Source organism: Punica granatum, chromosome 7 (assembly GCF_007655135.1).
Source record: "Punica granatum isolate Tunisia-2019 chromosome 7, ASM765513v2, whole genome shotgun sequence".
Lineage (NCBI taxonomy): Eukaryota > Viridiplantae > Streptophyta > Magnoliopsida > Myrtales > Lythraceae > Punica > Punica granatum.
Window position 1 is genome coordinate 13,952,130 of NC_045133.1, and position 72,089 is coordinate 14,024,218.

Here is a 72,089-nt window from a genome sequence, read left to right on the forward strand (position 1 = left end):
TTTTTGGAGTCCAACATTGGCTATTTTCCGACGACCGAGCGAACTATCGAAAAATAGTACCGTATGTGTGATATACTGAAATGCCGGTTTTGAACATTGTCGAGCTCTCTGGTCGCTCTGTTGCCTTTTAGTGACCCCTGGGGTCCTTCTGTCACATCCATGGGTCATTTGCTCAATTTTGCCGACCGTTTTCTGTATTCTGCTCAAGTTGTGGTTTGGATCATTGCTCATATCGTTGTTTGGAATGGTGAGCCAAAATGGGGTGCTGACACTCTCACACAGAGCGAGCAATTTATTATTTAAGCAAAAAGTTCACTGAAGGGGAGTCCAATTACCCTGAGATAGAGAAAATGTGTTGCGCACTTGTGTGGGTCATGCAAAGGCTCCGGCAATACACTCTCTACCATACTGTTCGCCTGTTGTCGAAGACAGATCCTTTGAAATATCTACTTAGCACTCCGTCCTCCATGAGGAATATAGCAAAATGGCGTTGCCAACTGACGGAGTACGACATCGAATATGTGTCGCGCACATCAGTGAAGGGCCAAGCGATAGCAGATCATCTAGCAGAGTTCCCAATTGTCGATGACACACCAATCGACTCTGACTTTCTAGACGAAGGAATCCTCCAAATGAGTGGTGAGGAGGAAATTACTAGATGGAAGATGTACTTTGATGGTGCAGTCAATTCCACCGGGTCAGGTATTGGTGCAGTGCTGATATCCCCGGAAGGGCGTCATTTCCCTGTTGCAGCGAAGATTGATTTCCCCTGCACCAACAACATAGTCGAATATGAGGCATGTATCCTCGGCTTGCAGGCGGCGATCGACCTGAAAGTCAAGGAGCTTGAAGTGTTTGGAGATTCTATGCTCACAATCTTTCAGACACTCAAACAGTGGAAGACGAAAGATCCGAAACTGGTCCCATATCATGAGTATCTCGAAGACTTGACAGAAAACTTCAAGGACATTTCATTTACATACACACCGCGCATGAAGAACCAGTTCGCCGATGCACTCGCAACGCTCGCTTCCATGGTTAGCATCACAAAAGAGAATCTCATTGAGCCCCTCGAGTTTGAGATTGCTCAGGGCCCTGCCCATTGCGATGTAATCGATGCTGTCAACGGCAAACCGTGGTATGCAGACATTAAACACTTGCTACAAACGGGTCAATTCCCAGCATTCACCGATCGACATGACCGGAGGACTCTTCGGCGCATTGCAGCAAATTTCTTCTTGAGTGGTGAGACCCTCTACCGCCGTTCATTTGATGCCACACTGCTTCGGTGTGTTGATGAAAATGGGGCACAACGCCTCATGGAAGAAGTGCACGAGGGAAATTGCGGACCTCACATGAACGGGCTCATGCTAGCAAAGAAGCTCATGCAACTCGGGTATTTCTGGTCCACTATGGAGACTGACTGCGTCAAGCATGTCAGGCATTGTCACTTGTGTCAAGTCTACGCGAATCAGATCAGAGCACCACCCAACGAGCTGCATCCAATGGCTGCTCCGTGGCCCTTTTCAATGTTGGGCATGGACGTGATTGGTCCTATTAACCCCAAAGCATCCAATGGGCACTTGTTCATACTGGTAGCTATCGATTGCTTCACCAAATGGATCGAAGCTATCACCCTGGCATCGGTCACTACAAAGACCGTGGCACGCTTCCTCAAACGCGACATTATCGCACGTTACGGGGTCCCTGCGACACTTGTCACAGACAACGCCAAGAATTTGAATAATAAGCTCATTGACGAGCTCGTGCACAGTTCAAGATCCTACACCGCAACTCCTCTCCGTATCGTCCACAAATGAACGGCGCGGTAGAGGCAGCAAACAAGAACATAAAGAAAATCATCGAAAAAATGACAGTGAATTACAAAGACTGGCATGAGATGCTCCCGTTAGCACTCTTGGCGTATCGGACTTCTATCTGCTCGTCCACTGGAGCAACCCCGTATTCTTTGGTCTACGGCATGGAAGCAGTTCTTCCAATCGAAGTAGAGATTCCCTCTATGAGGGTCCTTGCCGAGTCCAAGCTCAAGGAAGCAGAATGGGCGAAGCAACACTATGAACAGCTTAATCTCATTGATGAGAGGCGGCTAACAGTACTTTGCCACGGTCAGTGCTATCAGCAAAGAATGGCCCGAGCTTTTAATAAGAAAGTTCGTCCCCGCGAGTTCAGTCCCGGCGACCTCGTCCTACGGAAAGTTTTGCATATCGCCCCTGATTCCAGGGGCAAGTTTGCTTACAAATATGACGGTTCCTTCATCGTCAAAGAAGTCTTTGACGGGGGGGGGGGCAATCATTCTCAATGATATGGACGGGAACGAGAACGCTCTTCCAGTCAACGCTGATATACTTAAGAAATACTATCCGTGATGGTGTTTCTCTCATTCCACTGTGGATGTTTTTCCCAAATGCACATTACATTTTTAGCTTTCTTCGCATGTACAATTTCCCAGCACTTTTATTTCTGCTTACTAATACACTCCCTACTTCTGCTCTTTCCCTTTCTCTGAACTTCTCTTGAGAGAAAAATAATGAATCTCCCGCTAGGTTGAAAACCTCTTTGAGGCGGCCTAGGCAAAAATTAAGGAATGAGGGGCACGGTTTAAAATCCCGTAAAGAGGGGCCGTGGCAAAAGGAGAGTACAAAACGAAATCCTCACTAGAGCGAAAACCCGAAAAGGTGCCCTAGGCAAAAGTTAGAGGAACCGAGAGGTATGACCAGATCCAGTCAGGACGGTCATAGCAAAAGGCGAGCTCTAAATGAGAGAAAAGTCTAAAAGAATACCCCGCTAGGTCGTCACGCGTCTTGCGACCTAGGCAAAAGTTAGGGGTCTTTGGCAGCTCGACTATGAAATGACAACTACACTCACTGTGCAGCGACAACAAGTAGTAGTTTGGCAGTCTTCGATGCAAGCAAACTCTCTTTGACTCTCACAGCGCAAGACACGTTTTGACATGCAGTCGAATCGTCGTATCCTTGATTTGGAGGATCCCAAAATCCCTCCGTTTACCTTAATGCAAATTCTACGGGTCATGCCCATTCTGTAAAAAAAAAAAAAAAAGGCCTTTCTTGTCAAGTCACGATTTAGCGGGAGACGACCACCCCTTTAAATGGTCATTATGTTCAAATCCCCAAAGCATTATTATTCAGACTTCTTTACACATCTTCATTATGGCTATAGAGTAAGATTGACTGCCACTATTAGCTCCGGGTGCCGTTTACTCGTCAGTGGATCGGGCCTCGGGAGCCCTGTCAGAAAAGGCTTCTGTGAGAGATCGGGGGTGTCGCGGCTTAAGCAAGATGCCTCCGGAACTCGCTCGGATGTGTCGTTGGTCACTTTGGTACTGAGAGGGATTTTTAGAGTCCCATATTGGGCACCTTTCGGTGTTTCAGTGATTCGGTGATGAATAGTGCAGCAGTGCCAGCTCCTGTTACTTTGCGACTTGTCGTCTGCTTACTCTTCCGATCGCCCTCTCATGCTCACCTAGTGGACCCTGCTTTCTCTTGTCATTCATGTGCCCGTGCCCGCATGTTCGCCCCCGATTGTCGGGTGATGAATAGCAACCCGGGCTTTGGCCGAGAATTCTCGTGTAGGGAGCCGGTGGGGCCAAAATGGGGTGCTGACAACCGTGACCACCTTTTCACGGGGGAGAGTGAGGGTTATGAGGGACCCTTTGAACGTGATAGCACGACTTGGCAAAGTCATGGGAGGAAATGGCACGCATAGAGGTCCGGGTGCACCCGACTTGGGACTTTCGGGACCCGAAGATGTTTTCGGCTGGAACGCAGTGTTGGGGGCCTCAAATGAAAAATCTAAGCCCGGAAATGGACTTAGAGGGTGGGAAATATGCAGGCTAGGGAGTTTGGTGATTTTTGGCTTAAGTCGGGTCGGGTGGTTATCGGAATACCGGACGGTTTTCCGTCGATTTTGGCCGGTTTCGGCCTTGGGACGGGCTGTGCGAGGATGAGGGAAAGGGTTGGAAGTTGAGAGCTTTTTAGAGAGAAGTTGGCTTGAGAGAGAGTGAGAATCAAGAAGTGATTAAGGTTAATGATGCAAGAGAACTTATAGGAGGCTCTAATGATGTAATAAGCAAAGTCAAGTGGGGTTAGGGGAGGTTAACATGGCTGCCAAAAATATCAAGGGATTAGGGTGGGGTTTTGTGAGTGGAAGGTTGATGGGAGTTGATGGAAAGATGGGAGTTGATGTGAAGGAGTGTAAGACATATTTGAATTTTGTGGTGGAGGGAAGAGATGAGGGATTGAGCCGCCGGCCATAGGGATCTAGCCGTGGCTAGATGCGGCCAAGCCGTGGCTTGGAGTTGGAGCCGAGGCTTAGGGTTGAGCCGTGGCTCAGGTATTGAGCCGTGGACTCTTGTTGGCTCTAGGAAAAGCCGGGAAAAGCTCTGGGCTCGATTGGTTAGCGTGTACCTTCCGAGGTCCGATTAATTGATAGATTTGGAATGTTCGCACGAGGAGAATTTAAATGAGCCTAATATCGCCATATGTCATGTGAACGAATGATCGGGTGACTCGGCGCCTCAAGAGCCGGTTTTGTCCCGTTTGGGCATTCAGAGTGGAATTAACCGTCTCTGTTCTCCAATTGCTCCTTGGTGCATTGTAGTGTTCGTCTCGGTGAACTTTTTGTCCTGTGCGGGATCATTGGCTCGCCGTCCCTGACCGAAGACCATTAGCTGGAGGTGACCTAGGGACTCGTGGTCCGGGTGTTATCGATGTTTACCAAATGCCCTGAGGTGTTCAGGGATCGTTGTGATCTCTGTTTGCCATGAATATGCCCCGAAGACCCGCCGATGGGCATTTGTGACCATTGAAACGTCCCTCGGGAAACCAAGTCGGGTTCCGAAAGGCCATCTAAGACTTGTTCCATGATCCCGGTGGTCCCTGGATGCGTGCAGGCCCGTTTCCGGGTGCCGTTTACTTGTGAGTGGATCGGGCCTCTCGGGAGCCCTGTTAGAAAAGGCATCTGTGAGAGTTCGGGGGTGTCCCGGCTTAAGCAAGATGCCTCCGAAACGCGCCCGGACGTGTCATTGGTCACTTTGGCACCAGGAGAGATTTTTAGAGTCCCACATTGGGCACCTTTCGACGTTCCGGTGATTCGGTGATGAATAGTGCCATAGTGCCAGTCTCTGCTGTTTTCGGGGCTCATCGTCTGTTCACTCCTCTGATTGCCCTCTCGTGCTCTCCTAGTGGACTCTGCTTTTCTCTTATTATTCATGACTCTGTGCTCGCACGTTCGCCTCCGGTTTTTCGATCATGAATAGTGACTCGAGCTTTGGTCAGAAGTCCTCTGTCGGAGCTGGTGGACCAAAATAGGGTGCTGATAGCTTGCCCCTCTTTGACTGCGTGTTTGAGTAGAGGGTGCAGCCAAAGATTATGAGAAGCAACCCTTTTTGGTTCAGGCGACCGCTTTGACCTCTCTCACAATGGCCGCTGGTTCCTAAGCTTTGGATGTGTCAGCACCCCATTTCGGTCTATCGGCTACAGAAGGGCCAAAATCGTCACTTTGTCACCCCGAATGAGAGAAGTATTTCTAATAAATTGCTCGAGCATTCATGGCCTTCGAAAAAGTGACATTTTTCTATTTTTAACATTAATTTTATAAAAAAATATTTTTACTGTCTTTGAATTTCGCGCGCGTCGACGTCAATTTTCAAATCCGAGAAGAAAACTCAACGTCGAGAAATATTTTATTGCATAACATTGATCTGTAAATTTTTCTGAACACAATGCCGGTCCCGGATCATTTTTTGGACATCCAATTGCAAAGACGAGAATTTTAATTTCGACGCGCGTTAAATTTGAATTTTCAAAAAAAAAAAAAAGGGTCGGGTCGGTCAGAACTGGTCCGACCGACATGACAGGCGGGTCAGGGTCGGTCAGACCTTGTCTGACCGACTGCTGCCCCTAAAAAAAAAAAATTCAAAGTCAACGGTCAAACCGACCGTTGACTCATCTTCCTCCTTCCCCCCGATTTCTTGTTTTTTCTGCACCTCTTCTTCTCTCTTCTTCTCTTCTTCTTCTTTCCTTTCTTCTTCTTCTTCTAGAGCCAAAAAAAAATCGAGAAGAAAATAAAATTTCGGATTCGATTTTTTCCTCTTCTTACTCGACTCTCCGCGATTTCCAGCTGGCCCCTCCTTCACATTCGAAAACCCTAGTTGCGCTCCTCTTCATCCTACCGTTATTTTTTGTTCTCAGTTAAAAAGGAAATGAAAGAAAAAATGGAAGGAGAGAACAGAAAAGGAAAAAAATCCGAACGGCATTAGGATTATATCGGGATTCTCGGATTGGACACAGAAAAAAAAACCCTAGCCGCAAGGAGACTTAAAAAGAGGTAACCCGGATTTCTTGAGGAAAACGCCCACAGCTCGCACACGAAAAAAAATCAGTTCATCTCCTAATCCCTCAGCTCCTCCCACAGCTCGCCCTCGTCGAAAAAAACCACAGCTCGAGTTTCTCGGCCCCCAGCTCCAGTGGTGCCCCCAGCTCGGACTTGTCTTCCTCCGTACGAATCCGGACCGAATCCCGGACCCAATTCCTCAACAGACCACCGAAATCCCTCGAAGTCGGAGATCGCGGCCAGTCGCTACCGTCGCTCGGACCACCCCTCCCCTTCTCTTTATTTTTTATTTTTATTTTTTCTAATCGGGTCCATCGTAATTTTCGGGTTAAACACACGTGATCCAGCAACCCAATTCGTGCGCCCAGCCCGCGAAAGTCCAGCGGATCAGCCCAGCAATTCGGCCCGGGTCCAGTGGTCCAGTCCAGCAGCCAACGGCCCATTCGGCCCAGCAGCCCACTTGGCCCAATCCGGATCTCAAAGGCACAGTTCGGCCCGCATCCCAGTTCGGCCCAGTGCAACACCGTCGGCCCAGTCCAGCCCATCGGCCCAGTTCGGCCCACTTCCCAGCAGTCCAAGTTGTCTGATGAATTTTTTTTATTTACAGATCTGCCCCTATTCTTCTCAAACAAGGTAAATCCTCGACTTAGTGGCATGATTAGGGTTCCTTTACTAAATATTAATGCTTGCTCGATGGATATTATGTGAAATGAATGTTCTTGGGTCGCGTGGGTGATCGGATTTGTCCCGAACTCGATTTTACGAACTTTCTATTTTGTCACATTTCAGTCCAGAGGATACATTTTATTTTTTTCAGATCTGCCCCGAATTTTAAAATTTCTTTTCAATCAATTCCCGGTCATTTTACTATTTTTCTATCAGTCCTTGGATTTTTCAGAATTTTTCAAGCATTCCAAAGAACTTTCTATGTTGTTTCAGTTTAGTCCCGGGGCCATTTTTCACCTTTTTCAGATCTGCCCCGAATTTTAAAATTTCTTTTCAATCAAGTCCCGGTCATTTTTCTATTTTTTCGATCAGTCCTTGGATTTTTCAGAATTTTTCAAGCATCCCAAAGAACTTTTCAAGTTGTTTCAGTTTAGTCCCGGGGCCATTTTTCACCTTTTTCAGATCTGCCCCGAATTTCAAAATTTCTTTTTGATCAAGTCCCAGTCATTTTACTATTCTCCAATCAGTCCTTGGATTTTTCAGAATTTTTCAAGTATCCCAAGGAACTTTCTAAGTTGTTTCAGTTTAGTCCTGGGGCCATTTTTATCGTTTCCAGATCAGTCCAGATTTTCAAGTTCATTTCAAACAAGTCCTGGGACATTTTCAGTAATTTTTGACACTGTCCCCAATTTTTCATAATTTTTAAATTTGTCCCTAAAACTTCATCCGAATTTTCAAATCAGTCCCTGCTCTTTTAAAATCGTTCAATTCAGTCCCCTGGACATTTGTTTTAAAGTATCCGACCCTTTCTTACTTGGATCACCCACCGACAATGTATGTGCCCCATTTAAATATTTTATTTTGTAATTATATGTGATAAGGTCGGAAAATAGAGTTTATCGGACGGTCAATTAATGGCTATTCTGACGACTCAAAATCCGTAGACTAAAGCATTCGGCAAGTTTTTTTTAATTAAACTAAAATTTTACATACGGGATAATCGGGACGTTAAACTTGGCTAAATTAAATCACTTGATTTTCTTTAAATGGATTGCACGAATTGATTAATAATTTGTAATCGCGTCGACAGTTCAAGAACTGTTAGTCATGCCCTTTTCAAAATTCACAATTTCAAAAGCACCAAGATACGTACAACGTAATCTTGATTTTCATGCACATACATATTTATCGATTTAAGGGCATGATTACCGGTTCTTGTCCTGCCGTAATCCGAGCGTAGGTTTGTGTATAGAATTGGTCAAAACATGGGAAAAAAAATTAATCACAAACTCGGCTTAAAACAAACATGGGCAATAGTCAAATAGAGGGTTAGGTTTTTGGGTTTTAGGTGAAAATACTTTTAATCTGTAAAAGTCATATTGTCACGATACAGAATAATCTAAAAACAACCCACACATTCGAGACTTCACTATGGACATCACGTCTGTCAGGTCTGTTAAAATAATGCCGAATGCTACATACCCTATCCATCACCCCTTTTTGTTTGATTTAAGGTAGGATTTGAATGCCAAGATACTCCGGATAATAATTGATTAACTCACGTAAATTCGGCAATAACAAAATCTCATTGTTTGATTATTTGCGCTTATTTGTTACAATCTTGCACCTATTTGTTATGCGGGTTGAGCCCGATCCTTTAGGATTCGATTCACATGGGGTCCAACGCTCCAATCGTAGATTACGGGACCTAATCCCCTAAACACCGAGTGTGCACCTTAATTTCAATTTCAGTCTTTTCAAATCACACGGTGAGCACGAGTGGAATAATAACCGAATGCGAACCGACCGGAATTCAATTGTTGTAATTTGTATTTTATTTATTTGAGAGGACAATGTGAGGATTTATGTTGTACGTTTATTCATGTAAGAATCCCGGTCGGAGATTGGACGGTCGGAGTGTTTCTTCGAATTTACGGTGTCAAAACGCGTAAGATGAGCGGAACTTAATTAAGCGGTAATTAAATTAAAATGGCAAGCCTAGACAAGCTAGAGTACCCATATGGCATGCGAGATATAGGCTCGCATGTAACAGAATCCCCGAATTCAGAACCTCAGATTTCGCAGACCATATGCCTTAGCAATTAGGTGTACCCGTACTCCTAGACCGGGCAACTCATCGGCCCTCGACCTTCGGGTCATAAACAGGTAGTGGTGACTCCTTCTCACGTGCGTCCATCGCGCGTCCCCGGGAAGGTCCACTCCCAAGCCGCGTTGCATTTAGGCGCGCGTATGCGTGCCCTGACGAGACGAAATTCGGGTGCGCACAGCTTGGCGACTCCACTGGGGACACTTAGAGGACTCGGGCTCGTACCCGCTTGCTTTGTTTGCTTGTTTATTTACCGTTTTTCGCAATTTATCTTTTATCTACTTACGCACATTTATTTTACGCATGCATTGCATATCATCCTAATTCTAGGTACCTATGGGTCGCGTCCCACGACCGATATTAGGAAGCACAGGTTAGATAAGGGTTCTGAGTAGGGGCACGCCGCGCGGCTGGGCCGCCGACACGGCCTTGAAAGACCCTGCTTAATTTCGAGGAATTCACACCCTCGAGTCGAGAACCCCCATCCATAGATAGCACGGTCCTGTAGCACCAAACCATGCATTGTGCTAAGCCTCCACACAATCTTCTAATCGCCTTCAACAACTTGTCGTTTGAGTCGGCCTGCGTGCCATTTGAGTCGGCCTGCGCGCCATTTGAGGCTTTCTTATTTTCGAGAGATGTACATGTACCTTGTACTTTGTATATTAAGCCATGGGCATTTATTTTTCTGCAAGCACACATCGCACAATTTTTCAAAAAAGCTAGGGGTCATTCATATCGACGAGTCCTAAGTCGGTTTCTTATTGGTCCCGCTCTGCCTCTTGTCTGCGCCTCGGCCGCGTCTTGCCACACTCAAGGATCTCACCAAACCTTTATAAAATGAGACCGGCACACCTATCAGGGCATCTTTCTCTTCAAATGCAGCCGCCTTGATCGGCTCACCAATATCAGAATCAAGACAATTCATCTTCGCCGGATATAGCCAAGAAGGATGAGGAATTCACAGAACAACGTCAACTCCAAGGAAACTCGCAGGCCCCTACATCGAGCTTTCGAGACGTGATCAAGAATTGGCCCAAATGAACATTGCCTTGGAGAGGTCTCGGCACAGAACTGGCGCTTTCCAAAGCAGCGTAGGCTCGCGCTCCAGGCGCAGTGGAAAATCAACTTAGGACTTAATTTCAAAACCTGCATTGAACTTTGAACCTTTTGAGTCAATGTGAATGACGGCATTAGTTTTGGAAAACTCACGTATCGCATGCATCCCACTCATTTACTGTTTTGCATAACAACTAACATCCCACCACACGAGTGAATGGAGACCTTCTTTGCAGGTAGACCAACCGCGACTTTTACCCTCCCTCCACGGCAAGGCGAGCTGTGGCCCGAGGGCCGATCCACCTTCCTCGGCAAAGCTAGCTTCTCACTAACTCCGCGCAACTAAGCGTCATCGCGTGATCGCACGCACGTCTCTTCGCGCAACTGAGCACATCCACCAGCACAACCGGGTGCGTCCTTCCGCGTCGTGCGAGCATGCCTCCACCTTACCCATGCACATATCTTCGGCGCGCTCGCACGACGCCTACCAGGCTAGTTCGATCCCCTGCGCCCTTACGTTGAAATTGCGAACATAGTTTGCTCCTTCATTGTTCCCCTTTTCCTATTGCAGGAAATAACAGACAAGAAGGCAATCTGAATTCTAAAATCGAGACAGAAAACACTTCTCTGCTACCTCCTCGGGCTCTAAACACTGAGGATCGACCTTCCCTCCACGAAAGATCACAAGCGACAGCTCCAACGAACATAGCATGTCTCAGCCCACTCGCCACGGGACTTCCAGCATGATCACACTGCCGATCGAAGAATGAGCCCAACCCACCCTCCGCTATGGCCACCGACCTGCTACCGGGGCAACACACCACTCTCCTTTAAAAGTTCTTTTACATTTATTCGCATTTCCAAGCAAGCTCTCGGCATGAATAAACCATTCAAGGGGCACTTGAACAGTCTCGAAGACGCCCTATTGGTTTTGTCGGACCTGTCCGACTCGCATGTCCCAATGGGATTCGGCTCCTCGAGCTTTCCCTAGGACGGCTGCGCAGACCAACCCGCAATCGGGAAAGTACAACTATGCGATTCCCAGTCACAGTCTAACTGCTCCAGCGGCGATGACCATACTCCCGAAATTGAGTGTCCCCCACGCGCGACACCCCATGGGTCGCGCGCTGGATAAGGGAACTTCCCATGGGTCCACATTACATTTCTTACCACATATTTCACCGTATAATCACTTAATACATCATCTTCTTTGTCATCCTTCACAGGGGCACGCCGGCTACAGGCGAAGAGCGATACACAGGTTCACACCTCCACGAGAACTCCTATCGGGTCTCTCTCCCTATACTTCGCCAGGAAAGAGACTTGATGTGGAAGTACCGCCCTTTTAACGAAGCCGAAGACAAAAACGACTGCGTGAGCTATATGCTGTTAACCCAACCATCTCAGTCGATAGCAAGCATGGCCCCCGAAGCAAAGCACGTACGCCGACTTCAAAGCACCTATCCTCCTAGGGGCACCCTCCACGGGAACGACAAAACACTGTTAGGAACGGCGTTCGACACAGACCACGAAGAACAGGGCATCCGCATTCAACTTTCATGCCGAGACAACCTCGATCACCTGCACCCCAAGACAAATCTTGTTTTTCTTTTTAGACGATAGGGGAAATCATGTATAAAGTTTGCAAGGACGAGCAGCGCGAAGTTCGGCTTCCGAATATCCTGAAGCCAAATCTCCATGAAGGGCCGACCCTCACGAAATAGGACAAGGCACACCAAAGCGACCACGCAATGCAGAGTCGAGGAGTTTCCAACAAATACACGGGGGACAAAACAAACCCCAGCTCCAAGAAAAAAAAAACAGAGCGAAAAGAAACGGGAAAAAACTCGCCAATGAAGAGAGAGAGAAAAGACGCGGGAAAAACCCGCCAATGAACAAAACAAAGCACCGCCGAGATATAAAATTCCGGCACCGCCAATTCGAAGAAGAAATCAGCAAACCCCGACAAAAAGGGGAGCAGCAGACGCAACTTCTCGACGGAGACCGAACACAACGCACTCGGAGGTCGAATCCTTCGAACCCTTCGCCCTTGCAAACTCGAGAGACAAAATAATCGAGCCCGCTAGGTCGAAAACCCCTCGGGGCGACCTAGGCAAAAGTTAGGGCAAGAGAGAGGCACGACTGAAAATCCCGAGGCGGGCAGTCGTGGCAAAAGGAGAGCTAATCCCCTTTAGGTTGAGAGGTACGGCCCTGAGGCGGGTGACCGTAGCAAAAGGAAAGTAAAACAAGAGATGAGCAAAACAGTCACCCTGGGCCTTCATTGCGCAGACTAGGGATCCCCAAGAGAAATGACCAGATTATCTACTCTGACACAATCCCTGATCAACTCCCTAATGTGGCTCAACTGTCTTAGGCGGTTTCTTCCCCAAGCACAGTGCACAAGCAAGCACACCATTTGAGCACTTCGCAATAGCCTACAGGACAAGAAGTTACATCTCGCGGCAGGCGTGAACTCGTGTATCCAAGCGTGTTACCTAAGCTTTCTCTTTTCTATTTGTCAATCGCATAACTCCAAACGGGTCACAGCCACCCTACAATCGGCTACCACAGAGCCAAAGTCCTAGACATTCATTTTCGGGAGTCTAGTCATAACACTTTGGAATTGACTAGACCGAGGTCTGACCAAATTTGCACAGAAATCCCCATGCGGGTTACAAACACAGCCGTCCTATGGCACCCTGACGAGAAGGGTCCTAAGCCGACGGGCGCGACGAATAATCGACAGAGCCGCTAGAGCATCATTGAAAATGTCTCGATATGCTCGTGCATAGCCAACAGGAGTCTTGGAGACCTCACATTTAGGCCTTCGAAAATGGGTTTTCATTCGCAGCGCCAAAATAAAAACTCTCAACGGGTCGCCTCGGCGACCCGAAACTGAAGAACATGCGTCGCGAACACATCCTTTTACCTGTACTTATACATTGTTAGTAACCCCATGACTTACTGATAATACCAGGATCACAGGTACATCAAACGCAAGAACTACAGTAGACTCTGATCCCCTGTCCAAGAGGGTACGTAGGCGCTTTCAGAGCTCGAGTCCTGCACCGTAAGACGCCGGTCCCTCAGCAAAGCACAACCATCCTAGCAGGGCCGGCATCCGGCGGAGCAACGAGTAACCGCTTAGCAAGCAAAAGTCCCAGTAGCGAGACCGGGGCATTCCCAACAAGCAATCGCTTCAGCGGCGAGACCAGCTGCCAACAAGAGCAACAAACAATCGATCTAGCAGCAGGGTCGGCTTCCGGCAGATCAAATACACTACCGTCCCATGGGCGAAGCACCGACGAAGCAACTTCATCGCGGCAGCAACGTCAATCGACAGCAGATCAACACCTTTGGGACAGTATCAGCCCTGTACACTCAGCGCGCACCACTGTCCACATGACTAACGAATAGTTATGCTCTTCTCTACAGCACCGCCTCTCTACAATAACATTCACAAGCTACTTGGGCATCCTCGGTGAATACAGCGACCGGACCATTCTCGCCAAGGACAAATTGCAATTTCAGTGGTCTCACGCGATTGACATCCACCGTTAGCTATTGTTCTCTACTACGTGCAATGCGCAAGGAACCCCAAGGGGCATCTCCCGCTGACGGACTCATGTCTGCCTCATACGACAAGATTGTAATCTCAAACTCGAGTGAAAGGCCCTCAAGGAGGCACCTGGCACCATCATCTGACAAATCCGTCAGCATCAACGGGTCCAAGTCAACTCTCTCGTGTTCTCGGGCCATCCTCGATGACTGAATTCTTTTACTGTTTTGGGTTGAGACACCCACCTTTTACTGCTTTGGGTTTGGACACCCACCTTTACTGCTTTGGGTTTGGACACCCACCATTTACTGCTTTGGGTTTGGACACCCACCATTTACTGCTTTGGGTTTGGACACCCACCATTTACTGCTTTGGGTTTGGACACCCACCTTTACTGCTTTGGGTTTGGACACCCACCATTTATTGGTTTGGGTTTGGACACCCACATTTACTGCTTTGGGTTTGGACACCCCCATTTACTGCTTTGGATTTGGACCCCCACCATTTACTGCTTTGGATTTGGACACCCACCATTTACTGCTTTGGATTTGGACACCCACCATTTACTGCTTTGGGTTTGGACACCCACCATTTACTGCTTTGGGTTTGGACACCCACCTTTTACTGCTTTGGGTTTGAACACCCACCTTTTACTGTTTTGGGTTTGGACACCCACCATTTACTGCTTTGGGTTTGGACACCCACCATTTACTGCTTTGGGTTTGGACACCCACCTTTTACTGCTTTGGGTTTGGACACCCACCTTTTATTGCTTTGGGTTTGGACACCCACCTTTTACTACTTTGGGTTTGGACACCCACCTTTTACTGCTTTGGGTTTGGACACCCACATTTTACTGCTTTGGGTTTGGACACCCACATTTACTGCTTTGGGTTTGGACACCCACCATTTACTGCTTTGGGTTTGGACACCCATCATTTACTGCTTTGGGTTAAGACACCCACCTTTTACTGCTTTGGGTTTTGACACCCACATTAATTGCTTTGGGTTTTGACACCCATCTTTTTACTTTCTTTGGGCCCGTAAACCCATTTTTACTGCTTTCTGGGCCATAAGCCCATCTTTATTGCTTTCGAATCCATAAGTCACATTTTCGCTTGTTTTCAGGCACATACGTCTATCCAACTCCCTCCCACGAATCCAAAAAAAAGAGAAAACAAGTGGCTATGGAGAAAGACGCCGGAACGGTCGCCGAGATCAGACGGGGTGCTTCTCATAGTCTTTGGCTGCATCCTCTATCCGAGCACACAACCAAAGAGGGGCAAGCTGTCAGCACCCCATTTCGGTCCTTCGGCTACAGAAGGGCCAAAATCGTCACTTTGTCACCCCGAATGAGGGAAGTATTTCTAATAAATTGCTCGAGCATTCATGGCCTTCGAAAAAGTGACATTTTTCTATTTTTAACATTAATTTTATAAAAAAATATTTTTACTGTCTTTGAATTTCGCGCGCGTCGACGTCAATTTTCAAATCCGAGAAGAAAACTCAAGGTCGAGAAATATTTTATTGCATAACATTGATCTGTAAATTTTTCTGAACACAATGCCAGTCCCGGATCATTTTTTGGACATCAAATTGCAAAGACGAGAATTTTAATTTCGACGCGGTTTAAATTTGAATTTTCAAAAAAAAAAAAGAGTCAGGTCGGTCAGAACTGGTCTGACCGACATGACAGGCGGGTCAGGGTCGGTCAGACCTTGTCTGACCGACTGCTGCCCCTAAAAAAAAAAAAAATTCAAAGTCAACGGTCAAACCGACCGTTGACTCATCTTCCTCTTTCCCCCCGATTTCTTGTTTTTTCTGCACCTCTTCTTCTCTCTTCTTCTCTTCTTCTTCTTTCCTTTCTTCTTCTTCTTCCAGAGCCAAAAAAAAATCGAGAAGAAAATAAAATTTCGGATTCGATTTTTTCCTCTTCTTACTCGATTCTCCGCGATTTCCAGTTGGCCCCTCCTTCACATTCGAAAACCCTAGCCGCGCTCCTCTTCATCCTTCCGTTATTTTTTGTTCTCGGTTAAAAAGGAAATGAAAGAAAAAATGGAAGGAGAGAACAAAAAAGGAAAAAAATCCGAACGGCATTGGGATTATATCGGGATTCTCGGATCGGACACAGAAAAAAAAACCCTAGCCGCAAGGAGACTTAAAAAGAGGTAACCTGGATTTCTTGAGGAAAACGCCCACAGCTCGCACACGAAAAAAAATCAGTTCATCTCCTAATCCCTCAGCTCCTCCCACAGCTCGCCCTCGCCGAAAAAAACCACAGCTCGAGTTTCTCGGCCCCCAGCTCCAGTGGTTCCCCCAGCTCGGACTTGTCTTCCACCGTACGAATCCGGACCGAATCCCGGACCCGATTCCTCAACAGACCACCAAAATCCCTCGAAGTCGGAGATCGCGGCCAGTCGCCACCGTCGCTCGGACCACCCCTCCCCTTCTCTTTATTTTTTATTTTTATTTTTTCTAATCGGGTCCATCGTAATTTTCGGGTTGAACACACGTGATCCAGCAACCCAATTCGTGCGCCCAGCCCGTGAGAGTCCAGCGGATCAGCCCAGCAATTCGGCCCGGGTCCAGTGGTCCAGTCCAGCAGCCAACGGCCCATTCGGCCCAGCAGCCCACTTGGCCCAATCCGGATCTCAAAGGCACAGTTCGGCCCGCGTCCCAGTTCGGCCCAGTGCGACACCGTCGGCCCAGTCCAGCCCATCGGCCCAGTTCGGCCCACTTCCCAGCAGCCCAAGTTGTCTTACGAATTTTTTTTTATTTACAGATCTGTCCCTATTCTTCTCAAACAAGGTAAATCCTCGACTTAGTGGCATGATTAGGGTTCCTTTACTGAATATTAATGCTTGCTCGATGGATATTATGTGAAATGAATGTTCTTGGGTCGCGTGGGTGATCGGATTTGTCCTGAACTCGATTTTACGAACTTTCTATTTTGTCACATTTCAGTCCAGAGGACACATTTTATTTTTTTCAGATCTGCCCCGAATTTTAAAATTTCTTTTCAATCAATTCCCGGTCATTTTACTATTTTTCGATCAGTCCTTGGATTTTTCAGAATTTTTCAAGCATTCCAAAGAACTTTCTATGTTGTTTCAGTTTAGTCCCGGGGCCATTTTTCACCTTTTTCAGATCTGCCCCGAATTTTAAAATTTCTTTTCAATCAAGTCCCGGTCATTTTACTATTTTTTCGATCAGTCCTTGGATTTTTCAGAATTTTTCAAGTATCCCAAAGAACTTTTCAAGTTGTTTCAGTTTAGTCCCGGGACCATTTTTTACCTTTTTTAGATCTGCCCCGAATTTCAAAATTTCTTTTCGATCAAGTCCCAGTCATTTTAGTATTCTCCAATCAGTCCTTGGATTTTTCAGAATTTTTCAAGTATCCCAAGGAACTTTCTAAGTTGTTTCAGTTTAGTCCTGGGGCCATTTTTTCGTTTCCAAATCAGTCCAGATTTTCAAGTTCGTTTCAAACAAGTCCTGGGACATTTTCAGTAATTTTTGACACAGTCCCCAATTTTTCATAATTTTCAAATTGGTCCCTAAAACTTCATCCGAATTTTCAAATCAGTCCCTGCTCTTTTAAAATCGTTCAATTCAGTCCCCTGGACATTTTTTTTAAAGTATCCGACTCTTTCTTACTTGGATCACCCACCGACAATGTATGTGCCCCATTTAAATATTTTATTTTGTAATTATATGTGATAAGGTCGGAAAATAGAGTTTATCGGACGGTCAATTAATGGCTATTCTAACGACTCAAAATCCGTAGACTAAAGCATTCGGAAAGTTTTTTTTAATTAACCTAAAATTTTACATACGGGATAATCGGGACGTTAAACTTGGCTAAATTAAATCACTTGATTTTCTTTAAATGGATTGCACGAATTGATTAATAATTTGTAATCGCGTCGACAGTTCAAGAACTGTTAGTCATGCCCTTTTCAAAATTCACAATTTCAAAAGCACCGAGATACGTACAACGTAATCTTGATTTTCATGCACATACATAGTTATCGATTTATGGGCATGATTACCGGTTCTTGTCCTGCCGTAATCCTAGCGTAGGCTTGTGTATAGAATTGGTCAAAATATGGGAAAAAAAAATTAATCACAAACTCGGCTTAAAACAAACATGGGCAATAGTCAAATAGAGGGTTAGGTTTTTGGGTTTTAGGTGAAAATACTTTTAATCTGTAAAAGTCATATTGTCACGATACAGAATAATTTAAAAACAACCCACACATTCGAGACTTCACTATGGACATCACGTCTGTCGGGTCTGTTAAAATAATGCCGAATGCTACATACCCTATCCATCACCCCTTTTTGTTTGATTTAAGGTAGGATTTGTATGCCAAGATACCCCGATAATAATTGATTAACTCACGTAAATTCGGTAATAACAAAACCTCATTGTTTGATTATTTGCGCTTATTTGTTACATTCTTGCACCTATTTGTTATGCGGGTCGAGCCCGATCCTTTAGGATTCGATTCACATGGGGTCCAATGCCCCAATCGTAGATTACGGGACCTAATCCTCTAAACACCGTGTGCGCACCTTAATTTCAATTTCAGTTTTTTCAAATCACACGGTGAGCACGAGTGGAATAATAACCGAATGCGAACCGATCGGGATTTAATTGTTGTAATTTGTATTTTATTTATTTGAGAGGACAATGTGAGGATTTATGTTGTACGTTTATTCATGTAAGAATCCTGGTCGGAGTGTTTCTTCGAATTTACGGTGTCAAAACGCGTAAGATGAGCGGAACTTAATTAAGCGGTAATTAAATTAAAATGGCAAGCCTAGACAAGCTAGAGTACCCATAGGGCATGCGAGATATAGGCTCGCATGTAACAGAATCCCCGAATTCAGAACCTCGGGTTTCGCAGACCATATGCCTTAGCAATTAGGTGTACCCGTACCCCTAGACCGGGCAACTCACCGGCCCTCGACTTTTGGGTCATAAACAGGTAGTGGCGACTCCTTCTCACGTGCGTCCATCGCGCGTCCCCGGGAAGGTGGACACTCCCAAGCCGCGTTGCATTTAGGTGCGCGTATGCGTGCCCGACGAGACGAAATTCGGGTGCGCACAGGATGCGTGGGAAGAAATTAAGCATACATACCTATATGTATTGAACATATGTCGGAATCAGTGAATAGGAAGAAGGGGAATCAGACTTAAAGAAATAAATTGCGGGTTTATGGAAAGTAAAGGCATGGGTTTATGGGCCCGTGGGTGTAGGTGTCAGCACCCCATTTTGGCCCACCGGCTTCTTACACGAGAACCCCCGACCGAAGACCGAGTTACTATTCATCACCCGGCAATCAGAGGCAAACGTACGGGCATAGAGTCATCAATGACGGGAGAGAAACATGGTCCAATGAGAAGACAGGGAAGAGCAATCAGAAAGGCAAACAGACGACAAATCTCAAAGCAACGGGAGCTGGCATTGCGGCACTATTCATCACCGAATCACCGAAGCACCGAAAGGTGCCCAATATGGGACTCTAAAAATCCCTCTCAATGCCAAAATGACCAATGACGCATCCGGACGCATTTCGGGGGCATACCGCTTAGGCCGGGACACCCCCCGATCTCCCACGGACGCCTTTTCTAACAGGGATCCCGGGGCCCGCTCCACTGACAAGTAAACGACACCCCAAAACGGGCCTACAGGCACCCAGGGACCACCGGGGTCGTGGAACAAGTTTCAGACGACCTTTCGGAACTCTACAGGGCTCCCCGAAGGACGTTTCAGTGGTAGCAAACGCCTCCCGGTGAATCTTCGGGGTACATTCACGGAAAACAGAGATCGCAACGATTCCCGAACACCTCGAGACATTCAGGGAACATTGAGAAGGCCCCGGTCACAAGTCCCTAGGTCTTCCCGGGCCAATGGTCTTCTGCCGGGTACGACGAGCCAATGATCTCCCACGAGGCAAAAGGGTCACTGAGACGAATATTAAGATGCACAAAGAGCAATCGGGGAATGGGGGCATTCAACTCCACTCCGAACGTCCGAACAGGGCAAAAACCGGCCCTCGAGGTGCCGAGTCGCCTGAACATTCGTTCACACGACGTATGGCGATATTAGGCTCATTCAAATCCTCTTCGTTCAAGCATTCCAAATCCATAAATTAATCGGATATCGGAGATCGGATGCGCGTTCAATCAAGTCTCAAGCACTTTCCGGCTTTTCTCTCAATCGAATGGGACCCACAGCTCAGCCAAGCCAAGCCACCAAGCCACGGCTCAAACCCAAGATCTCGGCTCAATCTCCAAGCTGTGGCTTGGCCGCAATTAGCCGCGGCTCGAACCCATTCCCGGCGGCTCCATGGGGTTTTCCCCTTCCCTCCACCACAAAATTCAAATCCCTCTTACATCTATCACTTCCTATCACTTCCCCATCACCTCCCATCAACTTTCCCTTCCTTTCCCCACACTCAACATGACACAAACCCCTCCCTAATGGCCTTGATATTTTCGGCAACCTTCTCTTAAGCCTCCTAACCGCAATTAACTCCACCAAAGCAAGCCATTAGCCTAGCCTATAAAGTCCCATTCATCATTAACCTTAATCACTTCTTCATTCTCACTCTCTCTCAAGCCAACTTCTCTCTAAAAAGCTCTTAACCTCCAGCCCCTTTCCTCATCTTCGCACAGCCCATCCCAAGGCCGAAACCTGCCAAAACCGACGGAAAACAGCCTGGTATTCAGATAACCGCCCGACTCGACTCAAGCCAAAAATCACCAAACTCCCTAGCCTACATATTTCCTACCCCCTAAGTTCATTTCTGGGCTTAGATTTCTCGTTTGAAGCCTCCATCATCACGTTTCAGCCGTGCGAACAATCGGGTCTCAAGGACGCCACCCGCGTGCACCCGGACTTCAACAACGTGCCGATTCCTCCCACGACTTTGCCGAGTCGTGCCATCCCGTTCAAAGGGTTCCTCACAACCCTCTCCCTCCCCCGTGAAGAGGTGGTCACAGTCCGAGGGCCGATCAACCGTGCACAACCACCGTTTCACCGTTTTTCTCTTACCGGGTTCTTTGTGTTCATTCTGAACTTCTTCTCACTGTTTCGGGTTCGTTCAGGGCTTGGCACATTCAGGTCTGTCCACGGTCATCTAGATCTGCCTCTTAGGAGTCTAACGAAGCCGATCTCACACCGTGCCGTGGCCGGAGCAAGCGTGCCGACCCGTTTTCTCGAAACTGCCACGGCTGCACCTCTCTCGGGTAACTCCACCCGTAACTCTAAGCCGAGTCTCGCGACTCTCAAGGCCGCTTCCCCGACTCTTTCCCTCATGTAACGAGGCTAGGTAACATCCCTCTACAACTTAGAGAAGCTAGGATCTTTGATTTTTGTTTGTATGAAATGTTTACACGTTCTAAAGAGTCGGAATGCATGAAAGGTTGTATTTTTCTTTAGATCCGTACGTCCCATGCAAGTCCTTGCATCGTCACATACTTTATTTCCTTTGCTACGTCCGAACGTCGTATGAACATGCATGCCATAATGGGAGACAGCCTATTTCGAGGTTGGAGAGCCCCTTGTGGTCCGTAGGGGTCACGGGAACTCACGGCCATGCCTCCCGAAGGGATGGCCGAGAGTCCCCTTGCCCCTCACGGACCCACGGGGAGTTCTTTCGCCCCGAAATTCGTTGCTCCCAACACCTTTTTGCCTCTAACCGTGACCATAATATACATGCACAACGGGATGTCCCGGGATCTAGGTGTGAGAGACCCAAAAAGGGGTCGGATGTGTCAAGGGAGGCTCACGGCCGTCCTTCTTGCAAGGGGGCCGAGAGGTCCCTTGACCCACCCGAAGCCTTGGGGCTCTTAGCCCCGTGATGCCGTGCATATCCCGTGACTTACTTTCGAGTTTACCGTTAAACGAGTCGATGCCATTTTGTTAATTCCTTGAATACGGTGTTTTTGAGTGTCTTGTATGTTATTTGTGCAAATTGGGGTCGTGTCGACGACGGTTTAATGAGATGTGTGTTGTTATCACATGCATATTACATGAAGTATGCAAGGGACGATTAGGAATGACGCGAGAGACCCATCGACACCCAAATCGGGTCAAGGAGCATTCAACCAACTACCCTAGAGGGAGTGGCCGACTCCTCCATGACCTCCTTCGGCATTGTGGTTGGCCTCTTCGTCGTTCCGAAGTCTATCCTTGGAATTGTTCGTAGTTACGCTCCCTTTTAATCATTGTCTACAAGCTTATTACTTGCGGGACTTGTTAGATCCGGATATTCCCCTTTAAAACCATAATCGCAACATGGAATAATAAATATCGAAGAATCTCACAAACGGGATAAACGGGACGTATCATGTGACTAATTAAATCACTTGGACTAAATAATTGGGTTAATCGATTCTTAATTCGTAAACGCATTGATGGTTCACGGAACGGCGGGAATGCCATTTTCCTTAAAAGATCACAATTTCAAAACACCGAGACACGTAACACGAATAGAATTGATGTCTAACGAGTACTCGCGTGTTATGACTCGAGTCCAGGCCCGATTTGAGGCGGCTCGAGTCAAGACGCGCGAGTCCTCCTTGGACTTCTTCGTGTGACGCGATCTCCAATTTGCATACGAACATTACAATTTTATTATCCAAGGGCATAACCGTCATTCCGTGATTCACCGATACCCTAGGCGCTAGGGAGTTGGAAACACCTCGATCTATGGACGGGAAAAGGCAACCCGTTCGGGTGCGAGTCTCATTCGCACGGTCCATTACGTTCACTTTCGGTGTTTCTATCTTCCTATTGTAGATTCGGTGGGGAACTTTTTATTTCAGTTATGAAACACGAAGAACCGGATTAATCATATATTTGGCTTAAACAAGCATTAGATAATGGATAGGTGGAATGCTAGATTCCAATCTAGAGTGAAAATGCGAGTTTGGCTAATTTGGTAAAACCGCAGTGTCACCTCACTGAATAAGAGTCTAAAACAAATTCACACATTTAATCGGCCTAGAACCACACCCTAGCCCACCTCTTTGTTTGCCTAGGTTAGAAACATTGTTTGCTAATCAAACCCGGTTAATAACTAATTAAATCACGTACATCCAACTTAACATACAACTTGTCTGTATTTACCTGTACTTGTCAGTTATCGTCTATTTCTCATCAGTTTTATCAGTTTTCTTCTGTTTTCCAGTTGCTTTTACTGATTTGTTACGGTTCGGGTCCGAGCCCATAGGTTACGTGTTGCACGGGGTCCAATGCCCCAAATCATCGAACACGAGGTCCAACGCCTCCTAACTCACTGAGCGCGTGCAACCCGAGTGTGGAATGGGATCTAGCCTCGAGTCACCATCACACTCTAAATATGGCCTATGTGGAAGGCGATTTGGATTGGATGCGTGAAACGTGTTTAGATATCACCCGGGAGCTCAATCGGTCCAACGGTTACAGTGGGAACTAATCGGTTCTCCTGCAAACCGCCGGTTCAATTGGACCCGACCCTCGGCTCTTTGAGCCCGCGTTGCCTTAATTTGTTTATCGGTCATTCAAAACACACGGTGAGCCGGAGTAGAATATTGGCCCAATGCAAATCGATCGGGATCCATTTACTATATTCAGTTGTATTTTGTAATTATTCGAGTATACCTTGTGAGGATCTCATTTGTACACTTAATCATTCATTTGTAAGGATCCCCGATCGGCAAGCGAGAGGTCCGAGCGTCGAATTAGTTAAGTTGGTCTATCATCACCGAAGGATGAGTAAGCTTGAGTAATCGTGGTCTCGGTTCGCGCAGGGAATCGACCGTCTTGGTCCGATGAACTGTAACGACAAGATAGTGAACCGATCCCTCGACGCACAAGCCCACTCACCTTTCGGGTTCTTGGCCCAACTCAATCAATTCACCGGTTTTACGGTGTCAAAACGGACGAGTCGAGTGCAACCTTAAATCACGTGGTAAATAAACAAAACGGCAAGCCTAGCAAACTAGAGTACCGAAAGGGCGTGTGGGATATAGGCCCGCACGTAATAGAACCCCCGAATTTGGAATTTTCGGTTCCGCATGACCATTGCCTTAGCATTTAGGTATACCCCGTACTCCTAGACCCGGGTAACTTGCCGGCCCTCGACCTTCGGGTGGTAAAATGCCAAGTGGCGACTTCTTCTCACGCGTGTCCGTCGCGCACCCCCCGAGAAGGTGGACACTCCTAAGCCACGTTGCATAGGCTTCGCGCATGCGTGCCCCGACGAAATGAAATTCGGGTGCGCATAGTAGGAAGAGTAAAAGCACGGATTTATGAGCCCGTGCAGTGCAGGAAAAGTAAAGACACGGGTTTATGGGCCCGTGCGGTGCGAGAAAAGTGAAGACACGGGTTTATGGCCCGTGCGGTGCAGGGAAAGTAAAGACACGGGTTTATGGGCCCGTGCAGTGCATGAAAAGTAAAGACACGGGCTTATGGGCCCGTGCAGTGCAGGGAAAGTAAAGACACAAGTTTTTGGCCCACTGGCTTCCTACACGAGAATCCCCGACTAAAGCTCGGGTTACTATTCATCACCCGACAATCAGAGGCGAACATGCGGGCACTGAGACATGAATTACAGGAGAAAAGCAGGGTGCACTAGAAAGGCAGAGGAGAGACGTCTGTGCGCACCCGAATTTTATCTCGTCGGGGCACGCATGCACGAAGCCTATGCAACGCGGCTTGGGAGTGTCCACCTTCCCGGGGACGCGCGGCGGACGCACGTGAGAAAGAATCGCCACTTGCCATTTTACGACTTGAAGGTCGAGGGCCGACAAGTTACCTGGGTCTAGGGGTACAAGGTACACCTATGTGTTAAGGCAATGGTCGTACGGAACCGGAAATTCCGAATTCGGGGATTCTATTATGTGCGGGCCAATATCCCGCACGCCCTTTCGGTACTCTAACTTGCTAGGCTTGCCATTTCGTTTATTTACCGCGTGATTTAGGGTTGCACTTGACTCGCCCGTTTTGACACCGTAAAGTCGATGAATTGATCGAGTTGGGTCAAGAGCTCGAAAGATGAGTAAGCTTGTATGTCAGGGAATCAGTTTGCTATCTTAGTGTTACAGTTCGTCGGACCATGATGACCGATTCCCTGCGCGAACCGAGACCACGATTATCCGAGCTTACTCATCCCTCAGTGACGATAGACCGACTTAACCGATTCAACACTCAGACCTCTCGCTCGCTGATCGGGGATCCTTAAAAGTGACTAAATGAATATACAAATAAAATTCTCACAATGTTTTCTCGGATAATTACAAAGTGTAACTGAATAAGTAAATAGATCCCGATCGGTTTGCATTGGGCCAATATTCCGCTCCGGCTCACCGTGTATTTTGAATAACCGATAAACAAATTAAGGCAATGCGGGCTCAAGGAGCCGAGTGTCGGGTCCGATCGATCTAACGGTTTACGGGAGAACCGGTTGGTTCTCACTGTATCCGATGGACCGATCGAATTCCCGGGTGATATCTAAACCCGTTTCACGCGCTCAATCCAAATCCGCCTTCCACATAGGCCGCATTCGGAGTTTGACGGTGAATCGAGGTTAGATCTCATTCCGCACTCGGGTTGCACGCGCTCGGTGAGTTAAGAGGCATTGGACCTCGTGTTCGGTGATTTGGGGCATTGGACCCCGTGCAACACGTAACCTATGGGCTCGGGCCCGAACCTCAATAAATCATCATAGGCAAGGATAAAACAGAAGAAAACTGATAAAACTGACGTAATACAGACAATAACTGACAACTATCGGTGAATACAGACAAGTGGTGTATTAAGTCAAATGTACGTGATTTAATCAATTATTAACCGGGATTGATTGACAAGCAACGTGTCTAGCCTAGGCAAGCATAGATGGTGGACTAGAATAGGGTTCTAAGCTGGTTACATGGGTGGGTTTGTTTTAGAACTCTTATTCGGTTAAGCGTCACTGCAATACAACCGAATTAACCAAACTTGTGTTTTAACTCTAGATTGGAATCTACAACAGGAAGAAAGAAACACCGAAAACGAACGAAATGGGCCGCGCGAATGAAACTCGCACCTGAACGGGTTGTCCTTTCTCGTTCATAGTTCTAGGTGTTTCCAACTCCCTAAAGCCTAGGGTATCGGTGAATCACGGAATAACGATTATGCCTTTGGATGATAAAATTGCAATGTTCGTGTCTAAATCGAAGATCGCGTTACACGAAGGAGTCTAAGAAGGACTCGCGCGTCTTGACTCGAGCCGCCTCAAATCGGGCCCGGACTCGAGTCATAGCGCGCGAGTACTCGTTAGACGTCTATTTTATTCGTGTTACGTGTCTCGGTATTTTGAAATTGTGAGCTTTTTAATGAAAAAGGGCATTTTCACCGTTCCGTAAATCATCGATGCGTTCACAAATTGATGATTGATTCACCCTATTATTTAGTCCAAGTGATTCAATTAGCCGAATGATGCGTCCCGTTTATCCCATTTGTGAAATTGTTCGATGTTTGTTGTTCCTTGTTACGGTTATGGTTGCAACGGGTGGTATCGGGATCTAACATGTAGAATAAGTAATAGACATATAGGCAACAATAAAAAGGAAGCGTATTCATAGACAATTCCAAGGATCGACCTTGGGATAACGGAGAGGCCAACCGAGACTCCAAGGAGGTCACGGATGATTCGGCCACCTTTCAAGGGTGATTGGCCGAATGCTCCTTGACCCAATTCGAGTTTCGGTGGGTCTTTCACGTCATTCCTAATCGCCACTTGCATGCATCAAACAACATACACGTGATAATAACACACATCTAATTAAATCAACGTCAACTCGACCCCGATTTGCACAAATAAACATACGAGACAACCAAAGACAACATATTCATGGAATTAGCGAACGACATCAACTCATTCAACGATAAACCCGGAAATAATCCACGGGAAACACACGGCCTCAAGGAAAAAGGGCCATAAGGATTCGGGTGGGCCAAGGGACCTCATGGTCCCCGTAGCAAGGGGGATGGCCGCGGGTCCTCTTGGTGCAACCGAGCCCTTTAAGGCCTCTCTTTCTTAGATCCCGAGTGTTTCTCGTCATGCTCACACATTACACGACGTTCGGGACAGTAAAACGTGGGGGATGACGAACCTCGGGGCGAAAGAGCACCCGTTGCGTCCGTGAGGGGCATGGGAACTCTCGGCCATCCCTTAGGGAGACATGGCCGCGAGTTCCGTGACCCCCGTGGACCACGAGGAGCTCTCTAGCCTCGAAATAAATCGTGTCCCGCCATGGCATGCATGTTCATACGACGTTAAGACATAACAAAGGGAATAAAACAAGCAACGATGTATGGGATTCCATGGAAGTTTGGATCCGAAAGAAAAGAGGGAGCTTTCATGCATTCGGGTTCTTTAAGCCACATTAACGTTTCATATAAACGAATATCAAGGATCCTAACTCTTCTAAGTTGTAGGGGGACGTTACCTAGCCTCGATGCACGAGGAAAAGAGTCAGGGAAGCAGCCGTGGGAGTCGCAAGACTCGGGTTGGAAGCTACGGGTGGGTGACCCGGGTGGAAGTGCAGCCGCGGCAGTCTCGGGAAAATGGGTCCGCACGCTTGCTCCGGCCACGGCACGATGTGAGACCAGGTTCGTTGGACTCCTAAGAGATAGATCTAGATGACCGTGGGCAGACCCGAATGTGCCAAGCCCTGGACGAATCAAAAATAGTGAGAAGAAACTCGATATGAACCCGAATGACCCGGTAAAAAGAAAAATGATGAAACAGTGGTTGTGCACGGTGGATCGGCTCTCGGATCGTGACCACCTCTTCACGGGGGAGGGTGAGGGTTGTAAGGAACCCTTTGAACGTGATGGCACGACTCGCCGAAGTCGTGGAGCAAAATGGTACGCGTGGAAGGCTCGGTGCGCGCTCGGTATCGATCAAGGAACTTGATTCTTCGTGCGGCTGAAACGGGGTATTGGAGACTTCAAATCAAAAATCTAAGCCCGGAAACGGACTTAGGGGGTGGGAAATATGTAGGCTAGGGAGTTTTGTGATTTTTGGCTTAAGTCGGGTTGGGTGGTTACCGGAATACCGGATGGTTTTCCGGCGGTTTTGGCCGGTTTCGGCCTTGGTTCAGGATGGACGAATGAATGGAAGTGGGCTGGAGCTTGGGAGAGTTCTTGAGAGAGATTGGCTTGAGAGAGAATGAGAATGAAGAAGTGATTAGAGTTAATGATGAATGGGAACTTATAGGCTATGCTAATGGCTCAGTTAAGTGAAGTTAATTGCAGTTAGAGGGGGCTTAGGGTGGCTGCCGAATTTTGGAGGGAGATTAGGATGGGGAAATGGTCATGTTGAGTGTAGGGGAAGTTAGGGAAAGTTCATGGGAGATGATGGATGTGAGTGTGCGTAAGAAGAAATTTGAATTTGTGGTGGAGGGGAGCTCTTGGAGCTTGGAGCCGCCGGCCATGAGGGATCTAGCCGAGGCTTGGGCGGCCAAGCCGTGGCTTGGGATCTAGCCGAGATCTTGGGTTTGAGCCGCGGCTTGGTGACTTGGCTTAGCTGAGCTGTGGGCCCCATTCGATTAAGAGAAAAGCCGGAAAACGCTTGAGACTTGATTGGACTCGCATCCGATCTCCGATGTCCAATTAATTTATTGATTTGGAATGCTTGGACGACGAGGATTTGAATGAGCCTAATATCGCCGTACGTCGTGTGAACGAACGTTCGAGCAGCTCGGCGTTTCGAGAGTCGATTTTGCCCTGTTCGGACATTCAGAGTGGAATTGAGGGTCCTCGGTCCCCGATTGCTCTTCGTGCATCTTAATGTTTGTTTCGGTGACCCTTCCGCCTCGTGGGAGATCGTCGGCTCGTTGTCCCCGACCGTAGGCCATTGGCCCGGGAAGGCCTAGGGACTTGTGACCGGGATTTTCTCAGTGTTCCCCGAATGTCCTGGGGTGTTCGGGGGATCACTGTGATCTCTGTTTTCCGTGAATGTGCTCCGAAGATTCATCGGGAGGCGTTTGCTACCACTGAAACGTCCCTCAGGGAGCCCTGTAGTGATCCGAATGGTCGTCTGAAACTTGTCTCATGACCTCGGTGGTCCCTGGATGCCTGTAGGCCCGTTTTAGGGGGCCGTTTCCTTGTCAGTGGAGCGGGCCCTGAGAGCCCTGTAAAAAAAGGCTTTCGTGAGAGATCGGGGTGTCCCGGGTTATGTGGTATGCCCCGAAAATGCTCCCGGACATGTCGTTGGTCACTTTGGCACTAAGAGGGATTTTTAGAGTCCCCTATTGGGCACCTTTCGGTGCTTCAGTGGTTCGGTGATGAATAGTGTCGTAGTGCCAGCTCCGCTATTTTCGGGGTTCTTTGCCTATAAGTTCCTCCGACTGCTCTCTTCGGCTTTTCTAATGGACCCAGCTCTTCTCCTATTGTTCATGACTCTGTGCCCGTCTGTTTGCCTCCGGTTTCCCGATCGTGAATAGTCTCCCGAGCTTTGGTCGGAAGTCCTCCATTGGAGCCGGTTGACCAAAATGGGGTGCTGACAGCTTGCCCCTCTTTGGTTGCGTGCTCGATCAGAGGAGGTAACCAAAGATCATGAGAAGCAACCCTTTTTGGTCTTGGCGACCTTTTCGACCTCACTCCCAATGGCCACTGGTTTCCGAGCTTCGAATGCGAGGGAAGGAATTAAGCATACGTACCTAAATGTATCGAATGGATGTCAGAGTCAGCGAATAAGAAGAAGGGAAAGCCTAATTTAAAGCAATAAGTTGAGGGCACATGGAAAGTAAAAGCACGCGTTTATGGGCCCGTGCGGTGCAAGAAAGGCAAGACACGGGTTTACGGGCCCGTGCAACAGGAAAATTAAAACACGGGTTTATGGGCCCATGCGACAGGAAGAGTAAAACACGGGTTTATGGGCCCGTGCGGCAGGAAAGTAAGACACGGGTTTAGGGGCCCGTGCAGCAGGAAAGTAAGACACTGGTTTATGGGCCCGTGCAGCAGGAAAGTAAGACACGGGTTTAGGGGCCCGTGCAGCAAGAAAGTAAGACACTGGTTTATGGGTCCGTGCAGCAGGAAAGTAAGACACGGGTTTATGGGCCCATGCAGCAGGAAAGTAAGACACGGGTTTATGGGCCAGTGCAACAGGAAGGTAAGACACGGGTTTATGGGCCCGTAGAGCAGGAAAAGTAAGACACGAGTTTATGGGCCCGTGCAGCAGGAAAGTAAGACACGGGTTTATGGGCCCGTGCAACAGGAAGGTAAGACACGGGTTTATGGGCCCGTGGAGCAGGAAAAGTAAAACACGCGTGGAATGCAGGATCAAAGATCAATGTTAAGGAATGGCGCTTAGTGCTGGCAGGATAGTTCGCTTGATGCTCGGCCAAAACTGCACTGGGTGATGCAGTGGGGATTATGGCTTGCGGATTGTTGTGTGACCGGAGCATTTGTTTGATGATGGCGTCATGTGTAGCCCCGAGGTCTTCGATTTGTCGAGGACCGGTCTCGCGCAGAGGCGGCTGTTTCGCTGGGGATGCCCCGGTCGCGCGATGAGGGGAACGAGCTCTGGGGTAAAGTGCCTATGTATCTCGAGGAGTCGGGGATCAGAGTCTGCCGTGGTTTCCGCCTTTGCTGCACCTTCTCTTTGGTAAGACCCTCCCCCCAACTTGAGGTCTCGACTTGCTACATGGGCCAAACGCGCATCCGTTGGGAGAAGATGCCTCTCAGGATTCTCGATCGTACCTGCGCGCAGAGAAACGGAAACCTACAAAGAACGTCAGTTGCACTCAGTCGACGAGACTGCGATGCGTAGGAGGAACCTACGTAAAGATGTATCGGGGATTTGCTATTGGTGACCGTTGGAGGGCGGTCGTGTCCCTATCGGAGAATGGCTTTTCGGAACGGGTAGCCCATAGAATATGTACATAAAGGTGAAGAGAGGGATCTTATGGGATCCTCCAAATCAAGGATACATGATTCGACCCCATTGCGAGGTGAGTCTCGAGTTTGAAGAATCGAAGAGAGTTTGCTTGCGTCGAAAAATGCCGAACCACTACTCGGTGTAGCTTCACAGAGAAGTGTTGCCTTTTCTTTCGTGGTCATGCCAACATTGTCCCCTAACTTTTGCCTAGGCCACGAGACGTGCGATGACCTAGCGGGGTGTTTTATTTGATTTTTCTCACATGAATGCTAACCTTTTGCTACGATCCCCCGTGTTTGGTCGAGATCGCACCCCTCAGATCCTCTAACTTTTGCCTAGACCGCCTCAAAGAGGTTTTCGACCTAGTGAGGAAATGATTTATGCTCTCCTTTTGCCACGACTCCCCTTTGCGGGATTTTAAGTCGTGCCCCTCTTTCCCTAACTTTTGCCTAGGCCGCCTCAAGGAGGTTTTCGACCTAGCGGGAAAATCATTATTTTTCTTTCTCTCAAGAAGGCTACAGGGTGACGAGAATGATGAGAATCTGTATGGGGGGGGTGAAGAAAGTATTATAAAAGAGATAGACACGAGGTCCGGTCATTGAGATACGAACGTGAGTGATCATGGATAATATTTCTTGATGGCGTCCGCATTGACCGGGAGTGCATTTTCAATCCCGTCCATGTCGCTTAAAATGACGGCTCCTCCGGAGAAGGCCTCCTTGACGACAAAAGGCCCGTCGTATTTATACGCAAACTTTCCCCGGGAGTCTGGCGTGACGTGTAGGACTTTCCTCAAAACAAGGTCGTCGGGGTTAAATTCGCGATGGCGGACTCTTGCGTTAAAGGCCCGAGCCATCCTCTGTTGGTAGCATTGTCCGTGGCATAGCGCTTTCAATCTCTTTTCATCGATGAAGTTCAACTGTTCGTAGCGCTGTTTTGCCCATTCTGCTTCTTCAAGTTCGGCTTCGGCAAGGATCCTCATGGAAGGGATTTCAACCTCAATTGGGAGGATTGCTTCCATGCCGTAAACCAAGGAATACGGAGTTGCCCCTGTCGAGGTCCGGATTGATGTTCGGTATGCCAAAATTGCGTAAGGGAGCATTTCGTGCCAATCCTTGTAATTCACTGTCATCTTCTCAATGATCTTCTTGATGTTTTTGTTCGCGGCTTCCACTGCGCCGTTCATCTGTGGACGGTACGGATTGGAATTGCGGTGTTGAATCTTAAATTGGGCGCAAAGCTCGTCGATGACTTTATTGTTCAAATTCTTGGCATTATCCGTGATGATCGTCGCCGGGACTCTATATCGGGCGATGAAATCGCGTCTGAGAAAGCGGGCCACGACTTTTGCAGTGACCGACGCTAGAGTGATGGCCTCGATCCACTTGGTGAAGTAATCAATTGCCACCAAGATAAACATGTGTCCGTTAGACGCTTTGGGGTTAATCGGGCCAATCACATCCATTCCCCACATTGTAAAGGGCCATGGTGCCGTCATAGGGCGTAGTTCGTTGGGCGGCGCCTTGATCTGATAGGCGTAGACTTGACATCGGTGGCAATGTCTAACATGTTTCACACAATCAGTCTCAATGGTGGACCAATAATAGCCTAGGCGCATGATCTTCTTAGCGAGCATGAGACCGTTCATATGGGGTCCACAATTTCCCTCGTGCACTTCCTCCATAAGACGTCGCGACTCGTGCTCATCGATACACCGAAGGAGCGTGGAGTCGAAGGAACGGCGGTAAAGTATCTCGCCGCTCAAAAAATAGTGTATCGCAAGGCGTCTGAGCATCTTTCGGTCGCGGTGATCGGCGAATGGAGGGCATTGGCCGGTTCTTAGAAAGTTCTTGATGTCTTCATACCACGGCTTCGCCTCGGACGCTTCAATCGCGTTGCAATGGGCCGGTCGTTTGGTTATCTCGATCTCGAGGGGCTCGATAAGGTTCTCTTTTGTGATGCTCACCATGGAGGCAAGCGTTGCGAGCGCATCTGCGAACTGATTATTCATGCGCGGGGTGTAGGTGAACGAGATGTCTTCGAAGTTCTCGGTTAACTTCTCGAGGTACTCGTGGTATGGCACTAACTTCGCGCCTTTTGTCTTCCACTGCCCCAATGTTTGGAAGATAGTGAGCATAGAGTCGCCGAATACTTCTAGCCCTTTCACCTTGAAATCAATCGCTGCTTGCAGGCCGAGAATACACGCCTCATATTCGGCCACATTATTGGTGCACGGGAAGTCGATCTTTGCCACTACCGGGTAATGGCGTCCGTCCGGGGATATTAGCACCGCGCCAATACTGGACCCTGTGGAATTGACGGCGCCGTCAAAATACATCTTCCATTCCGATTTCTCTCTCTCATCGTCTACTTGAAGAATCCCCTCATCCAGGAAGTTGGGGTCATCGGCGTGTTGTCTTCCATTGGGAATTCGGCCAAATGATTCGCGATCGCTTGCCCCTTGATCGAGGTGCGGGACACGTATTCGATGTCATATTCAGTCAATTGGCAACGCCATTTGGCGATGTTCCGCATGGAGGAAGGACTGTCGAGCAAATACTTCAAGGGATCTGCCTTTGACAGCAAGCGAATCGTGTGATAAAGCGTGTATTGTCAGAGCTTCTGCATGACCCACACCAATGCACAGCACATCTTCTCGATTTCCGGATAATTGGACTCTCCGTCGGTGAACTTTTTGCTCAGGTAATAGATCGCGTGCTCCGCATGTGTGGACTCCTCCTCTTGCCCTAACATGCATCCTAACGATTGTCGGCGTACGGTTAGGTAAAGTATGAAGGGGCGACCCGGTGTCGGAGGGACCAATACCGACGGTTGAATCAGATATGCCTTGATGGTGTCGAAGGCCTTCTGACATTCTTCATTCCATTCGATCGCCGCGTTCTTGCGGAGCAAGTGAAAGAGTGGTTGGCATTTGTCTGTCAGGTTTACAATGAACCGCGCGATGTAATTCAAACGCCCTAGAAAGCCTCGTACTTCGCGGACCGATGACGGCGGGGGAAGCTCTCTGATTGCCTTGACTTTATCCGGATCTACCTCGATACCGCGCTCGCTAACCACGAATCCTAGCAGTTTTCCCGATCGGGCGCCGAACGTGCATTTCGCCGGATTAAGCCTGAGTTTGTACTCTTTCAAGCGGTCGAAAAGACGTTTCAAGTTGACGAGGTGATCTTCTCCTTCTTTGGACTTGGCAATCATGTCATCAACATAGACCTCGACTTCTTTGTGCATCATATCATGGAACAACGTGACCATAGCCCTCTGATAGGTTGCCCCGGCGTTCTTAAGACCGAAAGGCATGACGCGGTAACAAAAGGTCCCCCGTATTGTAGTGAACGTCGTCTTGATCTTGTCTTCCTCGGCCATCCGAATTTGATTATATCCGGAGAAGCCGTCCATGAAAGAAAATTGGGCGTGACGCGCCGTGTTGTCAACTAGGACGTCGATGTGCGGCAGGGGGAAATTGTCTTTAGGGCTGGCTTTGTTGAGGTCTCGGTAGTCGACGCAGACTCGGACCCTTCCATCCTTCTTTTCCACAGGCACAATGTTCGCCACCCACTCGGAGTAGTTGCAGACTTCGAGGAATCCCGCATCGATCTGCTTGACGACTTCTTCCTTGATGCGGAGAAGAAGGCTAGCCCGTTGCCGTCGTAATTGCTGCCGTTTGGGCGGGAACCTCTCAGTGTATAGCGGGAGGAAGTGCTTCACTATCGATGGGTCTAGACCCGGCATGTCGGCGTAGGACCAGGTAAAGACTTCTTAGTATCTCGTTAGGAAGTCGATCATTCGGGCTCGTTGCGTCCGGTTGAGACCCGAGCCAATCTTGAAGGTGCGGGGCTCGTCTTCGGTGCCCACATTAATCTCTTTCGTTGGCTCGACTGAGGTGAGCTGGCGATCCTCGAGGCGATGCAAACTCTCTTCAATCTCAGGCGCTTGACTGTCTTCGTCGAGCCCTTCCCCGAAGTATATGGGTTGGGGCTCTCCGAGACATTCTTCGGACGGGTTCGAATCGACGTGTCGATGATTTGGATTCGAGTGGAGCCTGGAAAATTGAAAGGATTGTCTCAGAACATATAGAACGCTGTAAATGAGAGGGAGTAGGGAAAGAAATGGAACACGCGAGAATTCAAAAAGTGCACGTAGGGAATTCATTGATAGTATGGATCGTGAAACCATAACAGAAATCCCTCTTCCGTCGTGCGGCCTATGGTTACGCCAACACGCGGGAAACATCTTTTACATAGATAAATCTTACACATCGGCGATCACAACCGAATAGCGCGGGACTGAGGTCCAATTGCTAAGCTCCTCATTTTCTTGCGTCGGGCGAATGTGAACTCCTGAAGGAATCTCCTCGGTGACGGCATACAAGGTTGGCGAAGCGTCAGGCGTGTTGTCGGGATCCGAGGAAGGGCCGTCAAGGGTGTTCCCGATGATGAGTAGAGGTCGGGGGAAGAAGCGAGAAAGTGGGGGAACTTGCATGCCCCTGTTGAGTCTTCCATAGTGTGCAGCGAGGCGATGGAGGTGGTTACCCCGGCGGGCCTCAATAATTTCGTGGCAGGAGGGGCGAAAGCCGAGTCCCCTCCTAAGCTTGTATTCCTCCACCTCAATGGGGTGATTAATCCCTTGCCCGCGCGCCCCAAGGCCGGTGCTGGGTATGTAGTTGTGGCGCAAAAGGACTTTCCCTATCATGCGGTTGGCGCGGGACAGTCCAACCTCTCCATAATCCCGAATGACGGAGATGGTCTCGAAGGAATGAAAGGGTAGATTTTCGTCGTTTCTGACGCTGATATAAGGGACCGCCGTTTCTTTGTAGATGGCGTAGTCTTCCTCCCCCTTGACCGTTATAAGCCTCTCTTCGACGAAGAATTTCAGCTTCTGATGTAGAGAGGAGGGGACGGCACCGGCCGAATGGATCCAAGGTCTTCCGAGTAGTAAGCTGAAGGCGTTTGGGATATTGAGCACTTGAAACGTGACCCTAAAAGAGCATGGGCCAACCTCTATGAGGAGGTCAATTTCCCCGTTCACCTCCCTCCGCGAGCCGTCGAAGGCTCGGACCGCGGTCTTGCTCGGGCGGACGCGGTTGAGATCCACGTTCATCTGCTTCAAAGTGGTCACCGGGCACACATTGAGTGCGGAGCCATTGTCAATCATGACTCGACCCACAATATGGTTGTTGCATTTGCAGACAATGTGCGATGCCCGGGAATGTGCGCATCCTTCAGAGGAGAGCTCATCGTCCGAAAACGAGATAGTACTGGAGAAGATGGAGCTGACAGTCTCCTCTATCCGGTCCGGGGGTGTCCCTTTAGGAATCTGTGCAGCCGTCAAGACCCGCAGGACGGCCTCCCTATGTGGTTCTGAGCCGAGGAGGTGGGCGAGCAATGATATATGGGCCGGTGATTTGGCCATCTGTTCCACCACCTTATATTCGCTTGCCTTAATGATCTTCATGAAGGCTTCAGCTTCTTCTTCAGTCACTTCCTTGGGCGGAATAGGCGAGGCCTTGGGCGCGGCCTCAACTCCTGCTGCAGGTGCCTTCCCTTTATCCGTGATTGCCGGACTCTCATATAGCCGTCCCGAACGGGTTATGCCCATGACGCCGAATTGTTGCTCGAGGCTCCCGACACCTCCCTCATAGGTCCAGGGGACCTTGTCATCTGAGTACGGTTCTCGGGTGGGGATATCTATGATGAACGGGGCAGGAGGTGCATCGATCCCTGTACGGACCCGAATGTGGACTCTCGTCGGGGCCCGCATTGCGCGCTTTCGGATCGCGCGGCTTGGTCGGAACGTCCACCTTCCCGCGGGGACGCGCGTCGGACACGCGTGAGAGAAGGAGTCGCCACTTATCATTTTACGACCCGAAAGTCGAGGGCGGATAAGTTACCCGGGGTCTAGGGGTATGGAACACCTAGTTTGTTGTTAAGGCATTGGTCTGTGCGGAACCGGAAAGTCCGTGTTCGGGGGTTCATGTTACGTGCGGGCCTATATCCCGCACGCCCTTTCGGTACTCTAGTTTGCTAGGCTTGCATGTTTTATTATTTACCGCGTGAATTAAGCTGCACTCGGCTCGCACGTTTTGACACCGGAGATTCGATGAATCAAACGATGTCGGTTGAGAAGTTGGGAGAGAAGTAAATCTATATGTCAGGGAATTGGTTCACAATCTTGCGTTACAGTTCATCGAACCATGGAGGTTGAATCCCTGCGTGAACCAGAACCGCGAGATCTTGGATTTACTCGTGTCTGTGCAAGCATTAGACCGATTCGATTAATTCGACTCTCGGACCGTTCGCTCACCGACTGGAATTCTTACAGAATAAATGCACCAAATAGAATCCTTACAATGCTCTCAAAACAATAAATACAAATTACAAAAGGGTCGAATTCCAGTCGTTTCGCGTTCGGTTATTATTCCACTCTAACTCTCCGTGAGTTTAGGGAAAAGACCGAAGAATTGAAATTCAATGGACGCTCTCACTGAATAGAGCGTTGGACCCTGTGAGTGTTGATTAGGATGTTGGACCCTGTGCTCGATGATTAGGGCGTTGAACCCTAATATTATTCGGCCTAGGGATCAGGCTCGACCCGCATGGCAAATAGGTGCGGAAAGATAATACGCAACATGTTAATAACAGACAAAGTGTTTGTTATTGTCGTGTTTACGTGAATTAACAGATTATTAACCCAGGGGTGTTTTTGCAAGCAAATGCCATATGCTAAACAATCAAACGTGTGCCAACGTTTTAGCATTCGGCTTTGTTTTGAGAACCTGACAAAGAGAGTCAAATCTCGGGTGTGTGGATTGTTTTTACAGTTGTTCTGTATTGTGACACCTAATTACCACTGAATTAACCAAACTCGTGTTTTGACTCTAGATTTGGAATCTAGAATTCCTCCTAACCATTATCTAGTGTTTGGTTAGGTCGAGTGAAAGGTTAATCAGCATTTCGCATGTTTTCTGACAGAGATAACTGTTCTAGTTACCCGAGTCTATGTTAGGATAACAGAAACTCATCAGTTAGATAAGAAAAGGCTATGCAGATGAACCTGCACCTGAGCAGGTAGCCCATTCTTATCCCGTACTGTAGTGTTTCTGTTATGCTAACCTTAAGGGTGTCGCTGAATTTTGAAAAGACAATTTTGCCCTCTATTTGAAAATTGTTTTCAGAAAAGGGGCAAGATCGCAGTGCGGGCCACCTCGGCCTATAGTCGGTGTCAACCAAATCCCTGGATGGTCCAGGGTTGTGCAAGAACCCCGAAAAAGCCAAAGAACCGGTCGATCTGCCCGGAAGTGATCTAGAAAGATCTTCTGTATCTTGACCTGAGTTACCTGGAATCAGGTAAAAACTCAAGTTGAGACAGAGAAGCCCCTTTCAGACGTCCGTGCTACATCGAACCACGTGTTTCGGATTTTGAAATTGATAAGTTTGAAAAGGGCACCAACGTCCTTTGACGACTCGTCGACGCGAGTTATCAGTTAATGTCCAATTCGGGTAAACTTTATCAGTGTGAAGTGGGTTTAATCGTGTGAGCGTCCCGATTAACCCGTTTGTGGAATTAATGCTTAAGGGTTGTGCCGAATGCATTAATTGTGAAAACGATTCGTGATTCGACGACCAAGACGATTCCATAAGGATCGAGGATAATTTGGTCCAATAACCGAAACTACCCTCGTAACCGAATGGACCTGAATGAGTCATCGATACTCGAATCCATGCATGCTTCATTTAAAAGAGTCTTTACATGATACTTTAACATGGGAATTGTAAAGACATTGAAGTAAAAAATTCACATCATCCGATCAACAAAATAAACTTGAGATAAGGAACTCATTCTTGACCCAAGGAAGGCCAAGAAGCCCTCGGTTTCATCTCATGAAAGGTGACCGAAGGTTCTCATGGCTCTATCCGAGTCACAAATGATTTCCTAATCGTGGTTTAATTGTTTCTCGCATGCTCAAACGTCAACCGTGATAAATAGCACTCCTTTTAACAAAAGCCGGCGTTATCATGATTTGTTTAGTTCATTTAAACATACAAACATTCACAAACGTGTCAACTAAGGAAAAGAATAAAATAACACCGGTTTCATGCATGCAATAATGATAAAACAAACTCGGAAACTAACATGAATAGGCCAAGGAGACCGATCTTAACCCGAAAAGAGCAATTTAAGTCTCAACCCTCTCATTTAGAGAGTTTGGCCGAAAATTAATATGCCATAATCGGGTCGGGATAGTCTTCTTTAGATGATTCAAGTCCTTTTCCGACATGATAGCAAGTCGTAAGATAGTGCACATGCATAATATAACATAAAATTGCATAAAAATTAAATCTTGCAAATGAAACATGCATGAAACACCATAATACTCCATAGCCATGCAAAAATATAAAAAGTCCTAACTCCTCTAAGTCGAAAGTGTTTTAACTAGCCTCGGAATACGAGGAAACAGTCGGGGAAGTGTTTGAGAGTCGGGTGACTCGGTGGAACCCTTAAAAGGGTATTCGGGTGTAAGGGTGGACGCGCACGGGTGCGGTCAAGCACGGTGACAGGCGCTGGTGGGCACGATGACGGGCGCTGGTGGGCACGGACGGGCGCGGGTGGCGCTGGTGACGGGCACGGACGCGCTGGGTGACGGGCACGGGCGCGCTGGATGACGAGCAAGGACGGGCGCAGGTGACGGGCGCGGGTGGCGCTGGATGACGGGCGCTGGTGACGGGCACGGACGGGCGCAGGTGTGCTGGTGACGGGCGCAGGTGGCGCTGGTGACAGGCAAGGACGTGCGCGGGTGACGGGCACGGACGAGCGCGGGTGGCGCTTGTGACCGGCGCTGGTGACGGGCACAGACGGGCGCGGGTGTGCTGATGACGGGCGCAGGTGGCGCTGGTGACGGGCAAGGGCGTGCGCGGATGACGTGCACGGACGGGCGCGGGTGGCGCTTGTGACGGGCGCTGGTGACGGGCACGAGCGTGCGTGGGTGACGGGCACGGGTGTGCTCGGTGACGGACGTGTGTTGCGCTCGGTGACGCTCGGTGACGGACGCTGGTGACGCTCGCGGGTTGCGCTCGGTGACGCTCGGTGACGGACGTGTGTTGCGCTCGGTGACGCTCGGTGACGGACGCTGATGACACTCGCGGGTTGCGCTTGGTGACGCTCGGTGACGCTCGGTGACGGACGTGGGTTGCGCTCGGTGACGCTCGGTGACGGGCGCGAGTTGCGCTCGGTGACGCTGGTGACGCGTCACTGTTCACCCGAGAGCTCCAACTTCACCCGAAATGACCCAAAACGATGAGCAAACGACTCCAAACTAAAAAATTGGGTTCAAAAATGGAATCCTTGGGTCCGAAACATGTCGTCTATGAAGTTTGAAGAATTTTGGATATAAGTCGGAATAGTGTCCGCTATGGATCCCGACCTAAACTCCAAAGATATGTGGCTTGGTTCTTGGTTTTCATGAAGTTCTTTGCTTGCTGCAGGTTCCTAAGAAGTTGAGAGCATTTTCTAGAGGGAGAAACTAGCAAGATCATGTGTGCTTCATGAGTGATTAGCTTAATGACAAGTAGGCAATATATATGTGAAGCTAATGAGCAATTAAGCAAAACAAAGCACCATTAAGGGCCTCATTAGCAAAAGTCGGTTGCCCTAATGGAGATGAGGATGAATGTCCTCCATGTATATTGATGAGGAAGAGCCAAGAAGCATTAATGGAGGTGGAGTTAATGGCTTGAGTGTTGACTAGAAAGACCAAAGATATTTTGGGCTAGGTGAGGGCAAGAGAGGAAGGGGAAAAGGCCGAAAACTTTGGGGCAAAGGGCGGTTGCCCATGGGCAGCCCGTGGGTCCCACGGCTTGTGAGGAGAAACCGGGAAAAGACTCGGGTCTCGATTGGTCGCGTATTCGAAGTTCGTGGTTCGAATTGAACGTCGAACTATCGGTATGCGCGTGAAAACGGAGTTAATGAGCCCGAGATTGACATTTTCCATTGAGAAATGTCCCGGATGTGTGTGAGGCTCGGAAGCCGATTTTGCCCATTGCAAGTGATCAGGGCGAAGTTGTCCGCTTCTGACAGCATATCTCGTGTCTGCATCTCACGTTGGTCATTTTGGTATAAGTTGTCAGACCACGTGAACAATCATCCCTTAAGCCGGTAATACTAACGTGGGGCCGGAGACGTCCTAGGAGGTCGAAACTGGTTTTCTCAGGATGACTTCTGAGTTGCTTAGGCACCCCGGAGATTACTGTAATCTCTGTTTGTCAAGATCAGACCTCCAAGGACTTGAAGAGTGTATTTGAGACCTCTAAAGCACTGTTCGGGAGATCTAGTTGAGTTGTGTGATTTATTCCGACGATTCCACATTGAGCCTTGAGAAGGCTAGCATTGTGTAACGTAAGCATGCGGCGTCAAGTTTCCCCAAAGAGGACCTCCGGATATGGATTTCCACTGAAAATGGTCATTTCCGCTCTTCGGAGGTTACTCGGGAAACCGCGGAGGATTTTGCTGTCTGTTTTGCCCAATTGTGAATGTCTGCTAGAGTTTTCTGGGCAATACGGTATGAACTTCGTTTGCTGTAATTCTATCATACCATTCTCCGACTATGCTCTTCTGAAGAGGGGAATGCTTGTTTTGCCGTTCGGAAGTCATTTGAAGGGTCTGTGTGACTTCCAAGAGACAATCTGAAGCGTTGTTCATGCTCTGTGTGCTGATGGGGCATGGCCGCGTCTGATATTTGGCATTAACTTTTCTCCAGGAAACCAACATTTTTGGACTTCCACTGAAAAGTTTTCTGTATACAGAAAATTGTTCTGTATAGAGCAGATGATTTGCAAAATGCCTTTGAAGACATTTTCCATCCTTTTGGCATTGATGTGGATTTTTGGAGTCTAATATTCACTATCTTCCGACGACCGAGCGAACTATCGGAAAATAGTATCGTCCGTGTAGTGCACTGAAAATGCCGGTTTTGGACATTGTTGAGCTCTCTGGTCGCTCTGTTGCCCTTTGGTGACCCCTAGAGTCCTTCTGTCATGTCCATGGGTCATTTGCTCAATTTTGCCAACTTGAGGATGAATAGTGATTTCTCGCTCTGCCGAGCCGTTTTCTGTATTCTGCTCAAGTCGTGGCTTGGATCATTGCTAATATCGTTGTTTAGAATGGTGAGCCAAAATGGGGTGCTGACAGCTTGCCCCTCTTTGAGTGCTTGCTCGAGTAGAGGATGCAATCAAAGATTTCAGAAGCACCCCAGTTTGATAGCAATGATCAAGGTGGAATTTCCTATATGGCCCTCTCCTTTTTGCTTTGGATATGTAGGATGTTGTACCTAATAAAAAGGGAATATGGTGGGATGCGCACAATAGACATGTAGAATTCGGAACAAAGCTGAAACGGGCAATTAAAGTCGGGACTGACCCGACGGGGACTGACCCCAATGCAAGAAAAGTAGTTGGGACTGACCCCAATGCAAGAAAAGTAGTCGAGATTGACCCGAAGGGGTTTGCAATATGCACGGGGCGCATACCGAATGAACTGCATGGTTCAAAGGCACCTACCCGGTGGACTTGCGAGATGCACGAGCGCTTGCTCGGCGGGTTTGCAATATGCACGGGGCGCATACCGAATGAACTGCATGGTTCAAAGGCGCCTACCCGGTGGACTTGCGATGTGCACTGCAATCCTGAGAGGGTGCACGCTAATGAAAGTGCATTGCAGAAATAAATGTGCACTGCGGTCCTGAGAGGGTGCACGCTAATGAAAGTGCATTGCAGAAATAAATGTGCACTGTGGTCCTGAGAGGGTGCACGCTAATGAAAGTGCATTGCAGAAATAAATGTGCACTGCGGTCCTGAGAGGGTGCACGCTAATGAAAGTGCATTGCAGAAATAAATGTGCACTGCGGTCCTGAGAGGGTGCACGCTAATGAAAGTGCAATCCAGAAATAAATGTGCACTGCAGTCCTGAGAGGGTACACGCCAATTAAAGTGCATTGCGAAAATAAATGTGCACTGCAATCCTGAGAGGGTGCACGCTAATTAAAGTGCATTGCGGAAATAAATGTGCACTGCAGTCCTGAGAGGGTGCACGCCAATTAAAGTGCATTGCGGAAATAAATGTGCACTGCAGTCCTGAGAGGGTGCACGCCAATTAAAGTGCATTGCGGAAATAAAGGTGCGCGAAGTAAATGCAAACACTGAGGAGTAGTGTGAGGTGTGGAAGGAATCATTGTGTTTCTTCCCTCGTTGATTTCGTCCATGTCGCAATCGATGCTGTGGTAGGACGTTTAATTACTTGCCAACTGATTGCGATGCAACTGAGTGCCTGGAATGCTGCTCTGAAGATTCTCCTCTTGGGTTGAGATTGTCACCCGTCACATGAAGTAGAGATGAATCGATCTTGGGGAGATATCTTCCAAGGAGCGTTGATTTGTCGGAGGCAAGCGTTGATACTGGGACGAAGTCATTTCTCTGAAGCCTTACCTCTGTGGCAGTGATGTGTTTGATCTGCCGAAAGCCGGGCTCGCCGCTAGGCGGTTACCTATTGGGCTGGCGGAAACCGACTTTGCTGCTGAGGAATGATTGTGCTTTGTCGGAGGCCAGCTCTGCTGCTTGGGCGGTCATGCTTTGACCTGCAAGAAGTTCGCCGAAAGTCGGCGTCTTGTATTGCGAGACTCGAGCTCTAAGACAGAGCGCCTACGTATCCCGTGGAACTAGGAATCAGAGTCTGTCGTAGTTCATGCTATTTGCAGTACCTGTGATCCTGACATTACTAGTAAATCATGTTAGAAATACTAACAAGTAATGGACACAGGTAAGTGTGCGCACCCGAATTTCATCTCGTCGGGGCACGCATGCGCGCGCCTAAGCAAACGCGGCTTGGGAGTGTCCACCTTCCCAGGGAAGCGCGACGGACGCACGTGAGAAGGAGTCGCCACTTGCCATTTTACGACCCGAGGGTCGAGGGCCGGCAAGTTACCCGGGTCTAGGGGTACGGGGTACACCTAAATGCTAAGGCAATGGTCATACGGAACCGAAAATTCCGAATTCGGGGGTTCTATTACGTGCGGGCCTATATCCCGCACGCCCTCTCGGTACTCTAGCTTGCTAGGCTTGCCATTTTGTTTATTTACCGCGTGATTTAGAGTTGCGCTCGACTCGCCCGTTTTGACACCGTAAAGTCGATGAGTTGATTGAGTTGGGCCAAGAACCCGAAAGGTGAGTAGGCCTGTGTGTCGAGGGATCGGTTCACTATCTTGTCGTTACAGTTCATCGGACCAATACGGTCGATTCCCTGCGCGAACCGATATCACGATTATTCAAGCTTACTCATCCTTCGGTGATGATAGACCAACTTAACCAATTCGATACTCGGACCTCTCACTTACCGATCGGGGATCCTTACAAATGAATGAACGAACATACAAATAAAATCCTCACAATGTTCTCTCGAATAATTACAAAGTGTAAATGAATAAGTAAATGGATCCCGATCGGTTTGCATTGGGCCAATATTCCGCTCCGGCTCACCATGTGTTTTGAATAACCGATAAACAAATTAAGGCAACGCGGGCTCAAAGAGCCGGGGGTCGGGTCCAATCGAACCGACGATCTGCAGGAGAACCGGTTTGTTTCCACTGTAATCGTTGGACCGATCGAGCTCCCGGGTGATATCTAAACACGTTTCACACGTCCAATCCAAATTGCCTTCCACATAGGCCATATTTGGAGTGTGATGGTGACTCGAGGCTAGATCCCATTCCGCACTCGGGTTGCACGCGCTCGGTGAATTAGGAGGCGTTGAACCTCGTGTTCGGTAGTTTGGGGCATTGGACCCCGTGTAACACGTAACCTATGGGCTCGGGCCCGAATCGCGATAAATCATCATATGCAAAGACAAAACAGAAGAAAACTGATAAAACTGACACGATACAGAAAGTAACTGATAACAACTGATAAGTGTCAGTGAATATCAACGAATTGTGTATTAGGCCGAATGTACGTGATTTAATCAGTTATTAGCCGGGGTTGATTAACAAACAATGTATCTATCCTAGGCAAGCACAAGTGGCGGATTGGGATGAGGTTCTAAGCCGATTACATGTGTGTGTTTGTTTTATGACTCTCATTCAGTTAAGCGTCACTGTGGTTTCACCGAATTAACCAAACTCGTGTTTCGACTCTAGATTGGAATCTAATATTCCATCTATCCATTATCTAATATTTGATTAAGTCGGGTGCACAATTAGTCCGGTCTTTGGTGTTTTGCAACTGAAATAAAATACTCCCCACCGAATCTATGATAGAAAGAAAGAAACACCGAAAACGAACGAAATGGACCACGCGAATGAAACTCGCACCCGAACGGGTTGTCTTTTCTCATTCATAGCTCTAGGTGTTTCCAACTCCCTAAAGCCTAGGGTATCGGTGAATCATGGAATGACGGTTATGCCCTTGGATGATAAAATTGTGATGTTCGTGTATAAATTGGAGATTTGCGTCACGCGAAGGAGTCTAAGAAGGACTCTCGTGCCCCGACTCGGGCCGCCTCAAATTGGGCCCGGACCCGAGTCACGGCACGTGAGTACTCACTAGACATTAACTCCATTCGTGTTACGTGTCTCGGTATTTTGAAATTGCGAATTTTGATGAAAAGGGCATTCACATCGTTCCGTAAATCATCGATGCGTTTACAAATTAATAGCCAATTTACCCAATTATTTAGTCCGAGTGATTTATTTAACCGAATGTTACGTCCCGCTTATTTCGCTTGTAAAGTTATTCGGTGGTGGTAATTTCATGTGGTTATCTCGGTTTTAATGGGGGATTGTTCAAAATTAATGTATCCATCATCCAATTATCATGTGAATAACGAAAAATATGAGACACGGATACAAACAATCCCAAGGGACGATTTCAATCATGCCTTACATGCATAATATGCTTAAACTCAAGAACGAAATCTATTTCAACGAAACAAAAGAAAGTCGACGCCGTCAAGGTCTCTCAAATGCAAACGGACACACAAACACGTACACATGACACGTAATATAACGAAATCCACAAAGAATGACGTCGACTCATACGATGGGAAAAAATGTGAAACATGGGAACCGACTCATTTCGGGATGGGAGAAACCACCTTAGACCCGTGTGGTCCAAGGGGACTCTCGGCCACACCCATCCAAGAGTGGCCGTGGGTCCTCATGGCTCACGCGAGTCAAGGGGGCTCTCTAAACCCGATCTAAGCCTATTCCCACCATGCTAATACGTGGTACATGACAAAACAGCGGCAAAAGGGAACGGGGACCGGCTAGCTTCGAGGAAAGAGAAGTACCCTAGCCTCGGAGGAACCATAGAGGCTCACGTGTCACCCCCTCAAGGCTAGACCGTGGGTTCTATGGTTCGGCCGTGACTCGGGACCTCTCCCGCTTCGATCCACGTCGTCTCCCCTCATGAGATATACGTTCATGTAGTTTACGAGCATGATAGATAAAGTAAATAGATGCTGGACGTTGTATGGCATGCATGAGACGTCCGGATCCGAGAAAAAAATGCAAGCTTTCACCTATCCCGAACCTTTAAAGCATATTAACACCACACGTAAGTAAATATCAAAGATCCTAACTCCTCTAAGTTAAAAGGGGTGTTACCTAGCCTCGATGTACGAGGGAAAGAGTCGGGGAAGCGGCCACGAGAGTCGCAAGACTCGGTTTGGGCGGCTACGGGTGAGGGACCCGTAAGTGGGCAGGCGCGGCAGTCTCGGGAGAATGGCTTGGCACGCTCGCTCCGATCACGGAACGGTGCAAGGTCGGGCTCGTTGGACTCCTAAGAGGCAGATCTAGGTGGGCACGGAAAGCTCCGAGCGTGCCGAACCCTGAATAAGTCGGAAATGATGAGAGAAGTTCCAGTGAAAACACAGAAAACTGGTTAGCGAAAATGGGCAAAACGGAGGTCGTGCACGGTTGGTCGGCCCTCGGATCGTGACCACCTCTTCACGAGAGAGGGTGAGGGTTGTGAGGAACCCTTTAAAGGTGATGGCACGACTCTCCGAGGTCGTGGGATGAAATGGCACGCCGTTAGTGTTCGGTGCGCGCGGTGAGGGTCTCGGGACCCGATTGCAATTTCGGCTGGAACGGGGTCTTGGGGACCTCAAATCGAAAATCCAAGTCCGGAAATGGACTTAGGGGGTAGGAAATATGTAGGCTATGAAGTTTGAGAATTTTTGGGTTAAGTCGGGTCGGGTGGTTACCGGAATACCGGGTGGTTTTCCGGCGATTTTAGCCGGTTTCGGCCTTGGCATGGGCTGAATGAAAGTGAGGGGAGGGGCTGGAGTTTGAGAGGATTTTAGAGGGAGATTGGCTTGAGAGAGAAGGAGAATGAAGAAGTGATTAGATTAGTGAGGCTTGGAGCTTATAAAGGATGCCTTAATGGTGTGTTCAAGTGAGACTAATTGCGGTTTTGAGGTGATTAGTGGGCTGCCGAAATTGGAGGGAAGATTAGGGAGGGGTTTGTGTCTTGTAGAGTGTAGGGGAAGCAAGAGGGGTGATGGATGTGATGGATGGATGGAGGGAGGTGATGGATGGGGGGAAAATTCAAAATGTGTGGTGGAGGGAGACTTGAGCCGCCGGCCATGGGGGCTTGAGCCGCGGCTTGGGGCTGTCAATTCGAGCCGAGGGTTGAGCCGTGGCTTGGGGTTGAGCCGCGGCTTGATGGCTTGGCTTGGCTAGGCTGTGGGTCCCATTCGGTTGAGGGAAAAGCCGGGAAACGCTTGAAACTTGATTGAACGCGCATCCGACCTCCGATGTCCAATTAATTTGAAGATTTGGAATGCTTGAACTACGAGGATTTGAATGAGCCCAATATCGCCGTACGTCGTGTGAACGAACGTATGGGTGACTCGGCGCTTCAAGAGTCGGTTTCGCCCCGTTTGGACTTTCGGAGTGGAATTTAGCGCCCCTCGACCCCCGATTGACCTTTGTGCATCCTTGCATTTGTTTTGACGATCCTTTTACCCCATGGGGGATCGTTGGCCCATTGTCCTCGGTCGGGGACCGTTGGCCCGGGAAGGCCTAGGGACTTCGACCGGGATTTTCTCAGTGCGCCCTGAATGCCTTGAGGTGCTTGGAGGTTATCGTGAGGTACTCAGAGATCGTTGTGGTCTCTGTTTTCCGTGGAAATACCCGAAGGTTCACCGGGAGGCGTTCGTGATCACTGAAGCGCACTTCGGGAGATCGAGTCGAGTTCCGGAAGGTTGTCTGAAGCTTGTTCCCCGGCCCTGGTAGTCCCTGGGCGCCTGTAGACCCGTTTTGAGGGGTCGTTTGCTTGTCAGTGGAGCGAACCCCGGGAGCTCTGTCAGAAAAGGCGTCCGTGGGGATCGGGGTGTCCCGGCTTAAGCAGGATGTCCCGAAAATGCGCCCGGACGTGTCATTGGTCATTTTGGCACTGGGAGGGATTTTTGGAGCCCCATATTGGGCACCTTTCGGTGCTTCGGTGACTCAGTGATGAATAGTGCCACAGTGCCAGCTCCGTTGTTTTCGGGATTCCTCGTTCGTCTGTTCTTCCGAAAGCTTTCCTTTGCTTTTCTCAGTGACCCAGCTCTTCTCCTGTTACTCATGACCCCGTGCCCGCCTATTTGCCTCCGATTGCCGGGCGATGATTAGTGTCCCGAGCTCCAGTCGGGAATCCTTGTGCGGGAAGCCGGTGGGCCAAAATGGGGTGCTGACAGCTTGCCCCTCTTTGGTTGCATGCTCGGTTAGAGGATGTAGCCAAAGACCATGAGAGGCACCCTTTTTGGTCCCGGCGACCGCTTCAGTTGTCATTCTCTGTGATAGCTTGCTTCCCCGTGTTGGATATTTAGGGAGGATGTGCGAAGGTGCCCGAACCTGTCGTAGGGTAACCACCTGATTAGGAAGCGAATATTATGGAATGTATGTGAGGGGTCTAACCCCACACGACAGCCTATGTAGGGCTAAGACCTATGGAAAGCGGTGAAGTTACTAGGCCGAAGCCCGAGGAAAGCAGTAAAATGGACGCGAAGTCCGTGGACACGAAGTCCGGAAAGCAGTAAGATAAAGGCGGGACTCGGCCCTGCGAAGAGTGAAGACGGGACTCGGCCCTGCAGAATAGTGGATGACGGGACTTGGCCCTGCCTAAAAGACGGGACTCGGCCCTGCAGATGGGACTCGGCCCTGGAGTAAAGATGGGACTCGGCCCTGCTAAAGAATGGGATGCTGATGATGGGACTCGGCCCTGCATAAAAGGGAAGACGGGACTCGGCCCTGCAGAAAAGTGAAGACGGGACTCGGCCCTGCAGAAAAGTGAAGACGGGACTCGGCCCTGCATAAAAGTAAAGATGGGGCTCGGCCCTGCATAAAAGTGGTGGTGGGACTCGGCCCTGCAGATGGGACTCGGCCCTGCGGAAGAGTAATGATGGGACTCGGCCCTGCATAAGAGTAAAGACGGGACTCGGCCCTGCAGAATGCTGATGACGGGACTCGGCCCTGCACGGAAGTGAAGACGGGACTCGGCCCTGCAGAAAAGTGAAGACGGGACTCGGCCCTGCATAAAAGTAAAGATGGGGCTCGGCCCTGCAGATGGGACTCGGCCCTGCAGAAAAGTAAAGATGGGACTCGGCCCTGCAGAAAAATAAAGACGGGACTCGGCCCTGCATGTGAGTGGCGGTGGGTCTTGGCCCTGCAGAAAGTGAAGTCGGGACTTGGCCCTGCGGAACAGTGAGCACCTGCGTATCCCGTGAGACCGGGAGTCAACGTCTGCGGTGGTCCTAGCTGCTTGGCACCTGTGACCCTAACATCATTAGCAAGTCATAGTGAGTCATTAACGATGTACTGGTGTACCAATGCTTATGAAGATGATGTCATTGTGACACACGACGCTTCAGTTTTGGGTTCCCTAGGTGACCCGTAAAGAACTTTGCTTTGGTAAACACGGTTGGATTCCGCTTTCAAAGGCCTCGATGCGAGGCCTTCAGGGACTTTTGTTGACCATGCGTGGGTATATTAAGACGTCCTCAGTGACGCCCTAGCGACTCCGTCGGTTGTTCGACGCGCTTGTCGGCTTAGGACCCTTCTCGTCAGGGTAGCGCAAGGCGGCTGCGTTTGTGACCCGTATGGGGAGTTCTGCACAAATTTGACCAGACCTCAGTCTAGTCTTCCCAAAGTGTTATGAGTAGGCTCCCGGAAAGGAATGTCTGGGATTTTGGCTTTGTGGTAGTCGATTGAAGGGTGACTGTGACCCATTTTAGAGTTATGTAAATGACAAGGAGAAAAGAGAGAAAGCTTAGAGAGCACGTTGTCCCAAGCTAAAAGGATACACGGGTTCATGCCTACAGCGAAATGTACCCCCCTTCTTGTCTTTCCGCGGTATGGGCTGTGCCAAACTCCTGGGATGACGTGCTCGGTTGTCCAGTATGCCTGGGAAAGAATCCGCCTTGGAAAGTTGAATTGTGTTGAAGAGCCGATCGAGGGTCGCGTTGGAATGGATAGCCTGGCCATTTCCCTTGGGGATCCCTAGCTCGCGCAGTGTGCGAGAGCCTCGGGTGACTATTTTGTTTATCTCTCGTTTTGCTCTCCTTTTGCTACGGTCACCCACCTCGGGGCCGCACCTCTCAACCTAAAGGGGATGAGCTCTCCTTTTGCCACGACCGCCCGCCTCGGGATTTTCGGTCATGCCTCTCTTTTGCCCTAGCTTTTGCCTAGGTCGCCCAGAGGGGTTTTCGACCTAGCGGGCTCGATTCTTTATCTCTCGAGTTTGCAAGGGCGAAGTGCTCGAATGATTCGACGTTCGAGTGCGTTACGTTCTGTCTCCGTCGAGGAGTTGCGACTGCTGCTTCCCTTTTTGTTGGGATTTGTTCCTTTCTTTGGATTGGGGGTGCCGGTGTTTTTGGTGAACCTCGGCATTGCCCCATTTTTTGTTGGCGGGTTTTTCCCGCTTCTTTTCTCTCTCTCTTCATTGGCGGGTTTATCCCGCTTCTTTTCGCTCTGTTTTTCTTCTTGCAGCTGGGGTCTGTATTGTGCCCCTTGTATTTGTTTGAAACTCCTCGACTTTGCATCATCGAGGCTGCTTTTGTTTGCTTCGCCTCATGGAGACTTGACGTACTTTGTTGTCCTAGCCCAATTTTGTGAGGGATGGTTTTCTCAGAAGTCTGATGCTTGTGCACTCAAAAGCCGAACTTCGCGTCTTTTGTCCTTGTAAATTTTACAAGTCCTTTCCCCTATTGTCTAAAACGAAAACAAAATTGCCCCAGGAGTGTGGGTAACCAAGGTTGCCTCCGCGTGAATGTTGGACGGGGATGCCCCGGTCTTTGTGATTTGTGTCGGGCGTCTTGTACAACCATCGTCCCCGATCGTGCTTGTGGTTCCAGCATCAGTTGTACGCCGGAAAGGTGTGTTCTCGAAGCCGATAGGCATGTTTGTTTGTCGATTGGGACGGTTGCGCTGAAGGCATGCAGCTCGTTCGGATACTTCCGTCGTCGGTTTCATAGGGGGTACCTCCTTGTCGGGCCCTTCCCTACTAAAGTATAGGAAGAAAGACCCGATAGGAGTTCTCGGGGAGGTGTGAACCCGCGCATCGCTCTTCGCCCGCGACTGGCGTGTCCCTGTGGAGGATGACAAAGAGGATGATGCATTAGGCGATTATGCGGTGGAATATGTGGTAAGAAATGTAAGGTGGACCCATGGGAGGTTCCCTCATCCAGCGCACGACCCGTGGGTGCCGCACGTGGGGGACACTCAATTCCGAGAGTCTAATCATCACCACCCTGGGGTGGCTAGACTGTGTTTGTGAGCCGTATAAGTGCACTTTCCCCAATTGTGGGTTGGCATGCGCAGCCGTCTTAAGGAGGGCCCGAGGAGCCGAGTTCCATGAGGACAAACAAGTCGAACAAATCCGACAAAACCAATAGGGCGTCCTGAGAACTGTCCTAATGCCCCTTTCTTGTCCGGAGTCCGCTTGAGGATGCATTAAGATAAATGTAAAGAGAGAGTTTTAGGAGAAGTATGTTTTTGCAAGGCGCATGGTTCTCCGTCTGTTGGTTAGTATCCACTGCGGTGGGTGGGGTCGGCGTCTCAAAAGCGCAGCTCGGAATACACAAGTCGCTGTGTCGGTTGGCTGTGCTTGAGTGGAACCTAGAAATGAAAATAATTCTTTTCAGCAGGCGAAAGTGCTTGAAATAAATGAGGAGAAAGAATATACAGATGCGACGATTTCAAAACATGCGAAGGTATTTCCATTAAGATCGGCATTCGAATTACAACAAAAGTCCCTCTTCCGCCGTGCGGCTCATAGTTTCGACCGCACGCAGGGAATGTTTTTCGTGGGTAGTCTCATGGGGAAATCAACCCTTCCTCTTCGGCATTATCCTTGCCCCTAGGGTAAATACCGATCAGATCGATAGCCGCGTCAGAGCTTGATCCATGGTCGGGGAGAGGGTTAGCCTGGACATTCGGTGGCTTGACTTCATTGAAAGAGAGTCGGTTCTTCTCAATCATCTCTTGTAATTTGCCCCGGAGGGTGTAACATTCGTCCGTAGTGTGCCCCGGAGCGCCCATATGGTATTCACAACGGAGATTCTGATCCTGATTCGCGGGATTGAACTGAGGATGAGGGGCCATGGGTCTAATTTCCTTAGCTGCCAGAAGTTGGCGATAGACTTGTGATTGGGGAACCGGTAAAGGCGGGTATTGCGGACGCGGCCTAGCCTGCCCTCCTTGTCGGGGTTGCAAGTTTGGGGCTTGTTGAGCCGTTGATGGAGCTCCTAAAGCTAGGGGCCCGTTTGGAGATGCCCAATGAGGGGTAGACGTGTAATTGTGACCGTGTGGTTGCGGGGCCCGTGTCGGAGGGTAAGCCGGTGGCGCCGAGTAGTTAATCGGCAGGGCCGGGTATTGCTGCTGGTATGGCATGGGTATTTGGCGTCCAAGGTTGACGGCATTAACGAACGCGTCTCTGTCCTTTTTGTTACCCGTTGGTGATGGCGCAGTAGCGGTATTCTTCGATGACTGCTCCTCCTTTCCGGTCGGTCCTTCTATCTTCCCAAGCTTGATGCCCATGTCAAGTTTCTTCCCAGCGTCGATCAGACTGGAGAATGAGGAAGTGTGGGCCAACAAATGCGAATAATACACTCCTCTTAGCGTGGAGTGGAACAGCTGGATCTGTTGCGCCTCGCTGATCGGAGGGATGTGCTTTGCTGCTTGGGCCCGCCACTTGGTAGCATACTCCTCAAACTTTTGGCCCCGCGCCATTTCTTTCGTGCTTAGCTCCAAAAGGGTGGGAGGCGTTTCTGCGCAATACCGGTACTGGTCGATAAACTTCCGAGAGAGGTCCTCCCACGTCGGAATGTCCTCGGCCTTTAGTGACATGAACCAATCGAGAGCGGATCCCGATAGGCTGTCTTGAAAGGAATGGATGACGAACTCCTCGTACTCCCAGTACTGTAGCATCTTTCCCCGGTAATGGCGGAGATGATGGCGGGGATCCGTCGTGCCCCCGTAGGCCTTGAACTCCGGGATTTTGAACTTCGGGGGTAAACGCATGCCCGGGAATAAACTGCAGTCACCATAGCGCGCATCGGGTCGAGCATCATTTGCTTGCAGAGCTCGTATTGTCTCTTCCATTCGTTTCAGTCTGCGTTCTTGTTCGGCGTTCGCCTCGGGGAAGAAGTGCGTTGGTGAAGCGAACTGGGCCGCATGGGCCGATGTGCCCGGTTCGAAGAAGGTGGTGTTTATCGGGGGCGGCGCCGGGTAAGAGAGGCCGGCATGGGGGTGTAGCGATGAGTAGGGTGGGAGCTCCGTGGCTTGAAAGTGAGTTGGAGCGGGTGCGTTGGACGTCGGGAAAACCGTCGGCGGAGGTATTGTGTAGGCCATGGCTGGGGCCGGTATGGAGACGGGCGGAGGTGCGGACAGAATGCGTTCCGAGGATAGGAAGGCTGCCGGTGGAAGAGGGACGGCCGTGGGGGCCGGTGGTGGCGGATATGGGCCGGTGACAGGATGAGCCATGGACGTGTGCAATGTTGGCGGCGGGGGTGCCTCCATATTCTCCGGGGCCTGAGTCGGCGGAATCCAGGGAGTCGGCTCAGTCATTGGCCCTTGTCCCGGCGGAGGTGTGGAACTCAAGGAGGCCCGGTTAGGTCCTCTGAGCAGGGCGAGCAGCTCTGCCATGTTAGTGGCCATTTGGTTGACCGTGCCTTCGAGGACCGCAATGCGGGCTTGGTCATCGGTGGCGGCGGAGGTTGGTGAGACCGGTGGCTGAGGTGCCCCCGAAGACGCCGGGGGCGGGAGATGTGTTGGAAGAGCGCCGGAGTACACCGGGAGTACGCCTGCAGGAGTGAGAGGCGGTGGAGCGTGCGTTTGTGGTGGTGGAGAGAGAGTCGGGACCGAGGGATTGACCTCTTCGGGAATATCGATCTGATCCCCTTCCGCCATCCTGAGACGCTGACGAGTTGGGTATCGGTGTGACGCCAGTTGTGATCACCTAGATTCCAAGAATGTGTAAGGACATACACCAATATCTCAAGTGATAAGTGCGGAATTAAGTAAAATGACAAAATGTATGAGATGCATGAGCTTTCAAAACACTAATGTCATTACATTGATTGGCTCCAAGTTCCATGGTTTTACAAAATAGAACATTCGGAAGAAAGGAGAGGAACATAAATGTAAAGCCGACATCCCTTTACGCTCGGTGGCCGCTCGAAAGTGGCGTGGGCCCGAGCGAGGGCAAAAATGGGTGCGTGAATCTGAGCCAACCCGCTCTAAAGCTCTCTGTGGTCAGTGAGTTCCGCGTGAACGTCCGCAAGCTCACAACGGAGTCGATCTCTCTTCTTTGATGGACTGCAACTCTGTGTGCATGACTCCTTGGACTGAGCTCTCCGCGTCTGGAACGTCTGCATGCAGTGTGCGGGGAATCCGTGGCAAACGTCGTCGACAAACGGGTGTGAGTCCCTGCGGATGGAATTGCGCCATATATGCCACGGTAGCTGAGAAAGCTCGTTCGTCGTCGGTAGGGTGCCCCGGGAAATAGAGCTCTTGAACGGTGCGCGTGTTCCATAAACGTTGAACTTCTCTGATCCGCAGAACTCTATCTGGAAGTAAAGTTATAATATCCGTCCACGTGAAGCGGTGGGGAGTGCGATCTGCCTCCCTAGGAATATCCTGTAAGCCACCAAGTTGTCTGATGACGCGGGTCGGGAAAACAAGTGTGCTCCCCAAGTGACTGATCAAAGGGAGTCCTATGATTGTAGGACATCCAATGGTCATGGGACCACCGGGATTCCAACGAGCAGCCCACGAAAACTGTGCCGGAGTGAGTCTCTCGAAGAACTGGATCCAGTCAGTGTAGTCGCGATCGGAGGGCCGAAACACTTGAAGTAGGCGAGCTATAAGCGAACGCTTGTCAGTGATGCGGAAAAGGGGGTGTGATGAACAGAATGGCCTGATGTGTCCGAGGAGCCAAATCTGAAGAAGATGCGGAGCTCCTCTCATTTTACCACGTCGATCCTCTCGTACATAGTCAAGAGACCGAATGGTCTCAGCCAAGACGGCTTCCACATAACTATGCCCCCTACCACTTGGAGGACGACTTGGGCAAGTGCCCCGTCTATGAGGTTCGACGAGTGTGGGAACAGGATGGTCCCAAAGATGAGCAAGAGGAACCCGTGACAGGCGTCACGCTGGTATGATTCCTCCCTGGTATTGAGAGAACGAACCTGTATGAAGTCTATGAGCCATTCGGTCCTAACGCTATGCTCTCGCCCATGCTGAAGTTCAAGACGAATTTCTTCGTCGTGGAGATCTAAGAGGATGGCGAGTCTACTCTGTATCGTGGCGAACTGGTTGGGCACCACGATGTCGAAGGTCGGCGTGGGTCGCTGAATGAGCACCGCGTACTCCTCTACTGTAGGAGCCAGCTCTGATCCCTGAAAACTGAATACAGCCCGCTGAATGTCCCAATAACTAATAGCAGCTTCAAGTAGGTTCCAGTCAATGGGGGAATCAGCGAGTAATGGCAAGTCTCCTATGATGAGCCGAAGGAATGCACGGTCAACTGGGCGGAACGTGTTCCAGAGGCGGGTGATGTCCGCGGATGGCATGATGACGTCATCGAGTCTGAGACAGGGATGCGAGCGATCCATCCTTACCTAGATGGGGGAGATGTCGGCTTAACATTTTTTTAGGGTCAAATCAATGTAATGTCCTAGGTTTTTCGAAAAATGTATCCAGTGCGGAAAGATAAACTATAGTTTTGTTCTTTACAGTATACATCTCTCTTTCTTAAGAAACAACAAAATGCCCGTCCTAGAAAAAAAACTACGGGCCGACTCAAGGACTCGACTTTGGGTCGGTTGACGGCATGGAGGTAAAAATTGGTCCAGCATGACGGTCCCTGTGTATGCATGGTTTTCGGTGCTACTGGGAGAAACGCTAACTAGGGATGGGGGCTCCCGACTCAAGGGTGTGAATTCCTTGAAATCGAGCGAGGATCTTTGGGGGCCTGTTCGGTGGCATAGCCGACTCGATCCGTTCCCTTACTCGGAACCTCTGACTAACCTAGCTTCCTATATTGGTGCCCGTGGGATGTCGGACAAGGTCCCTAAGAATCTAGTATGATGTGCAATGCATGTACGGGAAATAAAAGTGCGTAAAATAGATAAGCGGGAAATGCGGAAAGCGGTAAACAGACAAGCAAACGAACAAGCGGGAACGAGCTCGAACCCTCTAAGTGTCCCCAGTGGAGTCACCAAGCTGTGCGCACCCGAATTTAATCTCGTCGGGGCACGCATGCGCGCGCCTAAGCAAACGCGGCTTGGGAGTGTCCACCTTCCCAGGGAAGCGCGACGGACGCACGTGAGAAGGAGTCGCCACTTGCCATTTTACGACCCAAGGGTCGAGGGCCGGCAAGTTACCCGGGTCTAGGGGTACGGGGTACACCTAAATGCTAAGGCAATGGTCGTACGGAACCGAAAATTCCGAATTCGGGGGTTCTATTACGTGCGGGCCTATATCCCGCACGCCCTCTCGGTACTCTAGCTTGCTAGGCTTGCCATTTTGTTTATTTACCGCGTGATTTAGAGTTGCGCTCGACTCGCCCGTTTTGACACCGTAAAGTCGATGAGTTGATTGAGTTGGGCCAAGAACCCGAAAGGTGAGTAGGCCTGTGTCGAGGGATCGGTTCACTATCTTGTCGTTACAGTTCATCGGACCAATACGGTCGATTCCCTGCGCGAACCGATATCACGATTATTCAAGCTTACTCATCCTTCGGTGATGATAGACCAACTTAACCAATTCGATACTCGGACCTCTCGCTTGCCGATCGGGGATCCTTACAAATGAATGAACGAACATACAAATAAAATCCTCACAATGTTCTCTCGAATAATTACAAAGTGTAAATGAATAAGTAAATGGATCCCGATCGGTTTGCATTGGGCCAATATTCCGCTCCGGCTCACCATGTGTTTTGAATAACCGATAAACAAATTAAGGCAACGCGGGCTCAAAGAGCCGGGGGTCGGGTCCAATCGAACCGACGATCTGCAGGAGAACCGGTTTGTTTCCACTGTAATCGTTGGACCGATCGAGCTCCCGGGTGATATCTAAACACGTTTCACACGTCCAATCCAAATTGCCTTCCACATAGGCCATATTTGGAGTGTGATGGTGACTCGAGGCTAGATCCCATTCCGCACTCGGGTTGCACGCGCTCGGTGAATTAGGAGGCGTTGAACCTCGTGTTCGGTAGTTTGGGGCATTGGACCCCGTGTAACACGTAACCTATGGGCTCGGGCCCGAATCGCGATAAATCATCATATGCAAAGACAAAACAGAAGAAAACTGATAAAACTGACACGATACAGAAAGTAACTGATAACAACTGATAAGTGTCAGTGAATATCAACGAAATTGTGTATTAGGCCGAATGTACGTGATTTAATCAGTTATTAGCCGGGGTTGATTAACAAACAATGTATCTATCCTAGGCAAGCACAAGTGGCGGATTGGGATGAGGTTCTAAGCCGATTACATGTGTGTGTTTGTTTTATGACTCTCATTCAGTTAAGCGTCACTGTGGTTTCACCGAATTAACCAAACTCGTGTTTCGACTCTAGATTGGAATCTAATATTCCACCTATCCATTATCTAATATTTGATTAAGTCGGGTGCACAATTAGTCCGGTCTTTGGTGTTTTGCAACTGAAATAAAATACTCCCCACCGAATCTATGATAGAAAGAAAGAAACACCGAAAACGAACGAAATGGACCACGCGAATGAAACTCGCACCCGAACGGGTTGTCTTTTCTCATTCATAGCTCTAGGTGTTTCCAACTCCCTAAAGCCTAGGGTATCGGTGAATCATGGAATGACGGTTATGCCCTTGGATGATAAAATTGTGATGTTCGTGTATAAATTGGAGATTTGCGTCACGCGAAGGAGTCTAAGAAGGACTCTCGTGCCCCGACTCGGGCCGCCTCAAATTGGGCCCGGACCCGAGTCACGGCACGTGAGTACTCACTAGACATTAACTCCATTCGTGTTACGTGTCTCGGTATTTTGAAATTGCGAATTTTGATGAAAAGGGCATTCACATCGTTCCGTAAATCATCGATGCGTTTACAAATTAATAGCCAATTTACCCAATTATTTAGTCCGAGTGATTTATTTAACCGAATGTTACGTCCCGCTTATTTCGCTTGTAAAGTTATTCGGTGGTGGTAATTTCATGTGGTTATCTCGGTTTTAATGGGGGATTGTTCAAAATTAATGTATCCATCATCCAATTATCATGTGAATAACGAAAAATATGAGACACGGATACAAACAATCCCAAGGGACGATTTCAATCATGCCTTACATGCATAATATGCTTAAACTCAAGAACGAAATCTATTTCAACGAAACAAAAGAAAGTCGACGCCGTCAAGGTCTCTCAAATGCAAACGGACACACAAACACGTACACATGACACGTAATATAACGAAATCCACAAAGAATGACGTCGACTCATACGATGGGAAAAAATGTGAAACATGGGAACCGACTCATTTCGGGATGGGAGAAACCACCTTAGACCCGTGTGGTCCAAGGGGACTCTCGGCCACACCCATCCAAGAGTGGCCGTGGGTCCTCATGGCTCACGCGAGTCAAGGGGGGCTCTCTAAACCCGATCTAAGCCTATTCCCACCATGCTAATACGTGGTACATGACAAAACAGCGGCAAAAGGGAACGGGGACCGGCTAGCTTCGAGGAAAGAGAAGTACCCTAGCCTCGGAGGAACCATAGAGGCTCACGTGTCACCCCCTCAAGGCTAGACCGTGGGTTCTATGGTTCGGCCGTGACTCGGGACCTCTCCCGCTTCGATCCACGTCGTCTCCCCTCATGAGATATACGTTCATGTAGTTTACGAGCATGATAGATAAAGTAAATAGATGCTGGACGTTGTATGGCATGCATGAGACGTCCGGATCCGAGAAAAAAATGCAAGCTTTCACCTATCCCGAACCTTTAAAGCATATTAACACCACACGTAAGTAAATATCAAAGATCCTAACTCCTCTAAGTTAAAAGGGGTGTTACCTAGCCTCGATGTACGAGGGAAAGAGTCGGGGAAGCGGCCACGAGAGTCGCAAGACTCGGTTTGGGCGGCTACGGGTGAGGGACCCGTAAGTGGGCAGGCGCGGCAGTCTCGGGAGAATGGCTTGGCACGCTCGCTCCGATCACGGAACGGTGCAAGGTCGGGCTCGTTGGACTCCTAAGAGGCAGATCTAGGTGGGCACGGAAAGCTCCGAGCGTGCCGAACCCTGAATAAGTCGGAAATGATGAGAGAAGTTCCAGTGAAAACACAGAAAACTGGTTAGCGAAAATGGGCAAAACGGAGGTCGTGCACGGTTGGTCGGCCCTCGGATCGTGACCACCTCTTCACGAGAGAGGGTGAGGGTTGTGAGGAACCCTTTAAAGGTGATGGCACGACTCTCCGAGGTCGTGGGATGAAATGGCACGCCGTTAGTGTTCGGTGCGCGCGGTGAGGGTCTCGGGACCCGATTGCAATTTCGGCTGGAACGGGGTCTTGGGGACCTCAAATCGAAAATCCAAGTCCGGAAATGGACTTAGGGGGTAGGAAATATGTAGGCTATGAAGTTTGAGAATTTTTGGGTTAAGTCGGGTCGGGTGGTTACCGGAATACCGGGTGGTTTTCCGGCGATTTTAGCCGGTTTCGGCCTTGGCATGGGCTGAATGAAAGTGAGGGGAGGGGCTGGAGTTTGAGAGGATTTTAGAGGGAGATTGGCTTGAGAGAGAAGGAGAATGAAGAAGTGATTAGATTAGTGAGGCTTGGAGCTTATAAAGGATGCCTTAATGGTGTGTTCAAGTGAGACTAATTGCGGTTTTGAGGTGATTAGTGGGCTGCCGAAATTGGAGGGAAGATTAGGGAGGGGTTTGTGTCTTGTAGAGTGTAGGGGAAGCAAGAGGGGTGATGGATGTGATGGATGGATGGAGGGAGGTGATGGATGGATGGAGGGAGGTGATGGATGGGGGGAAAATTCAAAATGTGTGGTGGAGGGAGACTTGAGCCGCCGGCCATGGGGGCTTGAGCCGCGGCTTGGGGCTGTCAATTCGAGCCGAGGGTTGAGCCGTGGCTTGGGGTTGAGCCGCGGCTTGATGGCTTGGCTTGGCTAGGCTGTGGGTCCCATTCGGTTGAGGGAAAAGCCGGGAAACGCTTGAAACTTGATTGAACGCGCATCCGACCTCCGATGTCCAATTAATTTGAAGATTTGGAATGCTTGAACTACGAGGATTTGAATGAGCCCAATATCGCCGTATGTCGTGTGAACGAACGTATGGGTGACTCGGCGCTTCAAGAGTCGGTTTCGCCCCGTTTGGACGTTCGGAGTGGAATTTAGCGCCCCTCGACCCCCGATTGACCTTTGTGCATCCTTGCATTTGTTTTGACGATCCTTTTACCCCATGGGGGATCGTTGGCCCATTGTCCTCGGTCGGGGACCGTTGGCCCGGGAAGGCCTAGGGACTTCGACCGGGATTTTCTCAGTGCGCCCTGAATGCCTTGAGGTGCTTGGAGGTTATCGTGAGGTACTCAGAGATCGTTGTGGTCTCTGTTTTCCGTGGAAATACCCGAAGGTTCACCGGGAGGCGTTCGTGATCACTGAAGCGCACTTCGGGAGATCGAGTCGAGTTCCGGAAGGTTGTCTGAAGCTTGTTCCCCGGCCCTGGTAGTCCCTGGGCGCCTGTAGACCCGTTTTGAGGGGCCGTTTGCTTGTCAGTGGAGCGAACCCCGGGAGCTCTGTCAGAAAAGGTGTCCGTGGGGATCGGGGTGTCTCGGCTTAAGCAGGATGTCCCGAAAATGCGCCCGGACGTGTCATTGGTCATTTTGGCACTGGGAGGGATTTTTGGAGCCCCATATTGGGCACCTTTCGGTGCTTCGGTGACTCAGTGATGAATAGTGCCACAGTGCCAGCTCCGTTGTTTTCGGGATTCCTCGTTCGTTTGTTCTTCCGAAAGCTTTCCTTTGCTTTTCTCAGTGACCCAGCTCTTCTCCTGTTACTCATGACCCCGTGCCCGCCTATTTGCCTCCGATTGCCGGGCGATGAATAGTGTCCCGAGCTCCAGTCGGGAATCCTTGTGCGGGAAGCCGGTGGGCCAAAATGGGGTGCTGACAGTAAGCATGAAAATGTTGTTGCGACACGCAGATCTTCAGTTTTGGGTCACCTAAACAACCCATGAAGATTTTTGCTTTGACAGTATAAGTAGGTCCCGTTGTCGGAGGCCTAGATGCGAGGCCTCCAGGGGCTCCCGTTAGCTATGTATTGGGCATATCGAGACATCCCCGACGATGCCCTAGCAACTCTATCGGTTGTTCGACGCGCCTGTCGGCTTTGAACCCTTCTCAATAGGGTACCGTAGGGCGGCTGTAGTTGGAACTCGTTTGGGGATTTCTGTTCAAATTTGGTCAGACTCGGTCCAACCATTTCCAAAGCGTTATGACTAGACTCTCGAAGAGGAATGTCTGGGATTTTGGCTCTGTGATAGCCTGTTGAAGGATTGCTGTGACCCATTCGGAGTTATGCAAAGACAAAGTGAAAAGAGAAAGCTTGGGAAGCACGTTGCCCGCAGGCTAAAAGGATACACGGGTTCACGCCTGCAGTGAGATGTACCCCCATTTTCCTTCGTCCTTCTGTTGTGTAGGTTGTACTGAACTGCTTGGACGGCGTATTCAGTTACCCACTGTGCTTGAGGAAGGTTCCCTCTTGGACGGTTGAATGGTATTGGAGAGCCGATCGGGAATCGTGTTAGAATAGATAAACTGGCCACTTCCCTTGGGGATCCCTTGTCCACACGATGTGTGAGAGACTATGGGGCAATTTTATTTATCTCTCGTTTTGCTCTCCTTTTGCTACGGTCACCCACCTCGGGGCCGCACCTCTCAACCTAAAGGGGAAGAGCTCTCCTTTTGCCACGACCGCCACAAAGGGTTTTCGGTCGTGCCTCTCTTTTACCCTAGCTTTTGCCTAGGTCGCCCCAAAAAGGGATTTTCGACCTAGCGGGCTCGATTCTTTTATCTCTCGAGTTTGCAAGGGCGAAGGGTTCGAAGGATTCAACCTCCAAATGCATTGTTTTCTGTCTCCGTCAAGGAGTTGTGTCTGCTGCTCCCCTTTTGTCGGGGTTTGTTGATTTCTCAGGATTGGCGGCGTCGGAGTTTTAAATCTCGGCGGTGCCTTGTTTTGTTCATTGGCAGGTTTTTCCTGCATCTTTTCTCTCTCTCTCTTCATTGGCGGGTTTTTCCCGCTTCTTTTCGCTCTGTTTTTTTTCTTGCAGCCGGGGTTTATTTTGTGCCCCGTGTCTTTGTTTGAAACTCCTCGACTTTGTATCGCCGAGGCCACTTTGGTGTGCTTCGCCTCGTGGAGACTTGTTGTGTGTTGCTAGCCCTATTTTGTGAGGACCAGCTTTCTTGGAAGTTTGACTCCCGTGCACTCGAAAGTTGAACTTCGTGTCATTTTCCCTTGCAATCTCTTCAGGTGAATTCCCCTATTGTCTAGAAGGAAAATACAAATTTGCCTTAGGGAATCAGTGGTTGGAGTTGTTTTGATGCTTGTTGTGGAGGAGGCCTGGACTTAACGCAAATGACCAGGAGCGTTCCAACGTCACTTGCTGGAGTGACCCACAATGGCGACTCGGGGCGAACTTCAACCAGGGAGGCCCAGTGTACGTCGCTTGTCGAGGTTGTGTTGGCGCGAACTTCAACCGGGGATGCCCCAGTGTACGTCGCTTGGAAAAGTTGTGCTAGTGCGAACTTCAACCGGGGATGTCCCAGTATACGTCGCTTGGAAATGCTTTTCGTGGGTGGATGATGTCCGAGGTGGTCTCGGTGCAAGCGTTGAACGCGAATGCCCTGGTCTTTTATCGTCGATGTGACTCGTGGTGGGCGGTTTGTACAACTGTCGCCCTTGGCCGTCTCATGTCGTCAATGTCAACTGAAATCGTTGCGTTGATGGCATAAGGCTCGCTCAGTTGTTTTTGTCTTTAGCTTTGTAGGGGGTACCTCCGTGCCGAGCCCCTTCCCTGTCAAAGTATAAGGGAGGAGGCTCGAGAGGAGTTCTCGAAAAGGCGTGAGCCTGTGCATCATTCTTCGCCTGTGACCGGCGTGTCCCTGTAAAAGATGACAAAGAAGATGGTGTGTTAGGCGACTGTGCGGTGGAGTATGCGGTAAGAAATATGGGGTGGACCCATGGGAAAATCCCTTTTGTCCCGCACACGACCCATGGGGTGTCGCGTGTGGATGACATTTGTTTCCGGGAATGTAGTCATCACCACTCTGGAGTGGTTAGACCATGACTGAGGTCACATAAGCATGTTTTCCCTAATTACGAGTAGGCATGCGCAGCCGTCCTAGGGAAGGCTCGAGAAGCCGGGTCCCACGAGGACAGGTGAGTCGAATAGGTCCAACAAAACTGATAGGGCGTCTTCGAGACTGTCCTAATGCTCCATTGAAGGATTTGTTCATGTCGGGAGCCCATTTGTGGGAATGCATTTGAATGAAAGCAACAGAGAGTTTAAAGAAAACTGCGCGTGTTGCCCCAGTGTTTAGTCGGTGACCACAACGGAGGTGGATGAAATCCATTCTTTGATTGGAGGCGTGACCGTGCTGGTCTGCGATAGAGAGTTGGGTCATGCTCTGTTTGTGGAGCTGTCACTTTCTGTCTTTGCAGTGGAAAGATTAGACTTGCTCCTTGAAGTATCGCTTGGATGAATTTGTATCCAAGTCGATTTTGGATTTCAGATGAGCTGAGGAATAGCGCAAGGCGCTGCAATGCAGTGACGCCGATTTGCTTGCGGTATTGCTTTATGGAGCAGGGATGGGGACTCAGTGTTGAAATCCCAAGGAGCTGGATGGATGGGAGACGTTTGTTGTCCCAATTGTGGTCGCTTAGTATTCAGGCTGTCTTCTTGTTGAGAATTTCCTGCAATGGGAAAAGAAAACAATGAAGGAGCATGAACCGTTCAGCATTTCAATGCAAGAGTGTAGGGAAGCGAACTGGCCTAGTAGGTGTCGTGCGAGCACACCGAGAGACATGCATTGATACGTTGAGCAGGCATGTATGAGTTGGTGTGAACATGCTTGGACATGTGTGAGGCGCGCTCGATTGCTGGTAGATGCGCTGGGTCACGCGGAGGGACGTGCGTCCGATCACGCAGTGACACTCTTTGTTAGGAAGAAGTTAGTGTTGGTTAACTTCGCCTAGGAAGGTTGATCGGCCCTCGGGCCACAGTTCGTCTTGCTGTGGAGGAAGGGTGAAGGCCGCGAGTGGCCTGCCCGCTAAAGTAGGCACGACTCGCCTATCGTGCGGGGTGGGTGGCCGGGCTGGACGGCCTCTGGTCATAGCACGTCTCGCCATGGAGAGGTGAAGACCGCAAGTGGTCTACCCGCGAAGGTCGGCACAACTTGTCTATCGCGCGGAAATGCGTTGTAGCCGCAAGAGAATAAATATATCAAATGTATGCAATGCGTGGGTTTTGAAAGCTAATGCTGTCGTTCGCATTGATTCAAAGAGTTTAAAATACAATGCCACGTGAATTCGGTGCTACTGGGAGAAACGCTAACTAGGGAGAAACGCTAACTAGGGATGGGGGCTCCCGACTCAAGGGTGTGAATTCCTTGAAATCGAGCGAGGATCTTTGGGGGCCGGTTCGGTGGCATAGCCGACTCGATCCGTTCCCTTACTCGGAACCTCTGACTAACCTAGCTTCCTATATTGGTGCCCTTGGGATGTCGGACAAGGTCCCTAAGAATCTAGTATGATGTGCAATGCATGTGCGGGAAATAAAAGTGCGTAAAATAGATAAGCGGGAAATGCGGAAAGCGGTAAACAGACAAGCAAACGAACAAGCGGGAACGAGCCCGAACCCTCTAAGTGTCCCCAGTGGAGTCACCAAGCTGTACGCACCCGAATTTCATCTCGTCGGGGCACGCATGCGCGCGCCTAAGCAAACGCGGCTTGGGAGTATCCACCTTCCCGGGGACGCGCGACGGACGCACGTGAGAAGGAGTCGCCACTTGCCATTTTTCGACCCGAAGGTCGAGGGCCGGCAAGTTACCCGGGTCTAGGGGTACGGGGTACACCTAAATGCTAAGGCAATGGTCGTGCGGAACCGGAAGTTCCGAATTCGGGGGTTCTATTACGTGCGGGCCTATATCCCGCACGCCCTTTCGGTACTCTAGCTTGCTAGGCTTGCCGTTTTGTTTATTTACCGCGTGATTTAGGATTACACTCGACTCGCTCGTTTTGACACCGTAAAGTCGATGAGTTGATTGAGTTGGGCCAAGAACCCGAAAGGTGAGTAGGCCTGTGTGTCGAGGGATCGGTTCACTATCTTATCGTTACAGTTCATCGGACCAATACGGTCGATTTCCTGCGCGAACCGATATCACGATTATTCAAGCTTACTCGTCCTTCGGTGATGATAGACCAACTTAACCAATTCGATACTCGGACCTCTCGCTTGCCGATCGGGGATCCTTACAAATGAATGAACGAACATACAAATAAAATCCTCACAATGTTCTCTCGAATAATTACAAAGTGTAAATGAATAAGTAAATGGATCCCGATCGGTTTGCATTGGGCCAATATTCCGCTCCGGCTCACCATGTGTTTTGAATAACCGATAAATAAATTAAGGCAACGCGGGCTCAAAGAGCCGGGGGTCGGGTCCAATCGAACCAACGATTTGTAGGAGAACCGGTTTGTTTCCACTGTAATCGTTGGACCGATCGAGCTCCCGGGTGATATCTAAACACGTTTCACACGTCCAATCCAAATTGCCTTCCACATAGGCCATATTTGGAGTGTGATGGTGACTCGAGGCTAGATCCCATTCCGCACTGGGGTTGCACGCTCTCAGTGAGTTAAGAGGCATTGGACCTCGTGTTCGGTGGTTTGGGGCATTGGACCCCGTGCAACACGTGACCTATGGGTTCGGACCCGAACCGCAATAAATCATCATATGCAAAGACAAACAGGGCAAAACTGATAAAACTAAGACAATACAGATAACAACTGACAACAACTGACAAGTGTCGGTGAATATAAACGAATTGTGTATTAGGCCGAATGTACGTGATTTAATCAGTTATTGTCCGTGGTTGATTGGCAAACAATGCATCTAACCTAGGCAAACATAGAGGGCGGGCTAGGGTAAGGTTCTAAGCCAATTACATGTGTGTGTTTGTTTTATGACTCTCATTCAGTTAAGTGTCACTGTGGTTTCACCGAATTAGCCAAACTCGTGTCTTGACTCTAAAATGGAATCTATCATTCCGCCTATCCATTATCTAGTGTTTGATTAAATCGAGTGTACGATTAATCCGATTGTTCGTGCTTTGTTACAGAAATAAAATGCTTCCCACCGAATCTACGATAGGAAGATAGAGACACCGAGGGTGGACGGAATGGGTCGTGCGAATGAGACTCGCACCCGGACGGGTGGCCCTTTTTCGTCCATAGATCGAGGTGTTTCCGACTTCCTAGCGCCTAGGTATCGGTGAATTACGGAATGACAGTTATGCCCTTGGGCGACGAAATTGTGATATTCGTGTATAAATTGGAGATTTGCGTCACACGAAGGAGTCTAAGGAGGACTCTCGTACCCCGACTCGGGCCGCCTCAAATTGGGCCCGGACTCGAGTCAAGGCACGTGAGTACTCACTAGACGTCAATTCTATTCGTGTTGCATGTCTCGGTATTTTGAGATCGTGAATTTTGGTAAAAAGGGCATTCTTGCCATTCCGTAAACCATCGATGCGTTTTTACAAATTGAGGATCGATTAACCCAATTATTTAATCCAAGTGGTTTAATTAGCCGAATGATTCGTCCCATTTCCCCGTTCGTGAAATTATTCGATGATGGTGGCCCGACATCATGGACATTGGGTTCGGTGAGTGATTATCCAAAACCAACACGTCAATCACGTATCTACCACGTATCTAACAATAAGATCCGAGCATTAAGACATCCAATTCCAAGGAGTGGTTCGAAATGACTAGGGAGGTCGGCTTAAACTCGGAAGGAGTCGGGGGACTCTCGGCCACTTCCCAAAGGAAGAAGCCGAGTGACCCTTGACTTGTCTCGAGTTTTGAGCGATCTCCCGCGCCATTTCGGATCATTCCTTGCATACACAACACATTAATCATGATAATAACACATTTTCTAGTCATCTTTATCCCGACACGACTATGGTTACATGAGATCACATAAATGTGCATAAGCGAGGTATTCAAACGGAAATAACGGGACGGTCTTGACTCGAATAATAACGAAATAAGTAAAAACACGGGAACCGACCCGTCTCGAGGTAGGGGGAAGCCTCCCGGACCCGTATGGTCCATGGAAGCTCTCGGCCACTTTCTTCCAAGGGTGGCCGTGAGCTTCCGTGACTCACACGAGTCGGGAGGATTTCTCCGACCCCGATCCGAGTCCTTTCCCGTCATGCCATCGTGTTAAGTGCGATTAAACATAAAAAAAAAAAAGACATAGGAACCGACCCTTTTCGGGAAGGGGGAGACCGTCCTAGCCTCGGGTGGATCAAGGGGACTCACGGGTCTCCCTAGAGACTTGGCCGTGAGTCCCATGGCCCAATCCGTGGCCAAGGAAGCCTCTCCCATCCGGATCCGAGTCGTTTCCTATCATGGCACGCAAGGTTAAACATCATATGGACACGGCACGGTCATGTGGACGAGTTTAACAACGTACGTTGCATGGAAATGCATGGGAAGTCCGCATCTAAGAGAAAAATGAAATCTTGCATGCATACCGACTTTTAAAATCATATAAACACTTCACATACATAAAGATCGGAGATCCTAGTTCTTCTAAGTTGTAGAGGGATGTTACCTAGCCTCGTGCACGAGGAAAAGAGTCGGGGAAGTGGCCCGGGGAGTCGCTAGACTCGGCTTGGGCGTTACGGGCAGTGGGCGTCCGTGAAGCAGCGGCTGTGACAGGTTGGGGAAAAACGGGTCGGCACGCTTGCTCCGATCACGGAACGGTGCGAGGCCGGGCTCGTTGGACTCCTAAGAGGCAGATCTAGGTGGGCACGGAAAGCTCCGAGCGTGCCGAACCCTGAATAAGTCGGAAATGATGAGAGAAGTTCCAGTGAAAACACAGAAAACTGGTTAGCGAAAATGGGCAAAACGGAGGTCGTGCACGGTTGGTCGGCCCTCGGATCGTGACCACCTCTTCACGAGAGAGGGTGAGGGTTGTGAGGAACCCTTTAAATGTGATGGCACGACTCTCCGAGGTCGTGGGATGAAATGGCACGCCGTTAGTGTTCGGTGCGCGCGGTGAGGGTCTCGGGACCCGATTGCAATTTCGGCTGGAACGGGGTCTTGGGGACCTCAAATCGAAAATCCAAGTCCGGAAATGGACTTAGGGGGTAGGAAATATGTAGGCTATGAAGTTTGAGAATTTTTGGGTTAAGTCGGGTCGGGTGGTTACCGGAATACCGGGTGGTTTTCCGGCGATTTTAGCCGGTTTCGGCCTTGGCACGGGCTGAATGAAAGTGAGGGGAGGGGCTGGAGTTTGAGAGGATTTTAGAGGGAGATTGGCTTGAGAGAGAAGGAGAATGAAGAAGTGATTAGATTAGTGAGGCTTGGAGCTTATAAAGGATGCCTTAATGGTGTGTTCAAGTGAGACTAATTGCGGTTTTGAGGTGATTAGTGGGCTGCCGAAATTGGAGGGAAGATTAGGGAGGGGTTTGTGTCTTGTAGAGTGTAGGGGAAGCAAGAGGGGTGATGGATGTGATGGATGGATGGAGGGAGGTGATGGATGGATGGAGGGAGGTGATGGATGGGGGGAAAATTCAAAATGTGTGGTGGAGGGAGACTTGAGCCGCCGGCCATGGGGGCTTGAGCTGCGGCTTGGGGCTGTCAATTCGAGCCGAGGGTTGAGCCGTGGCTTGGGGTTGAGCCGCGGCTTGATGGCTTGGCTTGGCTAGGCTGTGGGTCCCATTCGGTTGAGGGAAAAGTCGGGAAACGCTTGAAACTTGATTGAACGCGCATCCGACCTCCGATGTCCAATTAATTTGAAGATTTGGAATGCTTGAACTACGAGGATTTGAATGAGCCCAATATCGCCGTACGTCGTTTGAACGAACGTATGGGTGACTCGGCGCTTCAAGAGTCGGTTTCGCCCCGTTTGGACGTTCGGAATGGAATTTAGCGCCCCTCGACCCCCGATTGACCTTTGTGCATCCTTGCATTTGTTTTGACGATCCTTTTGCCCCGTGGGGGATCGTTGGCCCGTTGTCCTCGGTCGGGGACCGTTGGCCCGGGAAGGCCTAGGGACTTCGACCGGGATTTTCTCAGTGCGCCCTGAATGCCTTGAGGTGCTTGGAGGTTATCGTGAGGTACTCAGAGATCGTTGTGGTCTCTGTTTTCCGTGGAAATACCCGAAGGTTCACCGGGAGGCGTTCGTGATCACTGAAGCGCACTTCGGGAGATCGAGTCGAGTTCCGGAAGGTTGTCTGAAGCTTGTTCCCCGGCCCTGGTAGTCCCTGGGCGCCTGTAGACCCGTTTTGAGAGGCCGTTTGCTTGTCAGTGGAGCGAACCCCGGGAGCTCTGTCAGAAAAGGCGTCCGTGGGGGATCGGGGTGTCCCGGCTTAAGCAGGATGTCCCGAAAATGCGCCCGGACGTGTCATTGGTCATTTTGGCACTGGGAGGGATTTTTGGAGCCCCATATTGGGCACCTTTCGGTGCTTCGGTGACTCAGTGATGAATAGTGCCACAGTGCCAGCTCCGTTGTTTTCGGGATTCCTCGTTCGTCTGTTCTTCCGAAAGCTTTCCTTTGCTTTTCTCAGTGACCCAGCTCTTCTCCTGTTACTCATGACCCCGTGCCCGCCTATTTGCCTCCGATTGCCGGGCGATGAATAGTGTCCCGAGCTCCAGTCGGGAAGTCCTCCCGTGGGAAGCCGGTGGGCCAAAATGGGGTGCTGACAGCTTGCCCCTCTTTGGTTGCGTGCTCGATTAGAGGAGGTAACCAAAGATCATGAGAGGCATCCCTTTTTGGTCCCGGCGACCGCCTTGTTGTCACTCCCCGTAGTAGCTCGCCCCTCCGCATTGGATACTTAGGGAGGATATGCAAAAGTGCCCGAATCTATCACAAGGTAATCATATGGTTGAGAAGCGGAAATTATGAAATGTAGATGAGGGGCCTAAGCCCGCATGACAGTATGTGTAGGGCCAAGGCCCGTGGAAAGCAGTAAAGTGGACGCGAAGTCCGGAAAGCAATAAAGTTACTAGGCCGAAGCCCGTGGAAAGCAGTAAAGTGGACGCGAAGTCCATGGACGCGAAGTTCGGAAAGCAGTAAATTCACTAGGCCGAAGCCCGAGGAAAGCAGTAAAGGTGGACGCGAAGTCCGTGGACGCGAAGTCCGGAAAGCAGTAAATTCACTAGGCCGAAGCCCGAGGAAAGCAGTAAAATGGACGCGAAGTCCGTGGACGCGAAGTCCGGAAAGCGGTAAAATCACTAGGCCGAAGCCCGAGGAAAGCGGTAAAATGGACGCGAAGTCCGTGGACGCGAAGTCCGGAAAGCAGTAAATTCACTAGGCCGAAGCCCGAGAAAAGCAGTAAAATGGACGCGAAGTCCGTGGACGCGAAGTCCGAAAAGCGGTAAATTCACTAGGCCGAAGCCCGAGGAAAGCAGTAAAATGGACGCGAAGTCCGTGGACGCGAAGTCCGGAAAGCGGTAAAGTCACTAGGCCGAAGCCCGAGGAAAGCAGTAAAATGGACGCGAAGTCCGTGGACGCGATGTCCGAAAAGCGGTAAAATCACTAGGCCGAAGCCCGAGAAAAGCAGTAAAATGGACGCGAAGTCCGTGGACGCGAAGTCCGGAAAGCAGTAAATTCACTAGGCCGAAGCCCGAGGAAAGCAGTAAAATGGACGCGAAGTCCGTGGACGCGAAGTCCGGAAAGCGGTAAAGTCACTAGGCCGAAGCCCGAGGAAAGCAGTAAAATGGACGCGAAGTCCGTGGACGCGAAGTCCGAAAAGCAGTAAAATCACTAGGCCGAAGCCCGAGAAAAGCAGTAAAATGGACGCGAAGTCCGTGGACGCGAAGTCCGGAAAGCAGTAAATTCACTAGGCCGAAGCCCGAGAAAAGCAGTAAAATGGACGCGAAGTCCGGAAAGCAGTAAATTCACTAGGCCGAAGCCCGAGAAAAGCAGTAAAATGGACGCGAAGTCCGTGGACGCGAAGTCCGGAAAGCAGTAAATTCACTAGGCCGAAGCCCGAGGAAAGCAGTAAAATGGACGCGAAGTCCGTGGACGCGAAGTCCAAAAAGCAGTAAAATCACTAGGCCGAAGCCCGAGAAAAGCAGTAAAATGGACGCGAAGTCCGTGGACGCGAAGTCCGGAAAGCAGTAAATTCACTAGGCCGAAGCCCGAGAAAAGCAGTAAAATGGACGCGAAGTCCGTGGACGCGAAGTCCGGAAAGCAGTAAATTCACTAGGCCGAAGCCCGAGAAAAGCAGTAAAATGGACGCGAAGTCCGTGGACGCGAAGTCCGGAAAGCAGTAAATTCACTAGGCCGAAGCCCGAGGAAAGCAGTAAAATGGACGCGAAGTCCGTGGACGCGAAGTCCGGAAAGCGGTAAATTCACTAGGCCGAAGCCCGAGAAAAGCAGTAAAATGGAGAGAGCGAGGGGAAGCGAGGGTGGGAAAGAATGCTAAGCGGTTTGTCGGGGACGTCGGCAGAGGCGGATTGTCCCGTTCCAAGTTGAGCTTGTCATTTGTCGTTTCCTTGAGTCAGGGTCAAAAGGGTTCCTTATCATGCCCTTCATTTGGTTCGGTGCCCCGATCTGTCGCCCAAGCCAAACGCGTG